The following is a 71,900-nucleotide window of genomic DNA, read 5'->3' as shown; positions in this document are numbered from 1 at the left end:
AATCAGCCCTATTCCAGGGAGATTTGCATGGCTTCTCCTGTGCCATAGCTCCAGGCTCTGTTAATTAATCCACATTAATCCCCACATAGTGAGCCTTCAGGTGGGAGTTTTCCCAATCCTCCCCATGACCTCTCCAGCTCCCTCCCACCCCAACATCCACTTTTTCATCCTTCTCATCCATCTCTCAAGAGGACATCTCCTGAACTCCCTCCTCTAGACTGAAAGCTCCTTGTGGGTAGGGAATGTGCCTACTAACTCCGTTATATTGAGTTGGTAGGCACCAACTAGGTGGGAGAACTAGGTTGGTAGGAGAAGCAGCGTGTCTCAGTGGAAAGAGCCCGGGCTTTGGAGTCAGAGGTCACGGGTTCAAATACTGGCTCTGCCAACTGTCAGCTGTGTGACTTTGGGCAAGTCACTTAACTTCTCTGTGCCTCAGTTATCTCATCTGTAAAATGGGGATTAAGACTGTGAGCCCCCCGAGGGACAACCTGATCACCCTGTAACCTCCCAGAGCTTAGAATAGTACTTTGCACATAGTAAGCACTTAATAAATGCCATTATTATTATTATTATTATTATTATTATTCTATTGTACTCTTCCAAGCTCTGTCTTGATCTCCCTCCCTCTCGGCAATCTCACTTTTCCTCCTAATAATAATTGTGGTATTCATTAAGCATTTACAATGTGCCAAGCACTGTACTAAATGCTGAGGTTGAGGCAAGTTAAACAGGTTGGACACAGTCCCTGTCCCACAAAGGGCTCACAACTTAATCCTCATGGCTTCTCTGCAAATGCCAGCCACTTGGCTCAGAGCCAATATTGCCACGATACGTAATGATAATAATAATGGTATTTGTTAAATATTTACTATATGCCAGACTCTGTACTGTATGGGGATTTAGTAATAGATTGAATGTGCGGGTTGACTGAGAGAAAGGAGTCTCATTCCCCATTTTCCAGATGAAGTAAGTGAGGCACAGAGAAGTGACTTGCTGAAGATCATACAGCAGACAAGTGGTAGAGCTCATATTTGAAACCAAGACCTTCTGACTCCCAGTCTTGTGCTTTAACCACTACACAATGCTTCTGCCTTCAAGACATCTTTATTTGGATGTCCTTCCATCACCTCAAACTTAACATGTCAAAAACAGAACTCCCACCCAAACCCTGTTCTTCCCTTGACTTTTCCATCACTGTAGACAGCACCTCCATCCTTTCTGTCTCAAGAGAAGCAGCATGGCTCAGTGGAAAGAGCATGGGCTTTGGTGTCAGAGGTCATGGGTTCTCTGACAACTTCTCTGTGCCTCAGTTACCTCATCTGTAAAAATGGGGATTAAGACTGTGAACCCCACGTGGGACAACCTGATCACCTTGTAACCTCCCCAGCACTTAGAACCGTGCTTTGCACACTGTAAGCACTTAATAAATACCATTATTATTATTATTATTATTATTATTACAAGCCTGTAACTTGGTATTATCCTTGACTCCTTTCTCTCAGTCAACCCACACATTCAGTATATTACTAAATCTCATCAGTTTAACCTCCACAACATTGATAAAAACCATCCTTTCCTCCCCAACTAAACTTCTACCACATTAATCCAAGCACTTACCCTACCTGGCCTTGATTAGTGTATCGGCCTCTTTGCTGACCTCCTAGCCTCCTGTCTTTCCCTACTCCAGTTCAAACTTCACTCTGCTGCCTGGAACATTTTCTACAAAAACGTTCAGCCCGTGTTTCCCCATTCCTCAAGTACCTCCAGGGGTTCTCCATCCACCTCCGCATCAAAAAGAAACTTCCTTTCCATCTACTTCAAAGCACTCAATCACCTTGCCCCCTCCTACCTCTCCTTACTACTCTCCTACTTCATCCCAGAGCACATACTTCGCTCCCCTAATGCCAGCCTATTCACTGTACCTCTATCTTGTCTATCTTGCCTCTGACCTCTAGCCTTCTGTCCTGGAACTTCTTCTGTCTTCATATTGGTCAATTGGTCTCCTCCTCTTCAAACCCTTATTAAATGCTCATCTCCTCCTAGAGGCCTTCCTTGACTAAGCCCTCTTTTCCTTATCTTCCACTCCTTTCCATGTCACCATGACTTGCTCCCTTTATTTGTGCCTTTATCCCTTTATTCATGCCCCTACCAGCCTTCCAGCACTTAGCTGTAATTTATTTCTTTATATTAATATCTCGCTCCCCCTCTAAACTGGAAGCTCACTGTGGGCAGGGGATATGTCTGTTATATTGTTATATTGCACTCTCCCAAGGGCTTAGTACCGCCCTTTGCACCAAACGCTGCCCAGAGAAGTTAAATGACTTTCCCAAGATAGTGCTGACAAATGAAGGAGGAGAGATTAGAACCCAGATTCTCTGGCTCCCACGCCCATGCTCTTTCCATTAGACCATGTTCCTTTTCTGACAGCTCGCTTTTAATTGTCTTCCTAACTCTCTGGTTGATCTTTTTCAACCTCTTTCACTGGCTCTTCCCCTGTCCACAGCTAATGGTCGGTGTTCCTTAGTGCTCTGTCACGGGTCCCTTCTCTTTTCATTTTCCACTCTGTCCCTTGGGGAACTCATTTCCTCCCGGAGCTTCAGGCACTGACTCTATGTAGATGATTCCCAAATCTACTTCGCTAGCCCTGACCTCTTCTTCTCTGCAATCTTGCTTCTTTACCTGCCACTGGGACACCTACATCAAGAAATCACACCCATACCTCAAATTCAGCATCGCCCAAACTGAACTCCTCACTGCCCTCCTGCCAATCTCTTCCACCTAAATTGCCCTTCATTTGTGACAGCACCACCCCTCCTCTCCATCCCTCCAGCCACTAACCTTGTCATTACCCTTGACTCCTTTCTCTCTTTCAACTGCCATTTTTGATCTGTCACCAAATCTCATCAAAGCATCTCCATGATCTGCCCCTTCATCTCCATCCAAACTGTCACCACGCTGGTCCAAGCTCTTGCCATATCCCAACTTGATGATTGCATCAAGCCTTCTCACTGACCTCCCTGCCTCTTGTCTCTTCTGACACCAGTTCACTCACTCTGTTACCCGGACCATTTTTCTAAAATGTCATTCTATTGTCTCCCCGTTCCTCAAAAGCTCAAAAGCTGATTCCTCTTTGCATCATGCAGAAACTCCTGGCCGCTGGCTTTAAGGCACTCAATCACTGTTTCATATCTACTTATCCACTCTCCTCTCTCACTAAACCCCAGCTCACACTCTTTGTTCCTTTCAGTCAGTCAACTGATGGTATTTATTGAGAGTTTTCTGTTTGCAGAGCACTACTAAATGCTTAGGAAAGTACAGTACAATAGCGTTGGTAGACACGATCTCTATCCACAAGTAGCTTTAGTTTACAGAGGGAGACAGACATTAAAATAGATTAGGGATAGGGGAAATAGAGTATAAGAATATTTACGTGAGTATTGTGGGGCTGGGGTTTCACAGACGTGTGAACAGACAACACAGAGGGATGGGTGGATAGGGGAAATATAGGGCTTAGTCTGGGAAGGCTTCTTGGAAGAGATGGAATTTTAGGAGGGTTTTGAAAATAGGGAGAATGGCGCACTATACGGATATGAAGAAGGAGGGAATTCCAGGCCCAGTGAGGAACATGAGCAAAGGGGTTAGTGGCGGGATAGAAGAGATTGAGGTACAGAGAACAGGCTGGTGTTAGAGGATTGGAGTATGTGGGTTAGGAGTAGTAGGAGACGTTTTCCCCTTGACTGTAGACAACACCACCATCCTCCCTCTAATAATAATAATAATGATAATAATGGGGGTGGATACGAGCAAATCGAGTTGGACACAGTCCCTACCCCATGTGGGTCTCACAGTCTCAAACCCCATTTTACAGATACAGTAACTGAAGCCCAGAGAAGTGAAGTGATTTGCCCAAGGCCGTGCACATAGCCTTAACCCATCTCTCTTACTCAACCCACATATTCAATCTGTCATGAAATCCTGTCGGTTCTATCTTCACAGCATCTCTCGAAACCACCCTTTCCTTTCTGTCCAAACTGCTAGCATCCTGATCACAGCATTATCATTCCCCGCCTTGAGTACTGCCTCAGCTTCTTTGCTGACCTCCCTGCCTCCTGATTTTTCCCCATTCCAGTCCTTACTTCGATCTTCTGCCGGATCATTTTTCTGAAAAAGCATTCAGCCCATAACTCACCACTCCTCAAAAACCTCTCAATCTAAGCTACTCACTATGCCTTGTTCTTATCTTTCCTGAAGTCATTCATTCAATCATATTTATTGAGTGCTTACTGTGTGTAGAGTACTGTACTAAGTGCTTGGGAGAGTACAATGTAACAATAGACACATTCCCTGCCCACAACCAGCTTACAGTGGAGAGCAGAACCTCTTGCAGACCACTGCTATCCTTATCTTTGAAGCTCTTCTGAAATCACAACTCGTCCAGGAAGCCTTCCCCAGTTGACTCCTATTCCCCAGATGACTCCTATTCTCCGTAACTGCTGCTCCAGCACTATGCACAAACCACTGTAGCTCTTATTTATTTATCTTTATACTCTTATCACTTCCTCTTATGTGTAATTTATTTTATTGTCCATCTCCTTGCTTTTTGGTCAGGGTCCTCGCTAACCTTTAGTCTCTCCCCACTGCAGTTCATACTTCTCTCTGCTGCCTCCATCATTGTGCTAAAAAAATTCAGTACACTGTTTCCCACTCTTCAAAAACCTCCAATGGTTACCCATCCATCTCCTCACAAAACAGAAAAGCATTACTATGGGCTTTAAGGCACTCAATCTGCTCTCTCCCTCCTTCCTTACTTCACTGATCTACTACAACATGAAGCAGCATGGCTCAGTGGAAAGAGCCCGGGCTTTGGAGTCAGAGGTCAGGGGTTCAAATCCCGGCTCCGCCAATTGTCAGCTGTGTGACCTTGGGCAAGTCACTTGACTTCTCTGTGCCTCAGTTCCCTCATTTGTAAAACAGGGATTCAGACTGTGAGCCCCACGTGGGACAACCTGATCACCTTGTATCCCCACAGTGCTTAGAACAGTGCTTTGCACATAATAAATGCTTAACAAATACCATCATTATTATTATTACAACCCAAAATGCCCACTTTGCTCCTCTCATGCCAAATACTCTCTGTACCTTGACCCCAGTGTCCTGCAGACTACCCCTTACTCACATTCTGCTCCCACTTCCCCCTTCATATTGAACAGACTGCCACTCTTTCCATCTGCAATCCCTGCTAAAAATCATATCTCTTCCAAGGGGTCTTCCCTGACTAACCTCTCATTTCCCCACCCTCTTTGCTATCTCAGAGAAGCAGCATGGCCTGGAGGAAAGGGCCCAGGACTGGGGGTTAGAAGACATGGGTGAAGCTCGTTATGGGCAGGGAATGTGTCTGCTGATTCTGTTGCATTGTACCCTCTCAAGTGCTTGGACTGTGCTCTTCACGTAGTAAATGCTTTATAAATACAATTAATTGATTGATTACAGTGCTCTGCACATAGCAGCGTGGCTCAGTGGAAAGAGCATGGGTTTTGGAGTCAGAGGTCATGGGATCAAATCCCTGCTCCACTGCTTGTCAGCTGTGTGACTCTGGGCAAGTCACTTAACTTTTCTGTGCCTTAGTTACCTCATCTGTAAAATGGGGAGTAAAACTCTGAGCCCCTCGTGGGACAACCTGATCAACTTGTATCCTCCCCAGTGCTTAGAACTATGTGCTTTGCACATAGTAAGCACTTAATAAATGCCATTATTATTATTATTATTATTATTATTATTGTTATTATTATAGTAAATGCTTAGTAAATACCTTTGGTTGATTGATTGATTGATTGATCCCAGCTCCACCACTTGGCTGCTATGTGACCTTGGGCTAGTCACTTAACTTCTCTGTGCCTGTGTTTCCTCATCTATAAAATGGGGATTAAGACTGTGAGCCCCAAGTTGGACAGGGATTGAATCCAACCTAACTTGTATTGACCCCAGTGTTTGACATAGTAAGCACATAAAATATAATATCTTAGAACAGTGCTTGGCACATAGTAAGTGCTTAACAAATACCAAAATTATTATTATTATTATATTAGTAACAATAATAATAATAATAATTCACCCTTCCTTCGGTGTTACCTGTGCACTTAGGTCAATACTTCCTAAGAACTTTGGTACACACCCCACTCCAAACCCCAAAGCACTTTAGCACAAATCCTTACACACAACTGCTTCCTCTGTCGATAATTCATTTTAATGTCTGCCTCTTCTGCTAAACTCCTTGAAGGCAGGGATTGTGTTTCCAACTCCATTGCATTGTACTCCCCCAAGAGTTTAATGCAAAGACTAAACTCAGTGAATACTATCGATCAATTGACTAATTCTTGATTGTCTCCCCTGCTAGGCTGCCAGTTTTTTGAGGCCAGGAATCCTATCCACATATCCTATTATACTCACGCAAACACTTTCACCCACAGTAGGCACTTAATAAGTCCTACTGATTGAGTGATTCAAGAGATCACTTTGCTGTATGATATTCTGAACTCTGGCCCTGGCTGTGAGTTTACCAAAAAGCCCTGGGGACCAGAAGGTCCTCGAGAGGTCATATAGTCTATTACTCTATTTATTTATGTATTTTACTTGTACATATCTATTTTATTTATTTTATTTTGTTACTATGTTTTGTTTCGTTCTCTGTCTCCCCCTTCTAGACTGTGAGCCCACTGTTGGGTAGGGACCGTCTCTATCTGTTGCCAACTTGTACTTTCCAAGCGCTTAGTACAGTGCTCTGCTCACAGTAAGCGCTCAATAAATACGATTGATTGATTGATTGATTGATTGATATAGTCCATTCCCCTGCTGCAGAAAGGACTCTCTCTAATCATGGCCAGAGAGTATCTCTCTTCCACAGGAGATTTCACAGCTTCTCTTAGCCACCACTTCTAGTGGCGTGCATAGTAAAGAGAAGCAGCATGGCGTGGCTTACGGAACACAGGTCATGGGTTCTAATCCCAGTTCTGCCACTTGTCTGCTGTGTGGCCTTGGGCAAGTCACCTAACTTCTCTGTGACTCAGTTACTTCATCTGTAAAATGGGGATAAAGACTGGGAGCCCTTTGTGGGACAGGGACTGTGTCCAACTCGATTTGCTTGTAGCCATCCCAGCACTTAGAACAGTGCCTGACACATAATAATAATAATTATGATATTTGTTAAGCATTTACTATATGCCAAGCACTGTTCTAAGCACTTAGGTAGATACAGGGTAAGCAGGTTGCCCCACATGGGGCTTACAGTCTTAATCCCCATTTTACAGATGAGGTAACTGAGGCCCAGGGAATAATAATAATAATGTTGGTATTTTTTAAGTGCTTACTGTGTGCCAAGCACTATTCTAAATGCTGGGGTAGATACAAGATAATCAGGTTGTCCCACGTGGGGCTGACAGTCTTCATCCCCATTTTCCAGATGAGGGAACTGAGGCCCAGAGAAGTTAAGTGACTTGCCCAAGGTCACACAGCTGACACGTGGCAGAGCTGGGATTTGAACCCACAACCTCTGACTCCAAAGCCCAGGCTCTTTCCACTGAGCCACGCTGCTTCCAAGTTAAGTGACTCACCCAAGGCCACATAACAGACAAGTGGTGGAGCTGGGATTAGAACCCACGACCTCTGACTCCCAAGCCTGTGTTCTTTCCATTAAGCAACGCTGCTTCTCATGCTGCTTCTTACATAGTAAGTGCTTAACAAATACCATAATTAGTACATATTCCACTTACTTTATTCTGCTTCTTCTTCTTATTTTATTTGTCAAGTGCTTACTATGTATTAAGCACTGGTCTAAATTCTGGGGTACACGCAAGTTAATCCAGTTGGACACAGTCCATGTCCCAAATGGGTCTCTAAGGAATGTCATAATGAATACGGCATGGGCTTGGGAGTCAAGAGGACTTGGGTTCTAATCCCAACTCCACCACTTGGCTGCTGTAAGTCACTTAACTTCTCTGTGCCTCAGTTACCTCACCTGTTAAATGGGAATTAAGACCGTGAGCCATATGTGGGACAGGGACTGTGTCAAACCTGATTAGCTTGTATCTACCCCAGGCCTTAGGACTGTGAGCCCCTTCTAGACTCCATGTTACCCCCTTCTAGACACCCCTTCTGGACTGAGAGCCCGTTGTTGGGTAGGGACTGTCTCTATATGTTGCCAACTTGTAATTCCCAAGCGCTTAGTACAGTGCTCTGCACACAGTAAGCATTCAATAAATATGATTGAATGAATGAATGAACTGCTTAACAAATACCATTAAAAAGTCCTTACTGTGCATCAAGCTTGGCTTTCAGTGCTGAGGTAGATATAAATTAATCAGGTGGGACATGTTCTGTGTCTCAAATGGGTTTCACAGTTTAAGTAGGGGGGAGAACAGGCATTGAATTCCCCATTTACCTGGAGGAAATTCTTCCTTTAGTCTCATGGAAATCTTCTAAGCTGCAGCCAAACCACACTTCCTCTTCCTGGACTGGTGGTTTCTCAGTAGGATATAGGAAAACAGCCTGGAGCTGGGGCAGGCCCCATCATTTTCTGGTAAAGAAATAGCCCTGACATAGTCATGAGTGTGTGTTCTGGCCTAAAGGGCTAGTGGGGGAAAAGCGAGAGGGTTAGGAAGGGCAGGAGAGTGGGTAACTTGATGACTTTTGGTTGGAATGGTAGCCAGGAGGTAAGAATGGAGCGAGTCCTGTTGGACCATAAAGGGGAAGTGGGAAAGCCACGCTTGCCTGGAGCTGCTGGGAAAGAGGACCCTCCCTGCAGCAGGGGAAGAAAATTAATAAAAATAATTGTGTTTTTTGTTAAATGCTTACTATGTGCCAATCACTGTACTAAGTGATAGGGTAGATAAAACATAATCATACAGAGAAGCAGCATGGTTCAGTGGAAGGAGCACGGGCTGGGGAGCCAGAGGTCATGGGTTCTAATCCCACCTCTGCCACTTGTCAGCTGTATGACCTTGGGTGGGTCACTTAACTTTTCTGGGCCTCAGTTCCCTCATCTGTAAACTGGGGATGAAGACTGTGAGCCCGCCGTGGGACAACCTGATTACCTTGTATCTACCCCAGCGCTTAGAACAGTGTTTGGCAAATAGTAAACATGTAACAAGTACCTACATTATTAATAACAATGGCATTTATTAAGCACTTACTATGTGCAAAGCACTGTTCTAAGAGCTGACACTGGTCTAAGCACTCAATACATTATTATTGTTATTATTATTATTATTATTATTATTATTATTATCAGGCCCCACATAGGACTCACAGCCTTAGTCTGCGAAGGAACAGATATTGACTCCCCATTTTACAGATGAGGGAACTGAGGCCCAGAGAAGTTAAATGCCTTGCCCAAGGTCAAACAAAAGACAAGTGGCAGAGCTGGAATTAAAACCCAGGTCCTCACAATTAGTCAGTTGTATTTATTGAGCAGTTACTGTGCACAGAACACTTTACTAAGTGCTTGAGAGAGTATAGAATAGCAGAGGAGGTAGCCACATTCCTTGCCCACAAAAAGCTTATAGTCTAGAAGGAGAGAGAAAATAATCAGGCCAGACCTCCGCATGGAGGTGTTTGCTTATTTTGGGGTGGGAAAGCAGGTATCTAATCCTCATTTTACCAGATAAGAAAACTGAGGGGCAGAGAAATTAAGCAATTTTCCCAGGTCATACAGCAGACAGGTGGAGGTCTGCTCTTAGAATCCAGGTCCCCTTTTACCTGTCCAGTGCTCTTGTCTGCCCACAGATTTGCTCTTTTTTGGGGGGTGAGGTCTTCTGATTTGACATCTGCAGTCCCTCAAATTTGGGACCCATTCTGAATGTAAAGGGTGAGAGAGAGAGAGAGAGAGAGAGAGAGAGAGAGAGAGAGAGAGAGAGAGAGAAGAGAGAGAGAGTCCAGTGAGGCAATCAATTAAAAAATCAGTGGTATTTATTGGGCGCTTATTGTGTGCAGAACACTGTACAATGCTCCTGGGAGAGTACAATATAACAGAATTGGTAGAAATGTTCCCTGAGGAATAAGAAAACCTTCCAATTTTCTAGAAGGATCTCACCTTTGACCAGTCAAGCAAGGGGGCACATGGAATCTTCACCCTTGGGATCTTTCTAAGAAAAAGGAAGAATTGGCCCTGGAAAAATACCCTTCTCGGCAAATTTAATACACTCTAATCACACCAGTTCTAGACAGTAATCTCCTTATGGTCAGGGAATGTGTCTGCTAATTATCATCATCATCATCAATTGTATTTATTGAGCGCTTACTATGTGCAGAGCACTGTACTAAGCGCTTGGGAAGTACAAATTGGCAACATATAGAGACAGTCCCTACCCAACAGTGGGCTCACAGTCTAAAAGGGGGAGACAGAGAACAAAACCAAACATACTAACAAAATAAAATAAATAGAATAGATATGTACAAATAAAATAAATAAATAAATAAATAGAGTAATAAATATGTACAAACATATATACATATATACAGGTGCTGTGGGGAAGGGAAGGAGGTAAGATGGGGGGGATGGAGAGGGGGACGAGGGGGAGAGGAAGGAAGGGGCTCAGTCTGCAAAGGCCTCCTGGAGGAGGTGAGCTCTCAGCAGGGCCTTGAAGGGAGGAAGAGAGCTAGCTTGGTGGATGGGCAGAGGGAGGGCATTCCAGGCCCGGGGGATGACGTGGGCCGGGGGTCGATGGCGGGACAGGCGACAGCGAGGTACGGTGAGGAGATCAGCGGTGGAGGAGCGGAGGGTGCGGACTGGGCTGTAGAAGGAGAGAAGGGAGGTAAGGTAGGAGAGGGCGAGGTGATGGAGAGCCTTGAAGCCCAGGGTGAGGAGTTTCTGCCTGATGCGCAGATTGATTGGTAGCCACTGGAGATTTTTGAGGAGGGGAGTGATATGCCCAGAGCGTTTCTGGACAAAGATAATCTGGGCAGCAGCACGAAGTATGGATTGAAGTGGAGAGAGACATGAGGATGGGAGATCAGAGAGAATGCTAATTCTGTTTTGTCCTCTCCCAAGTGCTTAATATAGTGCTCTGCACACAATAAATCCTCAATAAATATCACTGATGGATTGATTCCCTCACTGAACTCTCTCTCTATCCAAGCTCTAGCCACTAGGCCATACTCCTTTCCCTCTTTCCCCTTTCTCTCCCTTTCCCCTTCATTCTGGATCTGTGAGGGGAGGACAGGCAGCTCTAATGGCTGAAGATGTTCAGGGGGCATTGCCCCCCAGAAGAATGGGAAGTGGGAGGGTGGAGGGAAATGTGTGAAGGTAACCAGAAGCTGGGCTAGGACCCACTGGCTACCCATAGCCCTTATGAATTTTATTTCTATCTTCAATATTTTAATTAGTCAGTCATATTTATTGAGTGCTTACTGTGTGCAGAGCATTATACTAAGTGCTAGGGAGAGTATAATATAACAATATAACAGATGCATTCCCTGCACGCAACAAGCTTACAGTCAAGAGGACTGCCTATGCATTTCTGTTTGCATATTCAATGGTTTATTCATGGTTTATTCATTGGTTTCATGGTGGCATAATGATACTACTCCCTGTTACATCCTTGTGTTGTTTGAAAATAATTTATTTTATGGTATTCGTTAAGCACTTACTATGTGCCTGGCACTGTTCTAAGCTACTAGGTTGCTACAAACTAATCCGGTTGGACACATTCCATATCCCACATGGGGCTCACAGTCTTAATCCCCATTTTATATATGAGGGAACTGAGGCATAGATAAGTTAAGTTACTTGTCCAAGATCACACAGCAGACAAGGGGTGGAGTTGAGGATTAGAGCCCTGGTCCTCCTGACTTCCAGGCGCATGTTCTATCCACTAGGCCATAGGCTATTTGTACATAAATTATGTCTGTCCATCTCCCCCATTAGACTATCAGCTCCTTGATGGCAGGGAAAGCATGTCTTGCTCTTGTGTACTCTCCAAGGCACTTAGTACCGTGATTTGCCCACAGAAGGCATTTTATAAATACCACTGATTGATTGACCCATCTGCCCTGACTAATTCGTCCTGGTTCTCTAGAATACAAGTTTGTTGTGGGCAGGGAATGTATCTGTTATACGGTTGCATTGTACTCTCCCAAGCACTTCATACAGTGCTCTGCACACCGTAAGTGCTCAATAAATACTATTGACTGACTAGTTTAGCCATCACCTGCCCAGAGACAGGAGGCTGAACCAGGTGACCTCTCGCTCTCCCTTCTAATTCTCGGCTTCTCTTCCTCAGGAGTGGTGTCCACTTGCTGGCCATACCACCACTGCTTTCAGCTCCTGTCCCGCCAATTCCTTCAGTGATTCTATGCCTGCCCAAGATTCCTACACAGTGTCTTCTCTTCTCTGGTTCCCATCCTCTGTGATATCTTCTCTCTCCCTCTCTGATTCTCCTGCAGATTTTTTAGGTGTATTCCACAGAATCCCATTTCCTCCATAGACATCTCGGCTGATGACAGCTAGGGGCATTTCAGGAGAAATTGCCTCCCTTTCAGATGAAGGGTGTGCAGTCAACGTCCTAAACATGATAGCATCATGGAAGAGAGTTTACCTTTCGATTTCAGGTCCACAAGTTCAGCCTTGTCTCCCATGCCTTCCAGCTAAAGAGCTGTTGTTCAAGCATTTTAATGAAATAATTTTCCCCCATCCCCAATCCGTCCCCCAGAGCTCCCTCACTCTACAACTGAGTTGGGAGAGTCAGGGGAACTCAGGAGGTTTCAAATCGAATGGCTCACATTGGCATTTCCAAGTCATTTCAGGGTTCTGTATTACATTTTCATTCAGTCATATTTACTGAGCACTTACTGTGTGCAGAACACTCTGCTATGTGCTTGGAAGCTTACAGTCTAGAGTCACTTGCTTATATAGGTAAATAAATGAACCATTCAAAACAGATGGCTATCTCTAGGGGCCAGGGACCTCATCTAACTTTCGACCCTGAAATTTTGTCATTCATTCAATCGTATTTATTGAGAGCTTACTGTGTGCAGAGCACTGAACTAAGCCCTTGGAATGTACAATTCAGCAACAAATAGAGACAATCCCTGCCCAACAACGGGCTCACAGTCTAGAAGGGGGTAGACAGATATCAAAACAAGTAAACAGGCATCAATAGCATCAATATAAATAAATAGAATTATAGATATAAGCACATCATTAATAAAATAAATAGAATAATAAATATGTACATATATACACAAGTGTTGTGGGGCGGGGAAGGGGATTGATCAGAGAGAGGAAGTTCGGCAATGGGGAGGGGAGGAGGAGCAGAGGAAAAGTGGGGCTTAGTCTGGGAAGGCCTCCTGGAGGAGGTGAGCTTTCAGTAAGGCTTTGAAGGGAGGAAGTGTGCTAGTTTGGCGGATTTGAAGCGGGAGGGCATTTCAGACCAGAGGTAGGACATGGGCCAGGGGTTGATGGCTGGCTTGGGGGGGTTGTGTAATTTGTTAGCTAGTAACTAGTAACTAGTTAGTTAAGGTTCATGCAGCCCTTGCACAGAGTAGGCACTTAATAAATACTCTGATTACTAGAAACTCCTAGAACTCCCTAGTACCTTCCATACTAGATTGTAAGCTCCTAGAGAGAAGAGATCGGATCATGTCTGTTACATTGTACTCTCTCAAGTGCTTAGTACAGTGCTTTGCACAGTTAAGCTATCAATAACAATAATAATAATAATTATGGTACTTGTTAAGCACTTACTATGTGTCAAACACTGTTCTAAGCACTGGGGTAGATACAAGTTAATCAGGTTGGGCACAGTCCCTGTCCCACACGGGGCTCAGTCTTAATCCCCATTTTACAGATGAGGTAACTGAGGCCCAGAGAAATGAAGTGACTTGCCTAAGTTCACTCAGCAGTCTCATGGTGGAACCAGGATTAGAACCCAGGTCCTTCTAACTCTCAGACCTGTGCTCTATCTACTAAGCAACACTGCCTACCTTAGTAAATCCCTGATTCTCTTAATACATCCTTGCTTCTCAATAAATCCTATTAATTGATACCTAGACTTACTACCTAGTTCTCTCTAGGAAGGGAGATCTACCATCTCCCTAGGTAGCAGTAGTCTTTGTATTACAGATCCTTTCTAGACTGTAAGCTCACTGGGGGCAGGGATCATGCCTACCGCCTAGTGGATAAACCACGGGCCTGGAAGTCAAAAGGACCTGGGTTCTAATCACAGCTAATCCCAGCTCTGTCACTTGCCTGTTGTGTAGCCTTGGGCAAGTCACTTCACTTCTCTGTGCCTCAGTTACCTCATCTATAAAATAGGGATTAAGACGGTGGACCCCATTTGGGACACGGACTGTGTCCAACCTGAGTAACTTGTATCTACCCCAGCGTTTAGTACAGTGTCTGGCACATAGTAAATGTTTAACAAAGACCACTTGAAAAAATAACCAAGAAACAAAAAACTTTTGTATTGTATTCTATTAGTAAAATGTTCTGCACAATAAACGCTCAACAAATACCATTGATTGATTGATTATTGTGACTAGGAGTTCTAAGAGCTTACAATATAATGGGAGAGACAAACATATAATATTTACAAATAATGGGAGCAGAAGGAAGTATCAGCGTTGGAGAAGTAGAACAAACATGCTGGGATGAACTATCTGAACAAATCAGAATAAATAATTGGGTGTACATATACATGGGAGCTGAGGAAAGGCAGTTGTCTATTCCCGTGGTTGAATCAGCATAGGAAGTAACATGGTCTGGAGGAAAGAGCACAGGCCTGGGAATCAGAGGACCTGGGTTCTAATCCCAGCTCTGCCAATTGTTTGCTTCTCTGTGACTCAATTCTCCTGTTCTCCCTCCTACTTAGACTGTAACTCCATGCGGCACAGGGACTGTACCCAACCTAATTAACTTGTATCTATGCCAGAACATAGAACAGTCATTGACATATAACCAGTGCTCAACAAATACCCTTAAAAATATCCAAAACTGTAGAGGTTTCCAACCAAAAGGTTTCCTGCTTTGTCTAGGCTTATTTCCTCTTGTTTCAGCATCAAAGGATGTGGAAAGAAACTCCCCATAAGACCCTTCAGAGACTTGGGAAATAGTTGCTTTTGTCTTGAGCCTTCCCGTCTATGGGCTAAATCATCCCTGTTCCCTTCATCTTTCTCCATAGGACGTATTTTCCAATGCTTTATAATAATTTCTGTGGCTCTCAAAGAAGCAGGGTGGCCAAGTGGATAAAGCGGGCTTGGGAGTCAGAGGCCCTGGGTTCTAGTTGTGGCTTTGCCACTTGTCTGCTGCATGACCCTGGCCAACTCGCTTCACTTCCCTGTGCCTCAGTTCCCTCATTTGTAAAATGGGGATTAAGACTGAGCCCCACTTTATCCCATGTGGGAAGAGGACTGTGTCCAACCTGATTAGGCTGTATCTTCCTCAGCCCTTAGTACAGTGCCTGGCATATAGTAAGCACTTAACAAAGAAGCAGCATAGCCTAGTGGATAGAGCACGAGCCCAGAAATGGGCCCAGGACTCGAAGGATCTGGGTTCGAATCCTTGCTCTTCAACTTGTCCGTTGTGGGTAAATCACTTCACTTCTCAGTGCCTCAGTTACCTCATCTATAAAATGGAGATTAAGACAATGAGCCTCCTCTGACACATGCACTGTGTCCAACCTGATTAACTTGTATCTACCCAAGCACTTAGTAGAGTGCCAAGCACATGGTAAGCACTTAACAAAAACAAAAACAACAACAAAGAACTTCTTCAGTTCCCTTTCATCATCATCATCATCATCATCAATCGTATTTATTGAGCGCTTACTATGTGCAGAGCACTGTACTAAGCGCTTGGGAAGTACAAATTGGCAACATCTAGAGACAGTCCCTACCCAACAGTGGGCTCACAGTCTAAAAGGGGGAGACAGAGAACAAAATAGGCCATAAAATTAAACAGAGGATTGTAATAAGGGCCTGAGTAGTGCTGAATGCAGAGGAAGGATTGCTTCCCAGCCCCGACTAATTCCTCAGAAGGCATTCTGGAACCTCATTGGCTGGTTAATAAGAGGCTTTGCATGGCTGATTCGCATTCACTTATGGTCAATCATATCTCCTAGTTGTTTCTGCTGGATTTGTGCCCCCTAATCTTTCCCATCCTGTATTTTGAGTTTCTTTTTCTGAATGTCCTGGTGATGGTGATAATAACAGTGGTATTTCTTAAGCACTTACTATGTGCTGAGCACTATACTAAGCTCTGGTATCAGACACAGTCCCTGTCCCTCAACGGACTGTGAGTCAGAGCGACAACAGGTATCGAAACCCCATTTTACAGACGAGGAAATGGAGGCAGAGAGAAGCAAAGTGAACCACCCAAGCTCACAAGACTGTAAGCTTGTTGTGGGCAGGGAACGTATCTGTTATATTGTACTCCCCCAAGCACTCACTACAGTGCTCTGCCCACAGTAGGAACTCGATAAATACAACTGAACGACTGATTTGCAAAGCCGGTGAGTAGCAGAGCCGGTATTAGAACTCAGGTCCTCTGACTCTCAGGCCTATGCTCTTTCCACTAGGCCACACTGCTCCTCATGATGATGATGATGATGATGATGATGATGATGATGTAGATGATGATGATGGAATCTTGCATTGTAGAGGATGGGTAAGTCCCAGCCAATCACGGAGACTTCAGGATGGAGAACCTCTGTGAAAGGAAGGATTAGAGTGCTACTGGTTTATACGATGCCATCTGCAGTCCCTCTTTCTTCTCTGTTTCCACTGGGGCTCTGGATGTGACAAGAAATTTGATTGGCGTGGTTGCAACTCATTGCAAAGGCAACCAGTGTTTTTTCCCCCTGTGCACTCCCCATAATAACCAATACTGTGCTGTAGCTCCATCGACAAGACCTTCCCTAAGCCTTCTTTTCCTCTTCTCCCACTCCCTTCTGTATCACCCTGACTTGCTCCCTTTATTCATCCCCCTTCCCAGCCTCACAAAACTTATGCACATATCTGTAATTTATTTAAATTAATGTCTGTCTCCCCCTCTAGACTGTAAGCTCATTGTGGGCAGGAAATGCATCTGTTATATTGTTGTATTGTACTCTCCCAAGCGCTTGATACAGTGCTCTGCACACAGTAAGTGCTCAGTGAATATAATTGAATGACCAGCAGGTCCATTACCAGGATGGCCAGCTCAGTGGCTCCTGTTGTCATCATGGCTATCTTCATGATTCTCACTGAGTGTGGCCAACAAGTAGGATGTTCTAGGTGATTCTTCAGGTAAAACTGCTAGACTCCCCCTTTAGATTGTAAGTTCTCTGTGGGCAGGGAACATGTCTTCCAACACTGCTGTACTGGACTCTCCTGAATACTTTAGTACAGTACTCGGCACACAAGAAGCGCTCAGTAAATATCCTTGATTGATAACTTCCCACAGGAATGGCCCTCCTCACAATTGCCCCATTGAATTCATTCATTAAGTTCATCCAGTGTGGAAAACTGTACCTAAAAGTGGGGAGAAATATGATGTCAAACAGTTGTGGGAAGCAACATGGCCTAGAGGATAGAGCACAGATCTGAGAGTCAGAAGGAACTGGGAAGGGCATAGGAAGGGGTGGCAATGGGGAGGGGAGGAGGAGGAGAGGAAAAGGGGGGCTCAGTCTGGGAAGGCCTCCTGGAAGTGGTGAGCTCTCAGTAGGGCTTTGAAGGGAGGAAGAGAGCTAGTTTGGTGGATGTGTGGAGGGAGGGCGATCCAGGCCAGAGGAAGGACATGGGCCAGGGGTTGACGGTGGGACAGGTGAGAACGACGCACAGTGAGGAGGCACAGGAGCAGAGGGTGCAGGCTTGGCTGTAGAAGGAGAGAAGGGAGGTGAGGTAGGCTGGGGCGAGGTGATGGAGAGCTTTGAAGCCGAGAGTGAGGAGTTTTTGTTTGATTCGAAGGTTGATAGGCAACCACTGGAGATTTTTGAGGAGGGGAGTGACATGCCCAGAGTGTTTCTGTAGAAAGATGATCCGGGAAGCAGAGTGAAGTATAGACTGAAGTGGGGAGAGACAGGAGGATGGGAAATCAGAAAGGAGGCTGATGCAGTAATAGAGTCGGGATAGGATGAGAGACCTCGGGCAAGTCACTTAACTTCTCTATGCCTCAGTTCCTTTGACTGTAAAAAGAGGATTTAGACTGGGAGCCCCATATGGGACATGGACTGTGTCCAAACTGATTACTTTGTATCTAACCCAGTGCTTAGAACAATACCTGGCACATAGTAAGTGCTTAACAAATACCATTAAAAACAAAAAAAAATGAGTTCAGACTCATTCTCTGACACCCAAGAGGCACACAGTCCTGTTTGGATGACTTTTTCCCCAACTGGTCTAGGTTTCTATTTTTATTTTAATGGTATTGATGGATTGATTAGCTCAGTCACTGACTGCAGTGACTGAATAATTCTTCTCTCAGTAATTCCTGTCTGTGGAATCAGACCCTAATTCTTGCCTCTCAGGGTAACAGTGAGGGGAAATAATGTCCTTGATGTGAACATATTAGGGAAGAATAACTTTATAGGAATTCAAGGCATTATGATATCTGGAAGCTTTGAGTGCTTCCATAAAGAACACAAGCCCTGAATTGAGATTGCGGGAAGTGTTTTCTGAGAGTCATGTCAAGGAAGTTGGAGGAGGTGGGGGAGGTGGGGAGAGGGAGGCATATGGAGGGGAGAAGGAGGGTGAGAGGGTGAAGGGGAATTTGCCCAAAAGGTATTGTTGGTGTCATGCCAGACACCACAGTTCTAGGGGAGACCAGCTCCTTTTTTGGGTGTATGTGTATGTTTGTGTGAGTGTGTGTGTGTGTGAACACTGGGTTGCGAGAAATTCTCATTTGCATTGAAAAGGGAGTATATTTCCTCTGAAAAGATGCATGTCAAGACCTAGGAAAGTGCTCAATTTCTTAATAATGATTATTCAGCTAACAGGAGCCCTAAAATACCAATTAAGGAAATGAGGTGCCAAAAAAAAATCCCAAAATTTCCAAGGCTGGACCCACCCAGCATACCTTTCTAGAATTTCCTCTTCTCCTTCAGCATAAAAATGGTCTGCTCTTTCCAGTTTCACAGAGAACCAGAGACCAAACAAGACACTCTGTATCTTCAGGTAAGACATTCCATTCACCGTTTGATGTTTTATTCTGCATAGAGGAGCCACATTCTCATCCTTTGGAGCACAAAAGGGTAATGTGGTTTATGAATAGTTGGCCTGCTGCCTGTCAAGTGCTTTCTATGAGTAGACTATGTTTATCTATCTACCTATCTTCAGTCTACCATCTATGTTATGTGTAGCGTGTTTTATCAAATATTTTTAAAGGAGGGACAAAGGGCCTGAATATGCTTTGGAGCAAGTTTTCAAAAGTTAACTTTAATGTTAAATGTTAACTTTACTGTTATATCAGTTAATTGTATTTATTGACCATTTACTGTGTGCAGAGCACTGTACTAAGTACTTAGGAGAGTAAACCATAGCAGAATTTGCAGAGATGTTTTGTTATATTAAGTATACCAGAAAAGCAATGTTGCCTAGTACACAGAGCATGGGCATGGATGTCAGAAGGACTTGTTTTCTAATTCTGGCTCTGCCACTTGTCTGCTGTGTGACCTTGGATGTGTCACTTAACTTCTCTATGCCTCAGTCACCTCATTTGCAAAATGGGAATTAAGACTGTGAGCCCCATATGGAACATGGTCTGTATCTAACTTGATTGGCTTACATCTACTCCAACTTTAGTACTATTCCTAACACAAAGTAATCGCTTAACAAACACCGTAAAAAAAGCATCCTCTCAAATATGAGCTGTGTGAATGGGTGGGATAATGTCTTTGTACTTTATAACTTTCTGTATTCATTCATTCATTTGTATTTATTCTTTCATTCGTCCATTCAAACATATTTATTGAGCGCTTACAATGTGCAGAGCACTGTACCAAGCACTTGGGAAGTACAAATCGGCAACATATAGAGATGGTCCCTACTCAACAATGGGTTCACAATCTAGAAGGGGGAGGCAGACAACAATACAAAACAAGTAGACAGGTGTCAATACCATCAAAATAAATAGAATTGTAGCTATCTACATATCATTAATAAAATAGAGTAATACATATGTACAGCTATATACAAATGCTGTGGGGAGGGGAAGGGGGAAGGGCAGAGGAAGGGGGGTGATGGGGAGGGGAAGAGGAGGAGAGGAAAAGGAGGGCTTAGTCTGAGAAGGCCTCCTGGAGGAGGTGAGCTCTCAGTAGGTCTTTGAAGAGAGGAAGAGAGTTAGTTTGGCAGATGTGTGGAGGAAGGGCATTCCAGGCCAGGGGGAGGATGTGGGCCGGGGATCGACAGTGGGACAGGTGAGAAAGAGGCACAGTTAGGAGGTTAGCAGCAGAGCAGTGGAGTGTGCAAGCTGGGCTGAAGAAGAAGAGAAGAGAGGTGAGGTATGACGGGGCAAGGTGATGGAGAGCTTTGGGACATGGGCTTTGTCCAACCTAACTAGCATGGATCTACCCCAGGGCTTAGCACAGTACCTGGCACATAGTAAATGCTTAACAAATAAAAAAACTAAATAAAACAAAAAACAAGGAGGCCCACAGAGGTCGTTACATTGTCAAAAGTGGCATTTAATTTCCTGGGATATAATTGGCAATAAGACATGGATTGCCGAGACAAAGCCATTAGCACTCAGAGGAGGAATTGCCTCTCCGCTTCTTGATTTAGAGACACCCCATCCATACTCCTTCTCATCTTTCTTGGCAGATGGAATCTGCAGGCGTGGTTTCAATCAACTGTATTTTACCCAGACGGAAAAGGAGAGGCATGCTTTGGTTCTATGTTAAGAACGTTGAAGACTATTTTTTAGTCAAAAGAGGGAAAACAAATGAGTTTTATTTTTTTTCCAATCTGTTGTCTCATTCCATCAGTATATAGCGACCCAGTTTTTCACATTTATTTACACCCCCACCCCCCGCAGTATTTTCCCCTACTCTAAAGTAAGGTCTGAGTCATACCCAAGAGCAAATGTACAAGGAGATGGGTCCTTGGGGAATTGAAAAAAAACTATATCACGTTCTCAGAAAGTCAAAATTCAATTTATTCAAAGCCCTCAAAGGAAGGGAAGCACACAAGCAATTCCAAGCCAGGGGAAGCTGGCATTTTTGAGTCTTCCTGGGTAGTCACACTCTAACAAGGTTCCCATTATAATGGGAACTGATGGAGAGGACATCTCTTTCTTTTCAAACAGGTCTCCTTTTGGGATGCTTGCTCTCAGATCTTTTAGGGAAATGAAGGTCCAGGGAAGCTATCTGTACCTCCTTTCTGCAGTTGTTTTCCTGTGCTCAGCACCCGGCCAAGGCCTCAGAAGAGTGCATTTTGGGGAGTGCACGATTGCCGTAAACATGCATGAAATCAGAGACAATTTCCAAGCCATCAAAAGTGCCATTGTAAGTACCTCTCGATCCTTTATTCCAGTCGGAATCTCCTCAGTCCCTATGCTTTCTGGGAGCCCTCAGTCGAGGCCGGTCGATGTTGTGACGAGGATGATGTTGATAAGCGCTTAGTACAGTGCTCTGCACACAGTAAGCGCTCAATAACTATGACTGACTGACTGAATGAATAAATGTTGATGATGATGATGATGATGATGGAAATAGATGGAATGCTTGTCACCCATTTCTGTCTTTTTCTCTTCCTTTACAGCAAGCTAAGGATGTCTTCCGGAATAGCACTATTTTATCTAAATCAGAGTCCTTGCACAACATCAAGGTATTGGTTGATACTCATCTCCTGATCATTATGAATTCTGGGGATGGGGCTTCCTCTAGGTCAGCCCTCCTTTGGGAGGGCAAGGGAGCCAATTTGCACGGGAGGGAACCCCCCTGTTGTCCTACTGATTTGGAGTGGGGGACCTTTAGATATCCCCAAAGAAGCGGGGTTTCTGGGCTGAAGGCTGGAAGCATGCATTTGGGAAGTTTGAGTAGTTTCCACCATTTACCTTTTAGTTCTAGGATTGTTCCACTATTAATGATCTTTCTTCCCTCGTTTATTACATCTCAGAAAATTAAACTTGCCTTCTATAGATGCTTTCTACTCCATAGTAGTAGTAGTAGTACTAGTAGCAGTAGTAGTAGAACATTTACTTTTATTACTACTACTATTACTCATTCTATCTTCTAATTCCTCTTCTCTGCCCTCATTTCTGCCCAGCGCTGCTCCTAGTCCAAGGAAAAATTCACTCATCTGGAGGATTCTACAGAGTATTTAATGTGAATCAGATCCCTACAGCATTCTGAAAAGTGTTTTAGTAGTTTGATTATGAAATAGTTACCTATTCATTGTACTTAACCTGACATCAAAAAGAGATTGAAGGCTTAACTAAATGCTATTGGTATATTTACTTCTTGCCTATCATCAACCGTGGTTCACTCATGCACTCAATCGATCAGTAATAGTTATTGAGTGTGTACTGTGTGCAGAGTACTGTCCTAAGCATTTGGGAGAGTCATGGCTCAGTGGAAAGAGCACAGGCTTTGGAGTCAGAGGTCAAGGGTTCAAATCCTGGCTCTGCCAATTGTCAGCTGTGTGACTTTGGGCAAGTCACTTAACTTCTCTGGGCCTCAGTTCCCTCATCTGTAAAATGGGGATTAAGACTGTGAGGCCCCCTTGGGACAAACAGATCACCTTGTAACCTCCCCAGCACTTAGAACAGTGCTTTGCACATAGTAAGTGCTTAACAAATACCATTATTATTATTATTATTATTATTATACAATACAACAGACTTGGTAAATATGTTCCCTTGATGGTTTCAAAGCTGTTTATTTTATTAAACTAGATTTACCTCAGTGGCTAAACTCTACCTGGTTGGAAATGGAGTCCCTCTGGGGAGATTAATCAATTATCTCATGACACTGCTTTCCTTAGATCTTTATACTTTGCTGCTTTTCCTTTCCATAATTTATTATAATGTCAGTCTCCTGTACTAGATTATAAACTCTTTGCGGACAGGGATCATGTCTACCAATACTGTTGTACTAAACTCTCCCAAATGCTTAGTACAATGCTCTGCACACAGTAAGCACTCAATAAATCCAAGTGATTGACAGAGTGATGGCTAGCAAAGACTTAAAGTCCTCAAGAATATTCTGCAGCCTGAAAGAGTACAATTTCCTGAGACCTCTCTTTGCACTCCTTACCACTCCCGCACCTCTATCTGCTCAATTTATTTATTTACTATAGTTGCCTTCCCTGCTAGAGTGCAAGTTCATTGCAGGCAGGGAATGGTATTTGTTAAGTACTTACTAAGTTCCCAGCAAAGTACTAAGCACTGGGCTAGATATAAGATCATCAGGTTAGTCAGTCAGTCAATCAATCATATTTATCGAGTGCTTACTGAGTGCAGAGCACTGTACTAAGTGCTTGGGAGAGTGCAATAAGTGGGCAGGGAATGTGTCTGTTTATTGTTGTTTTGTACTCTCCCAAGTGCTTTGCACAGTGCTCTGCATACAGTAAGCACTCAATAAATACAATTGAACAGTATACCAGGCACGTTCCTGCCCACAAGGAGCTTACAGTCTAGAGGGGACTGTCCCACGTGGGACTCCCAGTCTTAATTTCCATTTTAAAGATGAGGAAACTGAGACACAGAGAAGTGAAGTGACTTACCCAAGGTCACACAGCAGACAAGTGGTGGAGCCAGAATTAGAACCCAGGGCCTTCTGACTCCCAGATCTGTGCTCTATCGGTTATTCTGTGATTCCCAAGCACCTAGTACAGTGTGCCACACCAAGTGGGTGCTCAATAAATGTTGCTGTTGCTACTACTGCTCCTACTATTATCAATCGATGGTATTTATTAAGTGCTTAATGTGTGAAGAGCATTTTATTAAGTGCTTGGAAGAGTACAGTACAACAGAGTTGGTAGACATATTCCCTGCCCACAACAGGTTACCACCACTTTAGGAGTAGCTGAGATTCTAGGTTCAGTAGCCTCATTATAATCTCACCTTTGCAATTGGACTTCCTCCCTTTTTTTAATCCCTCCCTCAGCCCCATAGCACTTATGAAAATATCAGTAATTCATTTATTTTATGGTCATGTTTGTCTCTACCTCTAGATTGTAAGCTCATTGTGGGCAGGGAACTTGTCTACCAACTCCGTCCTCTCCAAAATGTTTAGTACAGTGCTCTGCACAATTAAGCACTCAATAAATACCATTGATTGATTGATGGATCTTCCTCCACGTTTCCAGAATCTCCTCTTTCCTCTCTTTCTAGACTGCCACCACACTAACAGCCAGGGACACAGCGAAAGAAATAAGGATGCTTTCTTCTTCCAATTTAAGCTTTCTGGGCAGGTCAAAGAGACCCACTGTGTTCATTTATTCAATTACAGTCTTCTCTTCTTTTGATGAAGATGGATGTGTTGATTTTATACTTGAGCTTTTCCGCTTCGGCTTTGCCCTAAGCTATAAATTTCCACATGCACCAGTTCTTCAGCTGCTGAAGCCAGCTGAGTAGAAACAGATTGCGTGAAACTGTCTCCTGTCAGGATAATTCATGGTTGTTTTGAAGTCCAAATCCAGGTTCCATGAAGCCTCGATTTCTAGGAAACATGCCACAGAGTAACATTTTTCAGGGCATATAATTTTGGATCTGAGATGATTCCCCACTGTATTGTTCACTTGAATGCTAGTTACAGCATGGTTGTCTCATTGGGAACGTGCCTCTGAGGAGAGTCTAAGTACCTTCATTTGTTGTCTGTGGCATCCCAAAACATTGTGTGCCACTGGGTTATATAAATCCATTTAAGGTTCTGAGGGCAATGGTTTCATTTCAAGCCAGTGTTAAAGGAGCGGTGCTGTGACAGCAATTCAACCTGAAAGGGTGGGTAAGGAACTTTGTAGCCAACTTGATTTTCTGAGGCTAGCTTTTCATCATGAGCAATATCCAGGCTCCTTCTTTCTCTTCCTATGGTCTTCTGCTAATAAAAATCATAATAGTAGTGTCAATACTATGTGGCAAGCACTGTTCTAAGTACTGGGGTAGATATAAGATAATCATGTCAGACAGTCTCTATCCTTCATGGGGCTCACAGCTTAAAAGGCAGGGAAACTGAGTATTTCATCTCCATTTTTTAGATGAGGAAACTGAGGCACAGGGAAGTGAAGGTTACACACCAAATTCACTCATTCAATAGTATTTATTGAGCACTTACTGTGTGCAGAGCATTGTACTAGGGCTTGGAAGAGTACAATACAAAAATTAATGAGTGGCAGAGCCCGGATTGGAACCCAGGCTGTGTTTTTTCCATTAGGCCTGTCTGCTTCTCTACTTGCTAGCTCTCACTCGAACAATCCATCCTATTTATTGAGCACTTACTGGGTGCAGAACACTGAACTAAGTTCATGTGGCTGCTTCTGAGCAGCTCTGGTTCAAGGTTTGATGAGGGAGGAGGGAGCAGTTTTTGGCTACTGAGAGAGGTTTCTGGATTACCTGGGGATTCCAGTTGCCCAACCTCCTCGTTCTCCTCAACTCCATGACACAGAGCCCTGACTCACTCACCGGGCCTCCCCTGAGGGGAACAGGGTGTCCCTTCTGGCTTCTGCCCAACTCCCAGGGAGTGACCGACATCTCTGTCTGCAGCCCTCAGAGAAGTGTTGCCTCGCCAAGCACCTCCTTCAGTTCTACGTGGAGAAAGTCTTCAAGCACTACGACGAGGGAGAGGACCCCACCATCCGCCGCAGGGTCAGCAGAATTGCCAATTCCTTCTTCAGCATCAAGGAGAGCCTCAAGCAGTGTGTGAGTCCCAGGCTTGGAGCCCCAGGCCTGGACCTGGGCAAAATGGCCACCCCATCTCCGAGGAGGGAGGGGGAAGTTCCTGTCAGAATTGTCCCCTTTGGTTTCTGGATTTGGGGATACTTTTACATGACCTTCAGATAATGTCCCTGCCCCAATCCAGGGTTTCTTTCCCTTCCCTGTCTCTTCAGTACCCTACCTTTCTCCCCATTTGTCATTCAAATGACCACCTCCAATAGCCTTTGGGATCTCCTTCCAGCTCCCTCCTGCCTACCCTGACTCCTAGGGGAAGTATCCTCTGGCCCCCGGATCTGTCAGAAGTTACAAAAAGACAGGGACTCTCAGAGCTCACTTTGTGGAACCTGACACCCCCAATTCAAGACCCCAAGAAGTGCCCGTCTGCTGAAGCGGGTATTTGCCAAGCCAATGAAATGGGGCCACCTCCTCTCCTAAAGCACAGTACTGATTGGTTGTTTCTCTTCTGTTGGGGCAGAAATCCTGTCACTGTAAAAACGAAACCACTCACAAATACCAGCTGGTCCTCACCAACTATGAACAGGTAAACCAACTGGGTCTGTGGGCAGGGATCATATCTACCTACTCTATTGTTTGGTACTCTCCCAAACATGTAGTACAGCGCTCTGCACATAGTAAATGCTCAATAAATAACATTAATCAATTGATGTGAACCATCAGTTTGCCAAGTATTTCTCAGCATCACTTCCTCCTCCTCCTCCCTTTCCACCTCCTCCTCCTCTCCCCATTGTCCTCCTTCTCTCCCTTCCCCCTCCTCCTCCCCTTTCTCCTCCTCCTCTTCCTCCTGCTTCTCCTCTTCCTTCTCCTCCTTCTCTTCCATCTCCTTCTCCTCTCCCATCTCCGTCTCCCCAAATTCAAAGCCTTGTTGAAGATGCATCTCCTCCACAAGATCTTCCCTGACTAAGCCCTCATTTTTTCTTCTCCCATTCCCTTCTGTGTCACCTTGATTTGCCCCTTTTATTCAACCTCCCCTCAGGCCCACAGCATTTATGTCCCTGTCTGTAATTTATTTATTTATATTAATATCTGTCTTCCCCTCTGGGCTTTGACACTCTGGACAGTATCCATTTTGACCATCTTGTATCTATCCCAGCACTCTGTACAGTGAATGTCCGACATAACAAATGCCATAAAAAAATACCTGTTCTCCATCCTTAACTTCTTTGTGCCTTAACAGTCACTTAACTTCTCTGTGCCTCAGTTACCTCAACTGTAAAATGGGATTAAGTCTGTGAGCCCCACGTGGGACCGTCTGATTACCTTGTATGTACCCCAGTGCTTAGAACAGTGCCTGGCACATAGTAAGCGCTTAGCAAATACTATCATTATTATTATCTTACTTGGACTGTGAGCCCCTTGTGGGACTGAATGGTGCCCAACCTGAAAAATGGATATCTACCTTAGCACTTAGAACAGTGCTTGACACAGAGTGAGCGCTCAACAAATACTTTGACAGTCCTTGATTGTGTGCATAAACTGAATTGTGTTTCTTTTCAGCTGGAGGTAAAACCTGCAGCCATCAAATGCCTTGGGGAGCTGGACATCTTATTGTCCTGGATGGACAAGAAAAATTAAAGCTGGATCAGCCCACTGCCAGTTGAAAGCTTGACACCTGTAGGGTTACGCTGGAAAGAAAGCAGCCTAGCTGGGATGTCTGTACATATTGGTTATTTTGTGGGACAATCGCCTCCTGACTTGGTTTCTCTCTTTTGATTGTTTTACTTCGGGGGTTACTGGGCTGGGGTAGGGGTGGCCAAATTACCCCATTGATGAGATCAGGAGTAGTTTGTGTGAAAATATGGTTGTCTCTGTTTTTTGGCCAGATGTCTCTGTGTAACAGGCTGGTTGATAGGAAACTTAATTTATTGTTAAAGATTTTGCCCCACGATTCTAACATCAGATGGGCAATACCACTGTAGTGCATATTGTACAGAGCCATGACATCTTAATAAACTTTACCAGGTGGAAGAAGTGCTTTCTAGTATTGTAACTGCACCAGTCTGGAAGTTGGAAGTTTTGAGTTCTGTCTTGTTAAACGATAGCATTCCTCATCATCTCATAAGGTGGGGGAACCACTGCTCAACTCAATTTCTTTGGGATGGGAGAGCGAGTTAATTAAAGGAGTTAATGGTGTAGACATCCTGGGAGCCAGAAGCTGACAGAGGCAGTAATAATAAGAACTAATTATCCCAACAGGAAACAAGGGTTTTGACTCCAAAAGACTCCCCATCAGAGACTAAAAAAATAAACAAAACAAAACAGAATCACAGGATTGGAGGGGATGCTTTTCCATGAAGAAAAATCTAGTGAAAAGCCAATCAACCAATCATGGTATCTATAAGCTCTTACTGTGTTCAGAACACTGTACTAAACGTTTGGGAGAATACAGTGCAGTAGAGTCTGTAGACATGTTCCCTGCCCACAACAAGCTTACAGACTGCAGGGTGAGACAGGCATTAATATAACTAAATTATTTATAATGTATGCTTTATATATATTTATATGGGCATAAGTGCTGTGGGACTGAAGATGGGGTAAATTCTAAATTCTCAAAGGTCACAAATCCAAGTGGAAAGTCCCTGGTGTCTCTCTAGGCCCTCCTTCAATCAGCTTAAACTCAATCAATCAACCAATCAATGAATTCGGTTGGTCAGGCAGTCAGAATTTAGTCTATATCGGCAGGGTGATTGGGGAGCCATAAGTCAATCAATTAGTCATATTTACTGAGTGCTTACTGTTTTCAGAGCACTGTACTAAGCGCTTGGGAGAATACGATACAGCAATATTCACATTACCTGCCCACAACAAGCTTACAGTCCAGAGGGGGAGACAGACATTAATGTCAATAAATACATTATGGATATGGAAATAAGTGCTGTGGGGCTAAGGGGAGGCCAAGTAAAGGAAGCAAATCAGGGTGACACAGGAGGGAGTGGGAGAAGAGATAATGAGGGCTTAGTCTGGGAAGGCTTCTTGGAGGAGATGTGCCTTCAATAAGGCTTTAAGTGGGGGAGAGTAATTGTCTGTTATGACAAGGGAGGACATTCCAGCCTAGATCAGCATAAATCTGTGATAATGATGATGAGGATGATGATGGCATTTGGTAAGCACTGACTATGTGCCAGGCACTGAACTAGCACTGGGGTGGATACAAGCAAATCAGATTGGGCACAGTCCCTGTCCCACATGGGGCTCGCAGTCTTAACCCCTATTTACAGAGGAGGGAACTGAGGCACAGAGAAGTGATGTGACTTGTCCAAGGTCAAACAGCAGACATGTGACAGAGCCAGGATTAGAACCCAGGTCCTACTGACTCCTCAACCTGTGCTCTATCCACTATGCCATGCTGCTTCAAGTATTGGTTTACATTGGCTCTGCACAGATAATTGTAGACAATGACTTCCAGGAGATAGTTGACCACTGCGGATCACAGCAAAGTCATTCATTCATTCATTCATTCAATTGTATTTATTGAGCACTTACTGTGTGCAGAGCACTGTACTAAGCGCTTGGGAAGTGCAAATCAGCAACGTATTAAGACAGTCCCTCCCTAACATCGGGCTCACAGTCTGTCAGCGAGCTTCATTGAATAAATAGAAGCGGAACATACAAAGAAGTGGAAAATGATCTTCTTGGGGAATCTTTATACTGGTTAGATCTTTATTAATAATAATAATGTTGGTATTTATTAAGCACTTACTATGTGCCAAGCACCGTTCTAAGCACTGGGGTGATACAAGGTAGACCATCGGGTCCAGTTTTAACCACCACACAATTAAAAGTTGTGGGCAGGGAACATATCTACTAACTCTGTTGTACTCTCCCAAGTGCTTTGTATGGTGCTCTGCACATAGTAAGCACTCATTCTTTCATTCATTCAATCGCATTTACTGAGCACTTACTGTGTGCAGAGCACTGTACTAAATGCTTGGAAAGTACAATTTGGCAACAAATAGAGACAATCCCTACCCAACAACGGGCTCATAGTCTAGAATATATAAATAACATATAAAAATATATAAACAACAATAAATACAACTGCTTAAATTAACAAGTTTTAGCAAAATCAGAGAGAATTTTGAGGAAGGCAACAAAAATGACAAAAAAAGATAAAAAACCACTGAGAGATCAAAGAAATCCTTCCTGCCACCTTTCGCTCTTATGCATGTACTCAATCTTCTCACAGCCTGTGTTTCCTCATGGCTTCAACCTGATGGGAGAAATATGAAACATTCTTCCTGGATTCAGCACAGTGTAATGTTGGAAGGAACAGTTCTGTACATATGTGCAGGTCAGACATGGGGTGAATATTACAACATGAGCTTTCCTTAGTGCAAGAATGAAATCCCCCCGTTACAGGAGAACAGAATATATATATCAATAGTAGATTAAATGTATTTACTCCCCTATCCCATCAATCAGTGAATGAATGGCATTTATTGAGAGATTACCGTGTATAGAGCACTAGGGAAAGTACAATATAATAGAGTCGTGCTAAGTGCTCTTTAAGCACTTGATTGGACTGTGTTCAATCCGATTTGTTTGTATACACTCCAGTCTTATTACAGTGCCTGGCACATAGTACGCACTTAACAAACACCATTATTACATGCTATTCACTCCACCCTAAGACCTACAGCATTTATTTCATATTGGTAATTTATTTCCATTAGTGTGCCATCTCACAACCTGGAAGAATTTAGTGTGATTTTGTGCATTCATTCTTGCAGATTATTTCTGATTTGGGTGGCACCAAATACTTAGACTACTACTCCAGAAATGATCTCCATCAGCTTTAATCTAGGCTCCTTGTAGGCAGGGAACATGCCTACCAACTCATATCGCACTCCCCTAAGTGCTTTGTGCAGTGCTTCGCACACACTAAAGCTCTCAATAAACATCATTGATTGGTTGATTGATAAGCTTTTCACCAGATTTTTCTTCCTAGAAGAACATTCCCTCCAATCTCATGATTACTGTTTTTTTTTAAGTCCCCGATGTGGATTCTTATGGAGTCAAAATCCTCTAGAAAATTGAAGTATATTACAGCCATAGGTTTCACTCTATTCATCTTCTTATTGACCATTTCCAAGAATTAATCCACCCATCAATAGCATTACTTGAGTGCTCATTGTGTGCAGAGCACTGTACTAAGAGTTTTGTTATGCTGTCATCCTGTCCAGCCTAGTGATGCCATCGACACATCTCTCCCAAAATGTCCCACTTCCATCTGCAATCGTTCTGGTAGTGTATCTATAGAGTTTTCTTGGTAAAAATACAGAAGTGGTTTACCATTGCCTCTTTTCGCACAGTAAACAAATCTCTGTCCTCAACTCTCTCCCATGCCTAGGCTGTCCAGCACGGGTGAGTTTTGACTTGTAGCAGATTGCCTTCCACTCACTAGCCACTGCCCAAGCTAAGAATGGAATGGGTAGGTCTCCGCTTGACTCTCCCTCCTGTAATCGTGACTGGTAGAGTACTGGAAACTCTCCAGGCGTGACCCTGAGAGGGGACCAAGAGTTTGGGATAGAACAATATAGAAATGATTGATCTCTGCCCTCAGGGAGCTTACAATCTTGTAATTAAAATGAATTGCAGATTAGGGGAAGTTGCAGTTTTTCTTTTAGTATTTTCCCATTACAGAAAGCATACTTTCTCCTGACACATGATTTTCTAACGTTCTGTAATTCTTAATTTGATTATAGATTCTGATAATCTTCCAGTTGTAGAAGTGAAACACACCAATCTGTGATCACCTCTGGTATTCTTCTCAGAGAAGGGAGTTATATTAGTGATCCACCCATCTCTGGCACAGTGGAAACCATAGGTTACACCTTCTTGCCAGGTGTTCTGCAGCTTCCTCAAAGAGTTCCTTCAGGGCTCTTGGGTGGATGCCATTGTGTCATGCATTTTGTTGCCTCCATCTCATCAGTTTGATCTATAGCATTTTGTGTGGCTAACCACAATCTGATCACTGATGATTGCTATGCCACAAATTTGGCAACTCAGGACCCAGGGAAATCTCCGCTGACCCAGCCCTCCTTCATTCTGATCTTCCCAAATTCTCTCCTGCTAAATCCCAGAATCTCTCAACCCTGCTGTCCACTCTAGGGTCAGTTTACCTCTCCTGGAAGAGCCCACCACAGTGAACCTTGAAGACAGTTTAACCATTAAATCTTGAATAACTGTTTTGTTTTCTGTGGGCTCAGTCATTTAAATGGTTTTACATCCATAAAAAATAAATTCCAGGTCGCTACCAAAAGCACAAATGAGAAAGCAAGAACCATGTAATAATAGTAATCAATCAATCAATGGTATTTATTGAGCATTTACTGTGTGCAAAGCACTATACTGAGCGTGATATAATTGAGTTGGTAGATGGGATACTTGCTCACAAGGACACTCTTGTGTGTGGAGTTGTGGGTGTCCTTTGCCCTATTTTCTCCATTGCATTTGTGAGTGGAGCTATAGGTGACCTTTGACCCCTCTAGACTGTAAGCAAGTTGATTATGTGCAGAGAACATGTCTGCCAACTCTGTTAATTATACTCTCCCAAGCACTTAGTAAAGCGCTCTGCACAGAGTAAGTGTTCAATAATTGATGATGATGATGATAATAATGATGATGAAAGAACTTACAGTCTACAGGGGGAGATAGACACTGACATAAATTACAGATAGAGATAATATAAGTATAAAATATAAGAATATTTATAAAAATGCTATGTGGTGCTATGTGTAGATACACGATAATCAGGTCAGAAGCAGTCCCTGTTCCACAAGGGGCTCACAGTCTAAAAAGGAAGGAAGACAGGTATTTCTCCCCATTTTGCAGAAGAGGATACTGAGGCTGAGAGGAGTGAAATGACTTCCCTAAGGTCACACAGGAGGCAAGTGGAGGAGGGATTAAAACCCATTAGGACACGATGTTTCTCCCATGCGGTACAGCTTCCGATTCTGATTTCCAAAGGGCATCAGCGTTACTAACTCCCAAACTCAGGCCAGTAATCAGATGGAGATAGAATACAGACTGCACAGCACTGGGAGAATCTGCTGGAGAAATCAGTCCATCACATCAGATTCGGTCCCAAATTCTGTGTTTACGCTCAGAGAGAGCTCCTCCCTAATTGACATCTCTTTTTTGGCTCTGGATTTGGTCCACATTCTGGATCCAGTTGGGGTCATGAATTGTGGGTGGAGCCATGGGCGATGTTGGTCCTTCTTGGTCCACTAGACTTGTGGGTGGACCCATGGGCCACCTTAGACTTATTCTCTCCATATGACCTAGTTCTCATGACTACCGCTTAGCCTGCATGTGGTAACATTGCATTTCCTTCTGTCTCTCCACCACCACACATACCTTTACAGGTAGCTCCCCATATGATCCTAGTTCCTTTATGTTGTTTTACTGACATCAATCTGTCACTCTCTCTTCTCCGCAGGCTCTGTTTTCCATCCTTTATGCTAACTCTTTTGTTTCCTAACAAAGAACATCTTGACTCAGAGCAATGAAATATTAAAATAGTTCCCAAGGGAGTCTATGAAGATTCTCTCCCTGGAGAAAAAAAAATAGGCATTCAATTTGGATAGGATAGTCACGCTTCCTCCCCCCACCTCTTAAAGGCAGGGGGCTGGATGGAATGACTTCTAGGAACCTATATTTCTATGAGCCTCAGCATCTTCTGTGACATTCAATCAGTCAATCAGCCATATTTATTAACCAGAGAAGCAGCATGGCTCAGTGGAAAGAGCCCGGGCTTTGGAGTCAGAGGTCATGGGTTCAAATCCCAGCTCCACCACTTGTCAGCCGTGTGACTTTGGGCAAGTCACTTCACTTCTCTGGGCCTCAGTTCCCTCAACTGTAAAATGGGGATTAAGACTGTGAGAGCCCCTGGGACAACCTCATCACCTTGTAACCTCCCCAGCGCTTAGAACAGTGCTTTGCACATAGTAATCGCTTAATAAATGTTATTATTATTATTTATTGAGCTCTTACTGTGTGCAGAACACTGAACTTAGCACTTGGGAGAGCACAATATTATAGAGTTGATAGACACGTGCCCTACCTACAATGAGTTTACAGTCTAAAGGGGGGAGAAAGTCATTAAAATAAATAAATAAATTATGCATACGGTCATAATTGCCATGGGACTGAGGGAGGGGTGAATAAAGGGAACAAATCAGTGTGAAGCATAAGGAAGTGGGAGAAAAGGAAATGAGGGCTTAGTCAGAGAAGGCTTCTTGGAGGAGATATGCTTTCAATAAAGCTTTGAAGGTGGAGAGAGTAATTGTCTGTTGGATAGGAAGAGGGAGGGCATTCCAGGCCAGAGAGAGGATGTGGGTGAGAGGTCGCCGATGAGATAGAAGAGATAGAAGTACAGTGAGTACGTTGGCATTAGAGTAGAAGAGTGTGAGGGCTGGATTGTAGTAGGAGAGCAGTGAGGTGAGGTAGGATGATTGAGTGCTTTAAAGCCAATGGTAATGAGTTTCTGTTTGATGCTGAGGTGGTTCAGCAACCACTAGAGGTTCTTGAGGGGTGGGGAAACTTGGCCTGATTGTTTTGGTAAAAAAATGATCTGGGCAGTAAAGTGAAGTATGGATTGGAATGGGGAGAGATAGGAAGCAAGGAGTTCAGTCAAGAGGCTGATACAATAATCAAGATGGGATAGAATAAGTATTTGAATTAATGTGGATGGAGAGGAAAGGACAGATTTCAGAGATGTAGTGAAAGTTGATCTAACAGGATTTCATGGTAAATTGAATATGTGGGTTGAATGAGAGAGAGAAATCAAGGATAACGCCAAAGTTATGGGCTTGTGAGACAGGAATGCTATCTACGGTGATGGGAAAGTCAGACATTGAATCAATGTCTATGAAATCAATCAGTGGATCAATCAATCAATCAATAGTATTTATTGAGCACTTGCTGGATGTACAGCACTGTACTAAGCATTTGGGAGAGTACTAGACAGCAGAGCTGGTGGACATGTTCCCTGCTCAAAACAAGCTTACTGTCTAGAGGGGGAGACAGACATTAATATAAATAAATAAGTGATGCATATATACATAAGTGCTCTGGTGCTGAAGATGGGGTGCCAGAGGGTACAGATTCAACTGCATAGACGACACAGAAGGGAGAGGGGATCAGAGAAAAAGGGGCTTAATTGAGGAAGGCCTCTTGGAGGAGATGTGACCTTAGATGTGAATATTTAGCAGCAGTGGACTGCCCAGGGTCCAATTTTTTTTCTTCTATTGGTGCTTGCTAGCCACTTACTATGTCCAAGGTAAGCGCTGGGGTAGATACAAAATAATCAGTCCCTGTTCCACACAGGGCTCACAGTCTTAGTCAGAGGGAGAGGGATTTATTTCTCATACTTTTTTTGGACATGGAGAAGTAAAGTGACTTGGCCAAGGTCACACAGCAGACAAGTAGTGAAGTCATGATTAGAACCCAGGTCCTCTGATTCCCAGCCCCGTGCTCTTTCCACTGGGCCACATAGGGGATTCCTGCCTTCTGATAAGCAGACACTAAACATGGGCCTGAATACTTCCCTTAGCCTAGTGTGTTCTTTTTCTACTCCCTTTCTTTTTCTCTTAGTCTGCCTTCCCCAGAAGCAGGGGCTGGCTGGATCTGGAAAGCTGACCAGGAAATCCCCATTTTGAGAAGTTGGGGAAGTAAAGGAGGGTTGAGAAATGGCATCTCCTCTACTTCCAGCTGCTGGGCATCCCACCACCCATTCATGAAATAATAACAGTGGTAATAATTAATAATTATGGTACTTGTTAAGTACTTACTGTGTACCAAGCACTGTTCTAAGCACTGGCGTAGGGACAAGTTAATCAAGTTGGACACATTCCTTGACCCACATGGGGCTCACACTCTTAGCCCCCATTTTACAGATGAGGTAACTGAGGCCCAGAGAATTTAAGGGACACAGCAGACTTTAGAACCCATGTCCTTCTGATTCCGAGGCCCAGGCTCTATCCACTAAGCCATGCTGTAATTGTTAACTGCTTATTGTAGGCCAAATACCAGAGTAGATAACAGATAATCAGAGCAGACACAGTCCTCATCCCACAGAGGGTTCACAGTCTAAGGAGGAGAGAGAACAGTGATTTAATCTCCACTGTACAGGTGATGAAACAATCAATCAATCAATCAATCGTAGTTATTGAGCACTTACTGTGTGCAGAGCACTGTACTAAGCGCTTGGGAAGTCCAAGTTGGTGACATATAGAGACAGTCCCTACCCAACAGTGGGCTCACAGTCTAAAAGGGGGAGACAGAGAACAAAACCAAACATACTAACAAAATAAAATAAATAGAATAGATATGTACAAGCAAAATAAATAAATAAATAGAGTAATAAATATGCACAAACATATATGCATATATACAGGTGCTGTGGGGAAGCAGTCACAGAGAAGTTAAGTGACTTTTCCGAGGTCATACAGCAGGCAAGTAAAGGAGCTGGGGTTAGACTTCAGGGCCATCAGTCAACCAATATTGGCTTCAAAACTCTCCATCACCTTGTCCCTTCTTACCTCATGTCCCTTCTCTCCTTCTCCATCCCAGCTCGCACACTCCACTCCTCTGGTGCTAACCTTCTCACTGTGTCACCTGTCCTGCCATCAACCCCTGGCCCACATCCTATGTTTGTCCTGGAATGTCCTCCATCCTCAAATCTGCCAGGCAATCACTCTTTCCCCCTTCAAGGCCCTATTGAAGGCTCACCTTCTCTAAGAGGCCTTCCCAGAATAAGCCCCCCTTTTCCTCAGCTCCCCCTCCCTTCCATGTCACCTCGACTCGCTCCCGTATCTCTTCTGCCCCTGGCCCCACAGAACTTATTTGTATATGTATATATCTATAATTCTATTTATCTATATTGATTCCTGTTTACTTGTTTTGATGTCTGTCTCCCCACTTCTAGACTGTAAGCCTGGTGTGGGCAGGGACTGTCTCTCTTTATTTTTGAATCATACTTTCCAAGTGCTTGCACACAGCAAGCGCTCAATAAATACGATTGAATGAATGAATGAATGAATCAATCAATCAGTGGTATTTACTGAGTGCTTACCTTGCGCAGAGCACTGTACCAAGTGCTTGGGAGAGTACAATACAATAGAGTTGGCAGAAACATTCCCTGCCCACAAAGAGCTTACCATCTAGAGGGTTCTGTGATCTTTCCTCTAAGCCACTCTGTGTCCTGGTGACCCAACCTGGCCCTGCTTGAAGAAACTCAGGAAATCACAAGTGGATAATATATGTCCATACACATATGAAATCAGTTCCCTCTGGTCCTTGCCTCGCCTCATCATTTACCTCCTGTAAGCGGAAGAGAGGCTGCTTACTAAGATTCTTTGTGGGTTTCACAGCCCTGTGTTTGATTTCCCCTTCCTGGTCCAGCTTGCCAGGACTTGGCAGTGGGATGATTATTTTTTAAATCACTGAATGCTTAGGATGTGCCAAGAAAGAGTTAGGAAGACTGTAGCCCTGCCCTTCCCAAAGGGATATGGGTCATGTTTAAGTGCATTACTACATCACCCGGAGGGTTGAACTGGGGAAAGAAACTTTGTCGATTACAGTAACCACTTTGACAAAAGCATAATCTGTTGCTTGGAAATGTTACTTTGGGGGAAGAGTTTCCTCTTCCTCTGGTATTCCATTGGAGAACCCAATCCATTGATGCAAATTACCCAGTTGCCACTAATTGAGCCAAGAGTCCAATCAAAGGAATGGTAGATACTGATGAAGGTACCTGAGGGGATTTGGATGAGCAAGGAATGCACCCGGTTGCTCCCAGCAGGTGGATCAGGGCAGGACACTGGGATTCAGCAGGCCGCTGGCATCTCCACCTCCAAACCTTCTCCTTCTCCAAAATTTTGGAGGGTTTCTATCCCAGGTTGGGGTCCTTTGAGACCAGCCTGAGATATGTCCACAGTTGCCCAATCAGAGTGAGCCAAACTGACTCCATTTTGGAAAGGCCCACCATCTCCTCTGTTATCTGGGAATTGTTATATTCTTAGTCGTATTTGTATGGATAATAAAGGACTTGCAGTTAGAGGCCACAGTTTGCAGACTTGACCCCAGGTTGCACTTAACGGGGACTGAACATCTCACCCTAATTCCCCCAAATCTTCCCCGCCTGCCATTTCCACGAAATGTTTTTAAGTAGATTAGGGTCTATACAGAAGACGTTTGATGTTACAGAAGAAGTTTGATGTTACATGTTGTTGGCAGATAATCTTTTCCAAAACACAGCAGTGATATGGTACGCTCGCCGGGTTGGCCAGAGGAATGCAGATGCCCAACTTCCACATCCACATCCCCTCCATAAAAGCCATGTGCACCTGGGTACTTTGCTGTTCCTTGCAAACTGAGGGGGAAGGCTAGGGCAGCCCGGAGTGTGCTTGGGTCACCTGGGGACACCCAGTCCAAGGCTCTGACAGGGACTTGATGAGTACTAGAGAAGAAAAGACAATTAAGGACCTTCCATCTGGGACAGAGGTTCATGTATGCATAGAACCACTTCTTGATGGGGCGCGACATTAGGGCTTTAGGGGTTTTATTATGTAATAACTTTGTTCGTGGGACCTAGGGGATGTAATTCATTCATTCATTCATTCAATTGTATTTATTGAGCGCTTATTGTGTGTAGAGCACTGTACTAAGCACTTGGGAAGTACAAGTCGGCAACATATAGAGACAGTCCCTATCCAACAACGGGCTCACAGTCTAGAAAGGGGAGACAGTCAACAAAATGAAACATGTAGACAGGTGTCAAAATTGCCAGAACAAATAGTTGGCTAGGGACCGTCTCTATATGTTGCCAACTTCTACTTCCAAAGCGCTTAGTACAGTGCTCAACAAATACGATTGAATGAATGAATGAATGAATTAGAGCTACATGCACATCATTGACAAAATAAATAGAATAGTCAATATGTACAAGTAAAATAAATAAAGTAATAAATCTGTACAAATATATACAAGTGCTGTGGGGAAGGGAAGGAGGTAGGGCGGGGGGATGGGGAGGTGGAGAGGACAAAGGGGGCTCAGTCTGGGAAGGCCTCCTGGAGGAGGTGAGCTCCCAGTAGGGCTTTGAAGGGAGGAAGAGAGCTAGCTTGGGGAATGTGTGGAGGGAGGGCATTCCAGGCCAGGGGAAGGACATGGGCTGGGGGTTGACGGTGGGACAGGCAAGAATGAGGCCCATTGAGGAGGTTAGCGGCAGAGGAGCGGGGAGTTGGGCTGGGCTGTAGAAGGAGAAAAGGGAGGTGAAGTAGGAGGGTGCGAGGTGATGGACAGCCTTGAAGCCGAGAGTGAGGAGTTTTTGCTTGATTCGTAACTTGTGTTCGAGTCCTGGGTATGCTTTGCACATTGGATCCATAGCTTTTTTTGTAGGTTTATGTATATTCTAAAGCCATAGCTTTTTGTAGGTTTATGCATTAAAGCCATAGTTTTCATAGCAAAACTTGGTGATTCCATTTGTTTCATTCTTCCACGCCTGGATATAAGAGCCCAAGGACAAAGCCCTGCTTCGGAGTGCATCAGGTCCAAACCACAGACTCGCAAGTTGTGAAACAACCCAGAGAGGAAAACTTGTGCATTAATGGTAGACCTTCTGCTGCACAAACTCTAGCCAATCAATCGATCCATTGATCGTTTTTATTGAACACTTACTGTCAGTCAGTCAATTATATATATTGGGAGCCTACTGTGTGCAGAACACTGTACTAAGCCCTTGGGAGACTATAATATAACAATAAACAGACACATTCCCTGCTCATAACAAGTTTACTTGTGTGCAAAACACTGTCATAAGAGCTTGTGAGAGTAAAATATAACAATGTAACAGCGTTGGTAGATGCATTCCCTGCCCACAACAAGCTTACTGTGAGCAAAGCACTGTTATAAGAGCTTGGGAGAGTACAGTATAACAATATAACAGGGCTGATAGTCACATTCCCTAACCACAGTGAGCTCACAGACTATAATCCTTCAGAAAGCCATGTTCCCTCTATATGAGTATGGTATGAGGTACTTCCGTTAGGTAAAAGGAATTCATTCACTCATTCATTCATTCAATCATATTTATTGAGTGCTTACTGTGTGCAGAGCACTGTACTAAGCACTTGGGAAGTACAAGTTGGCAACATATAGAGAACCCAACAGTGGGCTCACAGTCTAGAAGGGGGAACAGACAACAGAACAAAACATATTAACAAAATAAAATAAATAGAATAGTAAATATGTACAAGTAAAATAAATAAATAAATAGAGTAATAAATATGCACAAACATAGGTGCTGTGGGGAGGGGAAGGAGGTAAGGTGGGGGGATGGGGAGGGGGAGAAGGGGGAGAGGAAGGAGGGGGCTCAGTCTGGGAAGGCCTCCTGGAGGAGGTGAGCTCTCAGTAGGGTTTTGGAGGGAGGAAGAGAGCTAGCTTGGCAGGTGTGTGGAGGGAGGGCATTCCAGGCCAGGGGGAGGATGTGGGCTGGGGGTCGACGGTGGGACAGGTGAGAATGAGGCACAGTGAGGAGATTAGCGGCTGAGGAGTGGAGGGTGCGGGCTGGGCTGTAGAAGGAGAGAAGGGAGGTGTGGTAGGAGGGGGCAAGGTGATGGACAGCCTTGAAGTCGAAGGTGAGGAGTTTTTGCCTGATGCTTAGGTTGATTGGTAGCCACTGGAGATTTTTGAGGAGGGGAGTAACAAGCCCAGAGCTTTTCTGCAAAAGTCTCTGGGAAGATTGAAAACTGAGCAAGGCAGTCCAAGTAGCAAACACAACACCTCTGAAAAAGAGATGATCTTTATTTGTGTTTGATGCAGGAAGGATTCTGGGTAGTGGATCCATCCTTTCAACCACACCAGCACATATGGATACAATTTCAATGTGAGTTATGTCAACTTTGAACCTGAGAGTTGACCAAATCCATGTTTGACACACTGGAATGGGTAACGGAAAGTGTGTGGGGAATTTCATTTCCTCTTGGAAAAAGGTATTCTGACTCTCTGTGATGGTTTGGGATCGAGCTTGCCTGTCATCAAGAGATTGGGTGAAATGGCCTCTTGAGGTCTCATCCAGGGCCGATAATAACTGTTGCATTTGTCAAGCACTTACTCGGCACCAACCACTCCATTAAGCCCTGGAGGAGATTCAAAATATCAGGTCAGACAAAGCAAGGGGTTCATAGTCTAAGTAGGTAGCAGAACAGGTATTGGACCTCCATTTTACAGATGAGGAAACTGAGGAACAGAGAAGTGACTTGACAGCCCAAGGTCATCTAGCAGGCAAGTGGCTGAGCCAGGCTGAGAATCCAGGTCCCCTGATTCCTAGACCTGTGTTCTTTCTACAAGGCTATGCTGCCTCGTATGCCTTGTATGCCTTGCTGCCTTCAAGGTACCTGAGCCCTGCCACGAGAAGAAAATCCAGGAGCATTTCAAGGTCAGGCATACTGGAAGTGAGGTCAATACGTCCAAACTGCTTCAGTAGGTCACAATAGAGAAATTTAGGAAAGGAAAATGAAGCAACACTTATCTACCTTCTCCAGATGTGGCAAGAGGGTTCCCCCCCACCTTTTCTGGGAACTGTTTTCCACAAAGTCAGCCTTCTCCAGGTTGTTACACTTGCGGCATCCCAGAAAGCATCCGGGTCTCGGCCTCCACCCTAGATTCCCTGGGAAGTGGGGAGAGAGACCCCTTATCTCTCCACCTCCCTCCTTTCCCTATCTACCTTCCTGGAGATATGACTTCTGCTGAGCAAGCTAGGGAATCTCTTGAGTTCTCTGGGTCCAGTGATGCAACAACCCAGCAGGAAGCAGCTGGAGACTTCCAGAGCAGGGAAAACCCACATCAGCAAAGCCAGGACTTGCCAGACCAACTGGTTTTTCTGGATTTTTACTCTCAGGGGGCTCTGAGGTTGCCTAAACACTCTGAAGACTCAGATTTGAACTTGCATTTGCGTCAGGAAAAGAGTTTGGTTATCCCTTTACAGCTGGCTTCTAACAATTAATAATAATAATTGTGGTATTTGTTAAGTACTTACAGTATGCCAAGCTCTGACTAAGGGCTGGGGTAGACACAAGATCAACAGGTCCCACATAGGGCTCACAGTCTAAATAGGAGGGAGAACAAGTATTGAGTCCCCATTTTATAGATGAGGGAACTAGGCACAGAGAAGTTAAGTGACTTGTACAAGGTCACACGGAAGACAAGTGGTGAAGTCGGAATTGGAACCTAGGTTCTCTGACTTCCCAGGCCCATGATCTTCCTACTATACCACACTGCTTCCCACATTGTTTACCTGGGTCTAGTTTGTTAAAATGAGAGGCGCTAATGAAAACACACACACACACACACACACACACACACACACACACACACACACAGACACGCTCTGCTCTGTTGTGCTGATGATACCGCCATTACAAATTAGACAGCTGAACAGTGCACAAGACAGAGACAATAATCCCTTGAAGGTGAAGAAGAATCATCATCAATCGTATTTATTGAGCGCTAACTGTGTGCAGAGCACTGTATTAAGCGCTTGGGAAGTACAAATTGGCAACATATAGAGACAGTCCCTACCCAACAGTGGGCTCACAATCGTTGGAATTTTAAAATTTACTAGTTCTCCTTTGGAAAGGTGGAAAGAAGGGAGTGAGTGAAAAAGGAGTGAGTGCAACTGAGACACTGTTTGCCATGACCCTGCGGCAGATGTGAGAGGGAAGGGGTTTTAACCGCAGGCAGAAGCTTTTAGGCTCAACATTAGGAAGAACTTTCCTGATAGCAAGAACTACAAGGAATGCCTTTCCTAAGGAGGTTGGGTGGTCTTTGGAGACCTTTAAGTAAAGGACAGACAGGACCCCTATGAATAGGATCATTGAGTGCAGTCCTGCCTAGAGGCAGGGGGAGAGATTAAGCCACCTTTCAAAATCCCTTGGAGTCTGGGGATTCCCTGATTCTCTTCAGAGGGAGCAGAGAGCAGGCTGAGATGGGCTCCTCTGGGATGGGGAACCCCCGAAGATGGTGATTCAGCTGCTTAGCCAGAGAAACCCACCAACTTTGGTTTTGGGGGTTAAGGGGCTGGGGGAGCCCGAATTGAAGGACCTGAGCCTATTCTGCAAGGAAGTACCTTATAGAAAGGAGAAATTCCACGGGAGTTCCAGCTGTCACACACCTGATCTCACTTCCTGCCCTTAACCCGTGTATTTAAGTGGAGCCATCTCACTCTACCATACACTCGCTGGAAGCAAGGAGCAGCACTCCTTAAGCTCAGGTAAGTGGTCTCCCTCTCCTTATGTCTTCATCTGTGCCCCTGACCACACATCCAGGATGAAGATCATGCCACTTTAGGTATGTGTGGCCTAGACTAAAGAGCCCAGGACTGGAAATCAGGAGATCTGGGTTCTAACCGCAGCTCTTTGAGCTGCCTGCTGTGTGACTTTGGTCACGTCACAACTTTTCTGTATCTCTGTTCCCTCATCTGTAAAACAGGAGTAACTACTGGTTCACTTTTGCTCTTAGATTAGGAGCCCCATGTGGGACATAGATTGGGTCTGAGTTGATTATCTTGTACCTTACTCAGTGCTTGATACATAGTTAGAGCTCAACAAATATAATAATAATAATTATTATTACAGATCTAACCAACTCTTAATTTTTTAGCAGCTGAAGATGCAGGGTGTTTCCTGTGCATCTCCTCCTCCTCAAAGAAGAGGGTGATAGCCACAGAGAGAGGAGGGAAACCAAACCATGATTGAAAACTCAGGGCGAGTAGATTATCCGAGAATTTTAACATCCAAGGCCCTTGAGGTCCTTCTTGTACTTGGATTCTTTCAGAAAAGTCAGAGTATAATCTTCTCAACTTTTGAGAATTGGATTGAGTCGACCAGTGTTTCCAAAAAAGGCAATGAGGGTTCTGCAAGCTGTTTCTCTCTCACTTACTATGTGCCAGGCAGTATACTAAGCGCTGGGGTAAGTACAAGTTAATCGGGTCGGACATGGTCACCATCCCACATAAGGCTCACAGTCTTAATGCACATTTTAAAGATGAGGTAACTGAGTACAGAGAAGTGAAGTGACTTGCCCAAGGTCACCCAGAAGACAGGTGGCAGAGCTGGGATTAGAACCCAGGTCCTCTGACTTCCAAGGCCCTGCTCTTTCCACCCTCCTGGTATCTTGGCATAAGGCTGTGGGAACCCTGGCATCCATCTAGACACGAATGTTCAGTCAATAAGTTTCTGTTCCCCTTAAGCAGTGAACTGAAATGATGGACTGGCTCCCGAAATAGGCGATGAACTGAAGTTACTGTATCTCAAAATGATGACTCAAATAATATCCTCATGCGTAAAAGAGAAAAAAGAACATGAGGGGAGAAATACGTTTGGATTAACATGACATGGTGTTCTCAGGCGGAGTCATGAATTTCCCAATTTTGGTCACGAAATTCTGAGTTCTGTCTTTCACAGCAAAAGCCCAAGATGGTTCCACTGGAGCCTTGCCTTTGCTAGGGTTGGGAATGGGATAGTGGGTAGAGTATTGGCCTGGGAATCAGAAGGTCATTGGTTCTAATCCCAGCTCTGCCACTTGCCTGCTGTGGGACCTTGGACAAGTCACTTCACTTCTCTGGGCTTCAGTTACCTCATCTGTAAAATGGGGATTGAGATTGTGAGCCCCAGGTGGAACAGGGATTGTATCCAACCCGATTTGCTTATGTCCACCCCAGTGTTTAGTACAGTCCCTGGCACATAGTAAGCGCTTAACAAATGCCATAAAAGATAACTAAAGTTCTCAGCTGAGGTGGGAACAGGGAGAAGGAAGAAATTGTCCAAGACTCTTCCTTCTCAGGGGGCAGCAATGGCCCATTTTAGAACTGTGCCTGATGGGAACTTTTAACCCAGCCAGACCTGGATGTTTCTAGCTGAGTCGGAAATGTTCTTTCAGTCATGGCCCTCGGCTAGGTCACAACGGCTGTGGCAGGAGCCCAGGCAACTGCTGGAACTGTCCAGTGGTAGGGGCAGAGATGGAGTTAGTGGCCCTGACCCATCTGGCCCCTTATGGGTTAAGCAGCCCAGCTTCTGTGGCTTTGGTGGTGGCAATAATAATAATAATAATAATAATAAATAATGGTATTTGTTAAGTGCTTACATGTGCCGGGAATAGTACTAAGCGCTGCAGTAGATGTCCCACCTAGGGCTCGCAGATTTAATCCCCTTTTCACAGATGAGGGAACTGAGGAACGGAGATGTGAAGTGAATTGCCCAAGGTCACATAGCAGATGAGTGGCAGAGTGAGATTAGAACCAAGTTCTTCTGAATCCTGGGTCCACGCTCTATCCACGAGGCCACGCGTGGATGGGATATCCTTTCCCTTTTATTTCCCTCCTTCACCCTTCTTTTCTCTTTCTCTAAGCAGCATGGCCCAATGTAAAGAGCCTGGTCCTGGGACTCAGAGGACCTGGTTTCTAATCCCACCTCTGCCAGTTGTTTGTCATGTGACTTTGGGCAAGGCACTTCACTTCTCTGGGCCTCAGCTCCCTCATCTGCAAAATGGGGATTCAATATCTGTTTCTCGCTTCTACTTAGATTGTGAGCCTCACGTAGGACCTGATTATCTAGTATCTACCCCAGTGCTTAGTACAGTGCCTGATCTGTAGTAAGCGCTTAACGAATACCCTAGTGACTCTTAGCCCCTTTCAGAGCCTTTCTCCTGTCCCACCTAAAATGGCCAGGAATTGGGGGTGCCTCCCCCAGTCTATCAATCAGTCAGTCAATGGTACTTATTTATCAATACTATTTATTCATCTATTTCCCACTGTGACATCAGGGCATTGGAGAAAAATCTAGTATTCCCTATTTATCCACTGCCCCCCCACCCCAGGGGCCAACAGGAATGATCCAGAGATGTGCATTCCAGATGAGGAAGAGATTACCATCAATTACCCAAACGAGTTTCAACATTTCTCCTGAAATGACACTTTCACCGCCCATTTCTGTTGCTTGGGGCCAAACGGATTTGTGTGATCACACTGGGGAAGGGATGGTAAGCATAAAGGGAGAAGGGGCTCACATCTGACCAAAGAACCAGCTTCTAGACTCAACTAGGCTACTCTGCATGGACATGCTCCCACATGCAAATAATCTGAAAGGATTAAGATTCTTCATTCTGGAAAGACAGAAGCCTCAAAAGGCCTGATCAGAAGGTACGAGAAGGGTTTGGCTAAACTCATGGATGAGCAGACCATAACAGGTTGCTAGAGGAAAACTTTATGGAATCGTTAGGATAAATTGCAGTAAGCATCTTGGTGCCATGGTTGGAGACAGAATTTTAGCCAGTTGGACCTTCAGTCTGGCTAGTGATGACACTTCATATGTTCTCTTTTTTATGATATTAAGCACTTGATATGGGCTAGGCACTGTTCTAAGTGCTGGGGTAGATGCCAATCTGGTTGGATACATTCCATGTCCCACATGGGGCTCACAGTCTTCATCCCCATTTTATAGGTGAGGTAACTGAGGCACAGAAAAGTGAAGTGACTTGTCCAAGGTCACCCAGCAGACAAGGGGTGGAGCCGGGGCTAGAACCCAGTTCCTTCTGACTCCCAGGCATATGCTCTATCCACTAGGACACACTTATCCTCTCCCTCATCTCCAACCTTTCCTTTGCAGAGATGACTTTCTGTTTTTTCATGGTAAAAATAGGTGGGCACTTATGGAATCGCTTACATCCTTAAGTTTCACTGTTTTATTTTTTTAATCTTTTGACTAGAATTCCTGATCCTAATCAGTTCCCTCCAGCTCGCTGCAGTAAGATGAAGGTTGGTCTCTCGCTCTGCCTCTTCTTCTTCCTATCGCTGTTGGGTTGGACACCTTTCGCTGAGTCAAAGAAACTGCCTCTGGGACACTGCTCGGTCTCTGTGAACATTCAGAAGCTAAGAGATGGATTTTCAGGAATCAAAGCCCTCATTGTGAGTATGTAGGCTGCCTTGTGCTTCTATCCTCCCAACCCCCTCATTCCCACCTGCAATCACTGGGCATTCTGCCTGCAGACTGGATTCTTGTCCTGGAAAACTTTTTTTTTTTTGGTATTTGTGAAGTGCTAACTATGCACCAGGCACTGTAGTAAGCGCTAGGGTAGGTACAAGCTAATCAGGTTGGATAGAGACCCTGCCCTATAGGGGTCTCAGTCTTAACCCCATTTTACTGATGAGGTAACTGAGGCACAGAAAAGCAAAGTGACTGATGCTCACTATTGGCTTTAAAGCTCTTCATCACCTCGCCCCTTCCTACCTCACCTTCCTTCTCTCCTTCTCCAGCCCAGCCCGCACCCTCCGCTCCTCTGCCACCGCTAACCTCTTCACTGGGCCTCGTTCTCACCTGTCCCGCTGCCGACCCCTGGCCCATGTCCTACCTCTGGCCTGGAATGCTCTCCCTCCTCACATCCACCAAACTGGCACACTTCCCCCTTTCAAAGCCCCACCAAAATCTCACCTCCTCCAGGAGGCCTTCCCAGACTGAGCCCCCCTTTTCCTCTGCTCCCCCTTCCCTCCCCATCACCCTGACTCCCTCCCTCTGCTCTACCCCTCTCCCTGCCCCACAGCACTTGTGCATATCTCTAAATATTTATTATTCTATTTATTTTATTAATGATGTTTATATATCTGTAATTCTATTTATTTATATTGATGCTATTGATGGCTGGCTACTTGTTTTGTTGTCTGTCTCCCCTCTTCTAGACTATGAGCCCATTGTTGGGTAGGGATTGTTTCTATTGAAGAATTGTACCTTCCAAGCGCTTAGTACAGGGCTCTGCATGCAGTAAGCGCTCAATAAATACGATTAAATGATGGAATGAATGATCCAAGGCTGCACAGTAGACAAGTGGTGGAGCCGGGGATAGAATCCAGGAACCTCCACCTACAAGGCCTGTGCTCTAGCCACTAGGCAACATTGTTTCTAAAAATAGGTGGAGTATTAATAGCACTTTAGCACTTTCAGCATCTCAACTGCAATTCAATTACAAGTTAACTTCCCTGTGTCTCAGTTACCTCATCTGTAAAATGGGGATTAAGGATCTGAGCCCCATATGAGACAGGGACTGTGTCCAGTCTGATTTGCTTGTATCCACCACAGTGCTTAGTACAGTGCCTGGCACAGAGGAAGCACTTAACAAAAACCACAGTTAATACTATTATTGTGTTTGAGACCAAGTAGCATGGCTTAGTGGAAAGAGCCTGGCCTTGGGAGCCAGAGGTCTTGGGTTCTAATCCCAGTTCCGCCACTTGTCAGCTGTGTGACTTTGGGTAAGTTATTTAATTTCTCTATGCCTCAGTTACCTCAGCTGTAAGATGGGGATGAAGACTGTGAGCCCCACGTGGGACAACCTGATTACCTTGTATCTTCCCCAGTGCTTAGAACAGTGCTTGGCACATAGTAAGTGCTTAACAAATGCCATCATTATCATTATTATTCTTACCTAGAATGAAGAAATTGTGTCCCCACTGAGGCTTGAACTCAGGACTTTCAGACTATGACGCTGACGCATGGCCTACTGTACTAAGGAGGCAATAACTCATCCTAAATTAAATTCAGCAGTTGATTCATCAGCTGGATGACTGGAAAAAGTCTTCCCATAATGGTCAATTTATTTTCCTTTCTTCTGACTAGCAATATGAAGATGGAAGCATGAACATCAGGATTTTAAAGGGATCCGAATCTCTTCAAAGCACAGAGGTAAGTACCTTGTGGCAGAGGGATTCCAAGGAGGCTTAATGGTAATGGGTCCCCAGAGACTGAGATTTGTCCCCAGATTAGATACAAATTTCTGACCAAAGCAGAAACAGCTTGGGTTAGGTTAGAATGTGGTAGAGCGGAGAGGACTGGATACATGAAAGGAAGCCTCTTTATAGCCAGTTTATTTTATTCATTATTATTTATGCTATTCATTAGGCACTTACTGTGTTCCAGGCACTACCGTGGCTCAGTGGAACGAGAATGGGCTTGGGAGTCAGAGGTCATGGGTTCTAATCCTAGCTCCGCCACTCATCAGCTATGTGACTTTGGTCAAGTCACTTAACTTCTCTGTGCCTCAGTTCTCCGTGCATCTGGAAAATGGGGATTAAGACTGAGCGCCACGTGGGACAACCTGATCACCTTGTATCCCCCCCAGCGCTTAGAACAGTGCTTCACACATAGTAAGCGCTTAACAAATGCCATCATTATTATTATTATTACTGAGTGCTGATACCTGATAATCAGGTTGGACACAGTCCCTGTCCCACATGGGGTCACAGACTTAACCCCCATTTTGCAGATGAGGTAACTGAGGCCAGAGAAATGAAGTCACTTGCCCGAGGCCACACAGCAGACATGGTGGATCTGGGATTAGACTCAGGTCTTCTGATTCCCAGGCCTGTGACCTACCCACTAGGTTACCCAATATTTGTGTCTGAAAATTAGAGCCAAGACTGCAGAAGGCTCTGGTCTCACCCTGCAAATCAAAGGGTGGGCCCAGCACTACCATATTAGCAAACCAGGCCTGTGACAGGAAATAGTAATCCCAGCCAGAGGCTCCCCTGTTCTCTTTCCAACTCCCACTTCTCACCTTGTGCTCAAATTCCTAATAATAATATTAACAACTGTGGTGTTCGTTGAGCATTACTATGTGCCCGACACTGTAATGAGAACTGAGATAGATACAAGCAAATTGGGTTGGACACAGTGCCTGCCCCGCATGTGTCTAAATTCCCATTTTACAGAGGAGGGAATGGAGGCCCATAGAAGTGAAGTGATTTGCCCAAGGCCACACAACAGACAAGTGGTGGAGCTGGGATTAGAACCCAATAAAATTGTGCCCCTATTGCCTCAAATATGAAAATGTCTTGTGTAGGTCCTGGCTATAAGGGTTTTCGTTACCTCTCCCATCTCTCTTGGGGGTGGGGGGCTCCCCTAGGGCTGTCTTCAGCAAGCTCTGATCAGCGTTCCCTGGCTCTAAACCCAGGAAAGACATTGATTAGAGGGTTCTGTCCTTCACACATCTGGTGACCACTAGGATAAACTAATTCCTAGCAAGCAAGAAGTCATTATTAAAAGTGACACGAAGAATCAGGATTATCCAAAACAGCCCTCAAAGGAAATAAACTGTAAAATTCTCCATCTTCACTAGAAAAACCTACCCACTTCTGACCTCACTTTCTGCTTTTCTCTCCAGCCGGCAGACAGGTGCTGCTTCCTCCGCCACTTACTCAGACTCTACCTGGACAGGGTGTTTAACCACTACAAGACACAAGACTCTGACATCCTCAGGAAGATCAGCACCATTGCCAACACTTTTCTGGGGGTCAAAAGGGACCTCCGGCTTTGCGTAAGTTAATAATAATAATAATAATAATAATAATAATAATAATAATAATAATGGTATTTGTTAAGCACTTACTATGTGCCAGGCACTGTATTAAGTGCAGGGGTGGATACAAGCAAATTAGGTTGGACACAGTCCTTTGTCCCACGTGAGGCTCACAGTCTCAATCCCCCTTTTACAGATGAGGTAACTGAGGTTCAGAGAAGTTAAGTGACTTGCCCAAGGTCACACAGCAGCTATAGACAGGGAAAGTGAGGCACAGCAAGGTAAATAAACCAGTGACATTTATTGAGCTCTTAGTATGTGCCCAGCACTGTACTAAGCACTTGGGGAAGTATAACAGAGTTGGTTAGACACGTTCCCAGCCCGCAACGAGTTTACAGTCTAGAGGAGGTATGAGTTTATGGGAAATGGTTCAGCCAAAAGTATGGTCCAGCCTTAAGCCTTCCCCGTTTTGACCGGTTCAGGACAGATTTTCAGGCACTAACTCAATCTATGTGACAAGATGGGGACTGAAATGGTGGGAAATGGAGTCTAGAACTGGAGTTTTAAGGGTGGGTCCTATTAACACCCTATTAGCACCTTACTAAATAATAAATAAATAAATAAATAATGGCATTTATTAAGTGCTTACTGTGTGCAAAGCACTGTTCTAAGCCCTGGGGAGGTTATAAGGTGATCATGTTGTCCCACGGGGGGCTCACAGTCTTAACCCCCATTTTACAGATGAGGGAACTGAGGCACAGAGAAGTGAAGTGACTTGCCCAAAGTCACAGAGCTGACAATTGGCGGAGCCGGCACGCTGTTAGTATCAGAAGGGTATTTCTTTAACACCAAATTTCACAACCAGGGCCTCCAATCAACACTTTCTTTGCGTGGAATCCTGAGACCTATTCACAGTCTGGAGGGATATGGGGGTGACAGCAACATGGAGATGGAGAGGCTGGAAGGGTGGGAGAATAATAATAATAATGGCATTTGTTAAGCGCTTACTATGTGTGAAGCACTGTTCTAAGCGCTGGGGGGATACAAGGTGATCAGGTTGTCCCACGTGGGGCTCACAGTCTTCACCCCCATTTTACAGAGGAGGTACCTGAGGCACAGAGAAGTTAAGTGGCTTGCTCAAGGTCACACAGTAGACAAGTGGCAGAGTTGGGATTCGAATCCTTGACCTTTGACTCCCAAGCCCGTGCTCTTTCCACTGAGCCACGCTGCTTCTCGCTTACTTCTCCCTGCTTTCCAAGAAGCAATAAGAGCTTTGGAAGACCTTCAGGCTTGCCAACTTGTCTCCTTCCCCCTTTGGTCTCTCCCTTAAAGTTGAGGAGAAGAATGTTGTCTGGGAAATCCAAAGTAGGAGACCTTGGGGGACTGGTGAGTTGCTACGAGGAGTTTATTTAGGATATAGACTGTGAGCCCGTTGTCGGGTAGGGGCCGTCTCTATATGTTGCCTATTTGTACTTCCCAAGTGCTTAGTACAGAGCTCTGCAGACAGTAAGCACTCAATAAGTACAATCAAATGAATGACCGAATGAAAGTATAGGAAGGCAAGTAGGGAAAGGTTCAAGGGCAAATGTTTTCTGCTTCCGTTGACTGTTCTCAAGTGTCCTGAATACAGTCGGAGTCAAATACTGACAGGGATGAGGAGGAGGAAGATGAAGCAGGGAACAAAAGGAGAAGGAAATCATTCCCTAGCTCAATCATTATTCTGTTTTCCTTTACAGCACGACCACTTGACATGCCACTGTGGGGAGGAGGCAAGAGAGAAATTCAGCAGGGTTCTGAATCATTTTGAGAAGGTAAATAAATCCAATTTGTTTAGTTGGTTTCCTGGGCTCAGCTCATAGAGCATGCCCCCTACTTGAATATCAGGGAGACTTTGATCTCTCAAGGCCATACCTATCTTGCTACAGAATTAATGATAATAATAATAATGGCATTTATTAAGCACTTACTATGTGCAAAGCACTGTTCTAAGCGCTGGGGAGGTTACAAGATGATCAGGTTGTCCCACGGGGGGCTCACAGTCTTAATCCCCATTTTACAGGTGAGGGAACTGAGGCCCAGAGCAGTGAAGTGACTTGCCCTAAGTCACACAGCTGACACTTGGTGGAGCTGGGATTTGAACCCATGCCCTCTGATTCCAAAGCCCGGGCTCTTCCCACTGAGCCACCCTGCTTCTCTAGCATGCCCTAGTGGAAAGAGCACAGGCCTGGGAGTCAGAGGACCTGGGTTCTAATCCTGCTTCCGCCACTTGCCTGATGTGTGATCTTGGGCAGTCACTTATCTTCTCTGTGCCTCAGTTTCCTAATCTGTAAAATAAGGATTGAATACCTCTCCCCCCACCCCCTTGTATTTAGACTATGAGCTCTGTATGGTAAAGGGAGGGGGACTGTCCAAATCAACTTGAATCTACCCCAGTGCTTACACATGCATGGGCAGGGAATGTGTCCGTTATATTGTCATAGTGTACCCTCCCAAACAGTATAGTGCTCTGCTTGCAGTAAGCACTCAATAAATATGATTGTTTGATGTCACATAGTAAATGCTTAACAAATGCCGTTATACATGACAAACATCATCTCATCCAGTCCCCTGCCTCCAGCTCAGGACAGACCTTCTGATTTAGGTTCAAAAAGTGCTGGGGCCCTCTGGTGAGGAGGAAACTAGAAGCCTCTCAGTGAAGCAGACACTGGTGGGAACGTTGACCCTTCCTAAACTCCTTTCCTAAACTCCAAGCTAAGATGTAGTTGCTTCGACCTGCTCATATTCTGAATAACCCACTCTTCAGACCAGCTCCCTTGATGTTTTGGTCCATGTGGGTCTCCTAGCCTTGGGTTGGACATCCTGTAGCTCAGACCAACAAAATAAGGTCCAGTTTGGGCCAGGGTTTCTTTTTTAATGGTATTCGTTAAATGCTTACTATGTGACAGACACTGTATAAGTTCTGGGGTAGATACAAGGCTAATCAGGTTGGACACAGCTCAAGTCTCACAAGGGACTCCCTGTCTTATATTAATGTCTATTTCCCCCTCTAAACTGTAAGCTCATTGTGGGCAGGGAATGTGTCTGTTTATTGTTACACTGTATTCTCCCAAGCACCTTAATACAATGTTCTGCAACCAGTAAGCGCTCAATAAATATGACCGAATGAATGAATCCCCATTTTAAAGTTAAGGAAACTGAGCCACAGAGAAGTGAAGTGACTTGGTCAAAGCCACATGGCAGATAAGTGGCAGAGCTGGGATTAGAACCCAGGTCCTTCTGACTCCCCAGTCTGTGCTCTAGCCACAAGGTCACGTTGATTCAGTCTGGGTTGCCATGCCTCCTAACTGAGACTTCTATCCCCCTTCAGCTGGATGCTGAAGCAGCAGCAGTGAAAGCCCTGGGGGAACTGGATATTCTTTTGAGCTGGCTGGAGGACATCGCGTAGCCAGGATAACATGACCGATCCACAGCTTCTCACCATCCGCTTCCATGAGCACGTCTCCCGCCAGAAATTTGGCTCTCCTCTGAAGCGATTTAGTGCTGGATATTATTTATTTCCTAACTGGGGCTTTGTAAAATAATTTCACACCATGATTTCGTACGAGGGATTGTTACTGAAACTCCTTTTCTAAGGCTGAATGTATTTATTAATACTGGTTATTTATTGTCTGCTATTTAATGTTTTATTTATTTTTTTCTATTTTGATAATGAGATTTGTACCTAATTTATTCCCGTTTGAGTGTGCCTTTTTTTAAAAAAAGTAAATTATTAATGATTCTCTTCATTGATTGGTGTAAAACTTTCATATGCATGGAAGAGTCCAGTTAGTTCGTTTTGGGCAGGGAATGTGCCTGTTTATTGTTGTATTGTACTCTCCCAAGCTCTTAGTACAGTGCTCTGCACACAGTAAGTGCTCAGTAAGCATGATAGAATGAATCTGAGTTTAGCATCTGGGCTGGCTGATGCCCAAAGAGGCTATTCTGCTTAACTTCAGCCATTAAACTCACCTATCATTATGTTGTTTTAAAATGCCATGAACTTTTTTATTTCAACCCTTAAGAGAGTCTCAGCCTCATTTTTAGAAGAAGAAATTATACACAAACTGGTCAAAGGAAAAAACAGAAAGATTCTCAGTTTGACTACACAGACAAGAGACTGTAAGCTCGGTTTAGGCAGGTAATGTATCTGTTTATTTTTGTGTTGTGTTCTCCCAAGCGCTTAGTACTGTGCTCTGCACACAGTAAGAGCTCAATAAATACGATTGGCTGACTACCAGGGTAAGAGTAGACTTGTTCTCTTTCTCTGTTTTTTTTTTCCCTTTTGTTTGGAAGCCCTCTGGATCTGTTTGACCTGTTTTATATGGGATTCAGTCTAATAATAGTAATAATAATAATTGTGGTATTCATTACTATTACTTACTATTTGCCAAGCACTGTACTAAGCTCTGGGGTGGATACAAGTTAATTAGTAAGATCCAGTCCTCTGTCCCACATGGGATTAGTATAAACCAATCAATCAATCATATTCATTGAGCATTTACTATGTGCAGAGCACTGCACTAAGTGTTTGGGAAAGTAGGATATAACAGTGTAACAGAGTTGGTAGACACATTCTCTGCCCACAGCGAGCTTACAGTCTAGAAGGGGAGACAGACATTAATGTAAAACAATAAATTATGGGTATCTACGCAACTGATGTGGGGCTGAGGGAAGGGTGAACAAAAGGAGCAAATCCAAGGGCAAGGGTGACACAAAAGGGAGTGGGAGAAGAGGAAATGAGGGCTGAATCAGGGAAGACCTCTTGGAGGAGATGTGTTTTTAATAAGGCTTTGAAAGTTGGGAGAGTAATTTTCAGATATGAAGAGGAAGTGTGTTTTGGGCTGGAGGTAAGACATGAGCAAGGAGTCGGTGGCGAGATAGATGAGATTGAGGTACAGTGAGTAGGTTGGCATAAGAGGAGTGCAGTGTGCAGGCTGGTTTGTAGTAGAAGAGCAGGGAGGTATGGTAGGAGGGGGCAAGGTGATTGAATGTCTATGTGTTGCCAACTTGTACTTCCCAAGCGCTTAGTACAGTGCTCTGCACACAGTAAGCACTCAATAGATACAATTGAATGAATGAATGAATGCTTTAAAGACAATGGTGAGGAGTTTCTGTTTCACATGGTGGTCGATCGGCAACCACCGGAGGTTCTTGAGAAGTGGGGGAAAATGGACTGAATATTTTTGGAGAAAAATGATCCAGGCACAAAAATGAAGTATGGACTGTAGTGGGGAAAGACAGTGGGCATGGAGGTCAGCAAGGAGGCTAATAAAGTAATCAAGGCGGTATAGGATAAATGCTTGGATTAATGTGATAGTTTGGTTGGGGAGGAAAAGGCAGATGTTAACAATGTTATGAAGATTGAACTGACAGGATTTAGTGATAGATTGAATATGTGAGTAGAATGAGAGAGAGATGAGTCAAGGATAATGCTAAGACTATGGACTTCTAAGACAGGAAGGATGGTGGTGCTGTCTACAGTGATGGGAAAATCGAAGGGAGGACAAGGTATGGGTGGAAAGATAAGGAGTTCAGTTTTGGACTTGTTAAGTTTCAGGTGTTGTTGGAACATCCAAGTAGAGTTATCAGTGTTATGGTTTCTATCCATCTAGCTGCTGGTCTGCCTCTTCCACATTTTCCCTGGACTTTTCCTAGCATTAGTGTTTTCTCCGGAGAATTAGTCCTTCTGATGATATGTACAAAATATGCTTATTTAAGTCATTTGGCCTTCCAAAGACCACATTGGCTTAGTGTGTTCTAAATTCCATTTGTTTTTTGGGCAGGCCATGGTATTCACAAAAGCCTTCTCCTGGGTTGTTCTTCTGGGTTCTGGGTTCTCCTGGGTTGTCAGCTCCCCTCCCTTTTGAAAAGAAACCTTCTTCTCAAAAGAATCAATGCTCTTTCTATCCTGCTTTTTCACTGTCCAGCTTTCGGATCCATACATTGTCCCTGGAAACACCGTAGAATTGACGATTTGTATTTTTGTGGCAATTGTTACGTCAGCATATTTCATGATTTTTTCCAGGCTTCTTCATAGCAATTCTTCCTACACAACTAGTTCCTTTATTATTGATTACCCATCCCAGGAGAGAAAAATTATCAGCTATTTCAATCTTCTCTCCCTCCCCTATAGATGTCCTAAAACTTCCAGCTGTCATAATTTGTGCTTAACAAATATCATTCAAAAAATTGAGAAAGTGTTCCAGATGGGATTAATTTCCTTGGACATGTTACTCTCTCTGGAGACAACTATTTTGGATTCTTCCTGAGTTCTGCGCTAGACGATAGCACTCCACCCTGACGCATGTTTTCATGTTTTGAACAGATTTATCACTCTATTTTACTTGTACATATTTACTATTCAATTTATTTTGTTACTGCTGTCCTTCTATTTATTCTGATGACTTGACACCTGTCCACATGTTTTGTTTTGTTGTCTGTCTCCCCCTTCTAGACTGTGAGCCCGTTGTTGGGTAGGGACCGTCTCTGTATGTTGCCAACTTGTACTTCCCAAGCACCTAGTACAGTGCTCTGTGTACAGTAAGTGCTCAATAAATACGATTGAATGAATGAATGAGTGTTTTCATTTAACTTCCTATCTCGCCGGTCCCTGCTATCATCCGGCATTTCTAGAGTTCTTACATTGGCATTTACCTGCATTCAGAATTCTAATCCTTCAACCCTAATTGGACCGATGAGGATGTTCATCCCAGAAAAGTCTGGATAACAGAAATCTTTTTGGTAGTTGCTGTTGGTGGTCCTCAGAAGAGAAAGGTGGCAGAACTTGGCTACTGAAGTAAGATCTGAGACATCTGGGTATGTCCCGGCAGCTCCAGGGAAATAGTAAATGCTCAATGCAGGAGAAGTGTGGCCTAGCAGAAAGAGCCCGAGCCTGGAAGTCAGAAGGACCTGTGTTCTAGTCCCGGCTCTGCCGCTTGTCTGCTGAGTAACCTTGTACAAGTCACTTCACTTCTCTGTGGCTCAGTTACCTCATCTGTAAAATGGGGATTATGACTGTGAGCCCCATGTGAGTCCTGGACTGCGTCCATCCTGATTACCTTGTATAAACCCCAGTGCTTAGAATGGTGCCTTTCACATAGTCAATGCTTAACAAATCCCATTAAAAAATAAAATAAATGCCATTGATTGATTGACAGAGCCCCAAGCTCCAAGAGCACTTTCCTCTGCATATCCTCCTCTTTGCAGTTGGGATGATTAATTATGTAAGGACATCCCATGTCAGCATCCTCATGTTGCAGCCTGGGATCCTGTTGCTGTTCCAGGAAGTACTTTCTGCACAACTCACTGTCTGTTTCTGGAATAAATAGTGTTGGAATCCTGGCAGTTTGGGGTTGGAAAATGCTAGTCTGAACAGAAAAGACTCCTGCCTCTCCATCTGGTGCCTGTGAGACAGTGGCAAAATTTTGAGGACAATATTTTATCTGTTTTTGTGCTCGTGTAATTTTAGAATGTGCACTGTAAGATCTGGACTGAAATCAGTAGATCAATCAATGAGAAGCAGTGTGGCTTAGTGGAAAGAGCACTGTCCTGGGAGTCAAAGGATCTGGGTTCTAATATTGTCTCCACTACTTGCCTTCTGGGTGACCCTGGGCAAGGCAATTAACATCTTTGTGACTCAGTTTCCTCATCTTTAAAATGGGGATCGCCTATTCTCCCCAGCCCCTTAGACTGTGAGCCCTATGAAGGACCCAGACTGTATTTACACTGATTATCCTTTATCTACCCTGGTGCTTAGTTCAGTGCTTGGCACTGAACTACGATTCATTCCATCATATTTTTTGAGTGCTTACTGTGTGCAGAGCACTGTACTAAGCACTTGGGAAGTACAAGTTGGCAACATATACAGACGGTCCCTACCCAACAGCGGGCTCACATGGTAAGTGCTTAACAATTATTATTATTATTGCTACTATTATTATTATTGAGAGCTTACTGTGTGCAGAGCACTATATTAAGCACTTGGGGGAGTACAACAGATTTAGTAAACAAAATCCCTACCCTCAAGGAGCTTATAGTCCAGTGAGAGGAGCTTACAATCCACTAACAATCTCTGTTCAGGGCCAGAGGGGTGGTCATTTCCAAAGGGGAGGTGGTGGACAAGTCACCTGAAGGACACCTTAAATTCGTACACTGGCATGACATCACATCTATTGAGCCGGTATTAGCTCAGAAATATTTTTCTATTGTGTTTGCTAAGTGTTTACCGTGTGTCAAGAATGTTCTAAGCGTTGGTGTAGATATAAGTTAATCAGGTCAGAAACAACCGTTATCCTACATGGGGCTCTCAGCTGAAAAACGTTCCTCTCAGAAGGGAGGGGAGCTGAAGAACCCAGGATTTCAGGAAACTGTGATAGTTCAGGTTAGGGAAAACTCAATCACTAGTATTTATTAAGTGCTTCTATGTTCCAAGCACTGTACTATGTGCTTGGGAGAGGACAATACAACAGAATTAGCAGGCATGTTCCCTGCCCACAAGTTTCTGGCTTGTTTAGGTAGAAGGCTTTTTTTTTTTCAGTGACATTTGTTAAGCTCTTACTGTGTGCCAAGCCTTGTACTAAAGGCTGGGACAGATACAACCTAATCAAGTTGCCCCCAGTCCACGTCCCACATGGAACTCACAGTCTTAATCTACATTTTACAGATGAGGCCCAGGTAAGTGAAATGACTTGCCCAAGGTCACACGGCAGATAAGTAGCAGAGCTGAGATTAGAACCCAGGTCCTCTGACTTCCAGGCCTGAGATCTTCTCACTAGACCATGTTGCTTCTCTCTCTAGGTAGACTATGGGCCTGACTCCCATTGCTTCCAGTCCACTCACTCACCTCTAAAGGGATATTGAGGAGTCTGGTACCGTAGGACTTGGTGATATTCAGAGAAATGCCATCACAAAGGGTAAGAGCTCATTGGTTTCAATCAGGTCTGACCGTATCAACTTACTCTGCTATCAAAGCACTGACTTATTTCCATATCTGTCTTTCCATTCTCCTCTTCCTTCACTCTTTAATTTGTTTCGCATCTGCCTCCCCCAGCAGACTGTAAGTTCTTTGAAGGCAGACAGCATGACTTCAAATGCTTTTGTACCCTCCCAAGAGCTCAGTACTCTGCACACAGTAGGTTCTCAGTATTATCATTATTACTGTTATTATAATTATTGCAGGGTGGATAGATAAAAGCACTGCATCAAGGGATAAAGGAAAATGATTGTGCTTGTGAATGGAGGAGAGACAGCAGGAGGGCAGCAGGACAAGTCACTTCACTTCTCTGTGCCTCATTTACTTCATCTATAAAATGGGGATTAAATCTTCCTCCCTCCAGCTTTGATGGTGAACCCCATGTGAGTCAGGGACTGTGTCTGACCTGATCAATTTGTATCTACCCCAGTGATTAGAACAGTGTTTGACACACAGTATGCACTTAATAATAATAATGGAATTTGTAAGCACTTACTGTGGGCCAGGCACTGTATTAAGCACTGGGGTGGATACAAACAAATTGGGTTGTACGCAGTCCCTGTCATTCATTCATTCATTCATTCATTCAATTGTATTTATTGAGCACTTACTGAGCACGGTACTAAGCTCTTGGAAAGTACAATTCAACAACAAATAGAGACAATCCCTGCCCAACAATGGGCTCACAGTCTAGAAGGGGGACCGGGCTCACGGATTGAATCCCCATTTTACAGATGAGGTAACTGAGGAACAGAGACATAAAGTGACTTGCCCAAGGTCACATAGCAGAGAAGTTGTAGAGCCGAGATTAGAACCCATGACCTTCTGACTCCCAGTCCCAGGCTCTATCCATTAAGCAACACTGCTTAACAAATGCCATTATTATTATTTTATTACTGGGAGGTGATTTCAGGGCTACATGGTCTGAGCTTCCTGGAGGAAATCAGAGGTTTCAGGATCAGGCACGTCATCCACCTTTTTGGGAAAGGAAGGGTCCCTGCAGAGGCGGCAGCCAAAGGTACATTTCTCACTGCCGTCATTCCCAACTAAGGAATTTCATTGCAGCAAGAGGGGTTTAGGTGAGCCATGAGGAAGGAATTGATGGACATTTGAAGGGTGTGGAATCTCTTTCTATGGGAGTTTTCAAACCCAGAGGTTCTCACTGGTCCGGGCTGGCCTGGGTGCATCTCCGATGAGTGAGATGAGGTGTTATAAACTCTTTTCCTCCTCCCTGCTCTCCGCCCTGTTGGGAAGTACAAGCTTCCCTGTCAGCCCCTAGGTATCTCCTGGCAGCAGCCTCCAGAAGAGAGGTCTGAGTCATGGACAACCCAATTTCACTGAGCTCAAGGCTAAAATTAGAGTCACTTCGCTCCTCTAATGCCAACCTACTTAACTGTACCTCGATCTTGTCTATCTTGCCGCCGACATCACACCCACATCCTGCCTCTGGCCTGGAATATCCTCTCTTTTCATATCCACTAGACAATTACTCTCCCCATCCTTCAAAGCCTTACTGAAGACCCATCTCCTTCAAGAGCATATATATTGTGTACATATCTATAATTGTGTTTATATCTATAATTCTATTTATCTATTTTGATGCTATTGATGTCTATCTACTTGTTTTGTTTTGTTGTCTGTCTCCTCCTTCTAGACTGTGAGCCCGTTGTTGGGTAGGGATTGTCTCTATTTGTTGCCGAATTGTACTTTCCAAGTGCTTAGTACAGTGCTCTGCACATAGTAAGCGCTCAATAAATATGCTTGAATGAATGATTGAATGAGGCCTTCCCTAAGTCCCCATTTTCTGTTCTCCTACTCCCTTCTGAGTTGCCCTGATTTGTGCTCCTTATTCACCCCACTCAGTCCCACAGCATTTATGTACACATCCGTAATTTATTTATTTTAAGAGATAGTCTATTGAAGGCACATTTCCTCCAAGAGGCCTTCCCTGACTAAGTCCTCCTTTCCTTTTCTTCCACTCCCTTCTGCCCTCTGCGTCTCCCTGATTTGCTCCTTTTATTCATCCCCCCACCAGGCCCCCAGCACTTGTGTCCATATCCATAATTATTTTATCTTAATTTTGTCTCCCCCTCTAGACCGTAAGCTCTCTGTGGGCAGGGAATGTGTCTGTTATATTGTTCTATTGTACTCCCCCAAGTGCTTAGTACAATATTCTGCACACAGTAAACGCTCAATAAATACGATTGATTGATTGGTGTGTGAGGCTGTGCTTCCAGGTATCACACACCTCTGCAGAGTCCCGAGCAGGAGGCCTCTGTGATGCTTCTCCCCTCCCCTCTCTCACTCACTGGGAGAGAAAGGACAAAGTTTCCCCGGAGACTGGGCAAACCATTCTTGCAGAATGGTAGGTAGGATCAGGATCTTCCCAGATTGAATCTCTCTTCCCCCCTCACCCCGCCCCCCCCCGCCCCCTTGAATTTTTTTTTTATGGGATTTGTTAAGTGCTTACTATGTGCCAGACTCTGTATTAAGCCCTGGGGTAGACACAAGCTAATCAAGTTGGACACAGTCCCTCTCCCATGTAGGGCTTGCTGTCATAATCTCTATTTTACAGATGAGGGAACTGAGGCACAGAGAAGTGAAGTGACTTTCCCAAGGTCACACATCAGACAAGTGGAGGAGGTGGGAAATGCTTTTGGCATGTCACCCCCCATCCTCAAAAATCTCCAGTAGTTGCCTATTAACCTTTGTATCAAGCAAAAACTTCTCACTATTGGCTTCAAAGCTCTCCATCCCCTTGCCCCCTCCTACCTCACTTCCCTTCTCTCCTTCTCCACCCCAGCCCGCACACTCAACCTCCTCACTGTGCCTCCTTCTCTCCTGTCCCACTGTCGACCCCTGGCCCACATCCTACCTCTGGTCTGGAATGCCCTCCCTCCTCATATCCACCAAACTAGCACGCTTCCCCCCTTCAAAGCCCTACTGAAATCTCACCTCCTCCAGGAGGCCTTCCCAGACTGAGCCCCCCTTTTCCTCTGCTCCTCCTCCCCTCCCCATTGTCCCGACTCCCTCCCTCTGCTCTACCCCCTTCCCCTCCCTAAAGCACTTGTGTATATATGCACATATTTATTATTCTATTTATTTTATTAATGATGTGTATATATCTGTAATTCCATTTATTTATATTGATGCTATTGATGCCTGTTTTCTTGTTCTGATGTCTGTCTCCACCCTTCTAGACTGTGAGCCCATTGTTGGGTAGGGATTGTTTCTATTTGTTGTCGAATTGTAATTTCCGGGTGCTTAGTACTGGGCTCTGCACATAGTAAGGGCTGAATAAATACGATTGAATGAATGAATGAATGAGTGAATGAATGAATGAATGACTCCCAAGCCCATGCTCTATCTGCTAGACCATGCTGCTTCTCATTGCACCACTAGCACTGTTCACAAACTGAGTGGTGTGTAGTTTGTAATTGGATGGTGTACTTCAGGGGAGTTAATGTTGGGGAAATTAGTATACTTCAAGGCATGAGGTAAGGAAGGTGGATGTATAGATAAGGGAGGGGCAGTGGCAAAATAATAATAATAATAATACTGGCATTTATTAAGTGCTTACTATGTGCAAGGTACTGTTCTAAGCATTGGGTGGTCAGGGTGGTCAGTTTGTCCCATGGGGGGCTCACAGTCTTAATCCCCATTTTACAGATGAGGTACCTGAGGCAAAGAGAAGTTAAGTGACTTACCGAAAGTCACACAGCTGACAAGTGGCGGAGCCAGAATTTGAACCCATGACCTCTGACTCCAAAGCCCAGGCTCTTTCCACTGAGCCATGCTGCTTCTCAAACAGGTCTGTCTGAAATTTACAGTGGTGATGAAGAAGAGACCATGTTCAAGGGGCAGAGGCCAGCACGAGGAAGTCTCACGTCCTGGATTGGAGAAGGGGCTCGGGCATGAGGGTAGCTTGCCTCGATCAGATGACCATGAGAGGACATGGACGCTTGGCAAAATCATAGGCCACCAATGGATGCAGGGGAGGGTTCATGTCAGTGGGTGGATTGTATCAGCCGGCGAACATTCTCCCCTGGTTACAGAGGGTGGATCCACTGGATCTGGATTATGATGTGGAGCCCTTCAATCGATCAGTTGTATTTGTTGAGCGCTTACTGTGGGCAGAGCACTGTACTAAGAGGTTGGGAGAGTTCAATATTACGATATGACAGACACATTCCCTGCCCATATATTACCACAGAGAAGCAGCGAGGCCTAGTGGAAAGAGCCTGAGCCTGGGAGACAGAAGACCTGGGTTCTATTCTTGGCTCTGCCACTTGCCTGCTGTGTGACCTTGGGCAAGTCACTTCACTTCTCTGTGCCTCAGGTACCTCATCTGTAAGATGGGGATTATGACTGTGAGCCCTAACTGGGGTGGGAACTGTGTCCAACCTGATTATCTTGTATCCACCCTAGTGCTAGTAGCATAGACTAAATCATAGTAAGTGCTTAGCAAATACCATTAAAAATAACAATAAAGCTGCTTATTGCTGCTTCTGAATACCTCCTCATTGTAGTTTTACTACACTGATCTGCTGTGTTAACAGTTTTCCGATCAGTCGGTTAAATTTATCAAATGCTTGCTATGATCAGAGCACTATACTAAGTGCTTGGGAGAGTACAATACAATAGAACTGGTAGATATGATCCCTGCTCACAAGAAGCTTACAACTAGTATGGAAGACATTCCTTTAAATAAATTACAGATAGGGGAAACAGCAGAGTATAAGGACATATACATAAATGTTTTGGGGTAGGGAGAGAACCAAAGTGCTTAAGGAATGTAGAACTAAGGGCATAAGTTCCTACCCCATTTTTCTATCTTTTAGACAATTTTATCTCCAAGACAGAAATCACCCTCAGATTGCATAACTCAGTTTTTTTTAAGAGCCTCTAATGTGGAAATGTGTCGGAAACCTTTTGCAAATTCAAGTATCTGATGCCCACTAGTTCCCATCTAGGTACCCATTGGATAACCACTTCCAAGAACTCCAGCAGATTCAGGGAGGCTCAATTTCTTCTTGTAGTAACCTTCTGCTTTCTCTGGCTTCTACTTAGTACTCGGGGATTCTAAACTTAATTCTCGTTTCTACCAATTCTTCAGGTAGAAGTAGGGATTTCCTGTCAGTAATTCCCAGATTAACTTCCGGTCCTCTGGTACAGAGGCAATTTGTAATGATAGGTAACACAATCAATCAATCAATGGTATTTATTGAGCGCTTACTCTGTTCAGAGCACTATACTAAACCCTTGGGAGAGTACAATATAACAGTTGGTAGACACATTCCCTGCCCCTACTCGTATCAGGTATTTTGCAACTTCCTCTCTGAGTCCCTGCAGCCTTTTTACATAGATGTCATGCAGCCCCAGATTGATTTATATCTAGACTGTCAATTGGATCCAAAACATCCTGTGTGGTTACCATGATCTAATCTAGTTCCTCTGACATGTCTGCTAAGAAAACACACTGGGTATGGAAATCACCCCAGTGTCTTCCTCAGTAAAGACTGACAACCTTCATGCTCTTTTTCATCTCTGACTGTGGATTTTTCTACCATAAACATCAAGTGGTCCCACTAAGGAGGATAGACTGTTTCAGGTGAAATCAGGGGAAAGCGTAGGGCATTGTAGGAAATTTAGGCTGTGTGATCTTGGGTAAGTCACTTAGGTTCTCTGTACCTCAGTTTCTTCATCTGTAAAATGGGGATTAAATACATATTTTCCTTCCTCCTTACACTGTGAGCCCCGTGTTGAACAGGGGCTGTGTCTGATTTGATTGTATTTTGTCTATCCCTGTGTTGGCACAGTGCTTAGCACTAAATGCTTATCACCAAGATTATTATCAGTAATAGTTCATCTTTGTAAATTGTTTTTATCCATCTGTCTCTCCCATTGGACTGTAAACTCCCTGAGGGCAGAGAATACGTATCTTGCTTCTCTTGTAATCAATCAATCAGTGGAATTTTTTGAGCATTACTGTGTGCAGAGAGCAGTATGCTAAACGCCTGGTAGGATACAGTACAGTACTCTCCCAGGCAATTAGTAGAGTGTTTTGCACTCACTACATGTTCAGTAAATACCACTGATTGATAGAATGCTTCTGGCCAAAGTGTAGGAGAGTCTGGGACCAGTGGAAGCAGTGTTGCTTAGTGGTTAAAGTAAGGCCTGGGAGTCAGAAGGATCTGGGTCCTAATCCAAGCTCCTTCATTTGTCTGCTGTGTGACCTTGAGCAAGTCACTTCACTTCTCTGTGCCTCATACGTGTTACCTCATCTGTAGAAGCAGCGTGACTCAGTGGAAAGGGCATGGGCTTTGGAGTCAGAGGTCATGGGTTCAAATCCCGGCTCCACCACTTGTCAACTGTGTGACTTTAGGCAAGTCACTTAACTTCTCTGGGCCTCAGTTACCTCATCTGTAAAATGGGGGTTATGATTGTGAGCCCCACGTGGGACAACCTGATCACCTTGTAACCTCCCCAGCACTTAGAACAGTGCTTTGCACATAGTAAGCACTTAATAAATGCCATTATTGTTATTATTAACATGGGGGGAAAGACTGTGAGCCATATATAATGACAACTGTGGCATGTGTGAAGTGTTCACTCTGTGCTGGGCACTGTACTAAGCGCTGAGATTGACACAAGATAATCAGGTCCCTGTCCCGCATGGGGCTCACAGTCTTAACCCCCACTTTACAGATGAGGTAGCTGAGGCACAGAGAAGTGAAGTAACTTGCCCAAGGTCACACAGTAGACAAGCAGCATTGCTGGGCTTAGAATCCAGGTCCTTCTGACTCCCACACCTGTGCTCTATCTACTAGGCCAAACTGCTTCTCAACGTAATTATTGAATAGCACAATTGTCAACACTTTCAGAAGATGTCAGATTAACATCACAACATGTACTCAAAAGGAGAGCCTCTATTTGAGCATAGCACTCTTGTTTATATCTTAAAATTTATTTTATTTATATTCTATTTTATTTATATTTGTATTTATTTTATATTTATATTTTTTAATTCATATTAATATCTGTCCCCCCCCCGCATCTAGTCTCTAAGCTCCTTGTGAGCAGGGAATGTGTCTGCCAACTTTGTTATATTGTACTCTACCAAGTGCTTAGTACAGTGCTCTGCACACAGTAAGTGCTCAATAGATATCATTGATAGCAGAAAGAGCACAGGCCTGGGAGTCAGAAGAGTTGGGTTCTAATCCTACGTTTGCTACTTTTCTCCTTGAGCAAGTCACTTAACTTCTTAGTGCCTCAATTCCTTCATCTGTATAATGGAAATGAAGACTGTGAGCCCTATGTAGGACAGGGTCTGTGTCCAACTTGATTATCTTTTATCTACCCAAGTGTATAGAATGGTGCCTGGCATATAATAAACATTTAACAAATACCACAATTCTTCTTCTTTCTTCTTCTTCTTCTTCTTCTTCTTCTTCTTCTTCTTCTTCTTCTTCTTCTTCTTCTTCTTCTTCTTCTTCTTCTTCTTCTTCTTCTTCTTCTTCTTCTTCTTCCTCTTCCTCTTCCTCTTCTTCTTCTTCTTCTTCTCCTTCTCCTTCTCCTTCTCCTTTCCCTTCTTCTTCTTCTTCTTCTTCTTCTTCTTCTTCTTCTTCTTCTTCTTCTTCTTCTTCTTCTTCTTCTTCTTCTTCTTCTTCTTCTTCTTCTTCTTCTTCTTCTCCTCCTTCTCCTTCTCCTTCTCCTTCTCCTTCTTCTTCTCCTTTCCCTTCTCCTTTCCCTTCTCCTTCTCCTTCTTCTTTCTTCTTTCTTCTTCTTCCTCTTACTCCTCCTTATTCTTCATCTTCTTCTACTTCTTCTTCTTCCTTGGTTTCTTCATCTGAAAAATGGGGATTTCATCCCTGTTCTCCTTCCAACTAGGGCTTAACAAATACCACAGTTAGTACTATTACTTAGACTGAGAAGCAGCGTGGCTCAATGGAAAGAGCCCGGGCTTTGGAGTCGGAGGTCAGAGGTTCAATTCCCGGCTCTGCCACTTGTCAGCTGTGGGACTTTGGGCAAGTCACTTAACTTCTCTGGGCCTCAGGTACCTCATCTGTAAAATGGGGATTAAGACTGTGAGCCCCTTGGGACAACCGGATCACTTTGTAACCTCCCCAGCGCTTAGAACAGTGCTTTGCACATAGTAAGCGCTTAATAAATGCCATTATTATTATTATTATTATTATTTGTCAGCTGTGTGACTTTGGGCAAGTCACTTAACTTCTCTGTGCCTCAGTTGCCTCATCTGTGAAATGGTGATTGACTTTTATGGGAAATCTATTTTGATTTAGATTTTTCAACCAGGTTGGAGATGGATTGATTTTGATTTTCAGGCAGTGTGGAAGCCTAAAATTTGTCTCTTGGTTCCTCACTCCCCGACCAAGTCTTAGGTCACAAAGACTGGATCTTATTAATGTTCAGTAATTGCTGAGTGTTGTTAAATTTACCCTTTAGCATTTCATCTTATCCATTCCAGTAGCAGAATGTCAATACTCCTTTGCCAAAGTCCTCTGTTTCAGTCTCCAAACCGCACTCCTTCCTTTAGAGGTTGTTTTTAAAAGTTTCCCACTCCAGGTGGCTTTGCCTGCTATAGCCCTCCCTTCTTTCCTATCATGCCATCCCTTCACCCTCTTCAATATCTTCAACACTTGTTCCCTTTGTTTATCCATTTACAGGTACTGTTTCTATCTGCTCTTTCCTTCTTGAACCGGAGTTCAAGTTCGTGGTCATACACTGTCATACATTATGCCAGATTGTATGTTTGTCAATTTACACCTAGTGGTTTTAGACTGTGAGTTTCTCAAAGGCAGGGATCATATCATATTCTTCTGTGGGTCCCCCCAGGCACCTACTAAACTGTTCTGGCCCCAGAAGGTGCTCTGAAGAAATGTTGAAGATAGTAATCTTCCAGTTGCATAAGAAAGAAGACAACACTGATGTCGGATCTCCCTTGAATTTCCCCTGAAGAATAGTCTTCCTGGAGGAGGTTTGCGAAAGAATCAGATGGAAGCAAAGGAATGGGAAATGGAAAAGGACAGACAGGCAGAACCAATTTGGGAAAACCTGGACTCCTCACAAGGCATGGGGTGAAGTTCCTTTGCAGAAGAGCTTGGTGGGAAGAGCACGGGACTGGGAGACAGGAGACTTGGGTTCTAATCCCAGCTCTGCCACTTGCCTGCTTCCTGTGTGATCTGAGACAAATCACTTAACTTCTCTATACCTCAGTTTCCACCATCTGTGAAATGGGGATTCAATATCTGGTCTCCCTTCCCCTTAGACTGTTAACCTTCGGTGGGGCAAGGACTGTCCAACCTGATTATCTTGTATCTACCCCAGCGCTCAGCATAATGCTTGGCACATAGTAAGCACTTAGTGAGCATGGGAGTAGGAGACAGGCTACCTGGGTTCTAATCCCAGTTTAGCCACTTGACTCCTGTGTGATCTGAGGCAAGTCACTTAACTTCTCTGTCCCTAGATTTCCTTATCACTTAACTTCTCTGTCCCTAGATTTCCTTATCTGAGGATAGAATCCCTATTTTCTCTTCCCCTTAGACAGTGAGCACTGTGTGAAACGAAGACTGTGTCTAACCTTATTACCTTGAACCTGCCCCAGAGTTTAGTACATTGCTTAGCGCATAGTAAGCACACAGTACCACAGTTAGTTAGGTCCCACAGACCCAGGCCCAGCAGACAGCCACAGTTTGAGAGTACAATGTAACAATATAACAGACATATTACCTCCCCACAATGATAATGATAATAAAAATAAAATAATAGCAATATTTAGAGATTTTACAGTCATACATATTTATAGATAGTTACATACCTATGAAATGTATTACATATCTATAAATGAAGGCTACATTAGCAATTACTTATTTATATTAATATCTGTCTAGTCCTCTAGACTGTAAGCTCACTGCGGGCAGGGAACGTTTGGACCAACTCTGCCATATTGTACTCTCTCAAGAGCTTAGTACCGTGCTAAATACCACTGATTGACAATAATAATGATGGTGACATTTATTAAACCCTATGTACCAAGAGCCCTATATAGTGTTGGGGTAAATAAAAGATAACCATATGAGACATAGCCCCTGTCCCACATGGGCTCACAGTCTAAGTAGGGTGGGAGAACAAACTTTGAATCACCATTTTACAGGTAAGGAAACTGAAGCCCAGAAAAATGTCTTATCCAAGGTCACACAATGGGCAAGTGGTGGAGCCAGGATAAGCAGCATGGCCTAGTGGATAGAGCATGGAACTGGGAGTCAGAAGGACCTGGGTTCTAATCCTGCATCCACCACTTGTCTGCTGTGTGTGTGAGATCTTGGGCAAGTCACTTAATTTCTCCATACCTGTTACCTCATTTGCAAAATGGGGATTAAAACTGTGAGACCCCAGTGGGACAGGGACTTTGTCGCACCTGATCTACCCCAGCGCTTAGAACAGCACTTGACACCTGTCCAGTTGTTTTGTTTTGTTGTCTGTCTCCCCCTTCTAGACTGTGAGCCCGTAGTTGGGTAGGGACCGTCTCTATATGTTGCTGATTTGTACTTCCCAAGAGCTTAGTACAGTGCTCTGTACACAGTAAGTGCTCAATAAATATGATTGAATGAATGAATGAATGAATGAATGAATGACAGGGACTGTGCCCAACCCTATTTGCTTATATCCACCCCAGCGCTAGTACGGTGCCTGACACATAGTAAGCACTTAACAAATGCCATAATTATTATTAGAAACCCAGTGCATTATTACTGTGCCAGAAAGGCATCTATGGTATTTACTAGATTGCCTCAGCTTCTTTCAGGAGTTATCCCACAGAGACTCCCTCAGGTTGATACATTCAGGGCTGGGATCAGAAGGCATGGCAGGAGGTCAGAAGTAGCTTCTTTGAACTTCCCAACTTGAAGCAACTTCAAGGATCCATCAGGGAAAGGCAGGAGGATGATGAGTTTCGCCATCCAGACTTCCTGGATCCAGGAGAGCCTGAAATTGGCTGGCAAACCAGGCTCTGGGGAGTTCGAGTTGAGAGCCAGAAGTCCATCCCATCCCACAGTGGGCTAATCTCACTTGGAGCCCAAGCCTGGGAGTCAAAAGGACCCGGGTTCTTATCCCAGCTCCGCCACTTGTCTGCTATGTGACCTTGGGCAAGTCATGTCACTTCTCTGGGCCTCGGTTCCCTCATCTGTGAATTAGGATTAAGACTGTGAGCCCTATGGCAGATAAGGACTGTGTCCAACCTGATTAGCTTTTGTCTACTCCAATACTTGGAACAGTCTCTGGCACATAGGAAATGCTTAACAGAAGCAGCATGGCTTCGTGGAAGGAGCCCGGGCTTGGGGGTCGGAGGACGTGAGTTCTAACCCCGGCTCTGCCACTTGTCTTCTGTGTGGCTTTGGGCAAGATGCCAGACTTCTCTGTGCCTCAGTTACCTCATCTGTAAAATGGGGACTAAGACTGTGGGCTCCACCTGGAGCAACCTCATTATCTTGTATCTATCCATGAACTTAGAAGAGTGCATGGCACATAGTAAATGCTTAACAACAGTGCTCTGCTCACAGTAAGCACTCAATAAGTATGATTGAATGAATGAATGAAATACCATAATTATTAAATAGCACTGTTATTATTAGTATTATCAGCTCCATCATCATCATCTTTCCTTCTGAGTGGGGGGACCGCATTGGGGGTCACAGGTGACACTCACCGATCACACCTTTCCCCTCACCCTCCCCACTGGGTGGGGACTGTCAGTCAGTCAGTCAGTCAGTCGATCATACTTATTAAGTGCTTACTGTGTGCAGAGTACTGTACTACAGGCTCGGGAGAGTATACTATAACAATAAACAGACACGTTCCCCGCCTACAACGAGCTTACATTCTAGAGGGACTGTGCAAACACATCGTGGCCCAGGCTGGAGTCCTAGCCATGCTCTGCACCCTTCAGCTCAGAAAAACCTGAAGGCAGCTCTTCCGTACATTTAATTCCCTTCTCAGGCCCCCTGTTCCTCCCCCTCCTCCTTCCCTCAGCCCCAACGATCTGGCCTCCTACTTCATTAATAAAATTAAATCCGTCAGGTCTGAGCTCCCCAAAGTCACTCCCCCAGCCTTCTCCAACCCCTTGGCTTGCAACCCTGTCTGCTACTCTCCCATCCTTTCCAGCAGTATCCTCAGAGGAGCCCTCGGGACTCAATGGCTCTGTCTTCCCATCCTGACTGCTTTCTTCTTGTAGCTGCTCCAGGCTTAGATGTAGGTAAATCTGCATTTTGGGACCTATGATGTGGTTTGGAGCTATTTGACCTCAGATGGGTTTGCAAAGGGACAGTGAGTCACTATGCCAAGGGCAGCGGCGAGTTTGGGAACGGAGCCACTGACACATGTGGTGCCATCTGAGAGCGAGGGCACAGAGGACACAAAGCCCCATCTCGCTGGCCTTGTCCACGTCAGGCAAAATTAACTGCAGTTTCGCCTGCGAGAAGCAGCACGGCCTAGTGGATACAGAATAGGCCTGGGAGTCAGAAGGTCATGAGTTCTAATCCCAGCTCTGCCACTTACCTGCTGTGTGACCCTAGGCAAGTCATTTCACTTCTCTGTACCTCAGTTACCCCATCTGTAAAATGGGAACTGAGACTGTGAGCCCTGTGTGAGACATGGACTGTGTCCAATCTGATTTGCTTG

The 71,900-nt window shown here is 44.4% G+C and overlaps 2 protein-coding genes and 1 non-coding gene across 3 annotated transcripts; 2 read left to right on the top strand and 1 right to left on the bottom strand.

The window, feature by feature from the left end:
- Nucleotides 1-19,124: 19,124 nt before the first annotated feature.
- On the top strand, nt 19,125-27,811 carry IL19 (interleukin 19). Its single transcript, XM_038749713.1, has 6 exons — nt 19,125-19,140; nt 21,269-21,467; nt 21,724-21,789; nt 25,667-25,822; nt 26,313-26,378; nt 27,353-27,811. Exons 2-6 carry the CDS (start codon nt 21,282-21,284, stop codon nt 27,428-27,430), a joined length of 552 nt encoding a protein of 183 aa, XP_038605641.1. The 5' UTR covers nt 19,125-19,140; nt 21,269-21,281; the 3' UTR covers nt 27,431-27,811.
- Nucleotides 27,812-31,229: 3,418 nt separating this feature from the next.
- On the bottom strand, nt 31,230-31,367 carry LOC119931032. Its single transcript, XR_005451901.1, has one exon. It is a non-coding gene; the product is annotated as a small nucleolar RNA SNORA7 (small nucleolar RNA).
- A 15,294-nt stretch (nt 31,368-46,661) lies between these two features.
- LOC119930437 (interleukin-20-like) lies at nt 46,662-53,639 on the top strand. Its single transcript, XM_038748764.1, has 5 exons — nt 46,662-46,817; nt 48,517-48,582; nt 50,060-50,212; nt 51,931-52,005; nt 53,562-53,639. Exons 1-5 carry the CDS (start codon nt 46,662-46,664, stop codon nt 53,637-53,639), a joined length of 528 nt encoding a protein of 175 aa, XP_038604692.1.
- Nucleotides 53,640-71,900: the final 18,261 nt, after the last annotated feature.

Source organism: Tachyglossus aculeatus, chromosome 7, assembly GCF_015852505.1.
Source record: "Tachyglossus aculeatus isolate mTacAcu1 chromosome 7, mTacAcu1.pri, whole genome shotgun sequence".
In the NCBI taxonomy this organism is placed as follows: Eukaryota; Metazoa; Chordata; class Mammalia; order Monotremata; family Tachyglossidae; genus Tachyglossus; species Tachyglossus aculeatus.
Note: the sequence above shows the minus strand (reverse complement) of the source record. Positions and strands in the feature narration are given on the sequence as shown.

Bases quoted from the DNA above. Each gene is read 5' to 3' on its own strand.
- IL19 (XM_038749713.1), top strand. From the start codon at position 21,282: ATGCTTGCTCTCAGATCTTTTAGGGAAATGAAGGTCCAGGGAAGCTAT. The intron at 25,823-26,312 runs GTGAGTCCCAGG...CTGTTGGGGCAG, and splicing joins AGGAGAGCCTCAAGCAGTGT to AAATCCTGTCACTGTAAAAA. The intron at 26,379-27,352 runs GTAAACCAACTG...GTTTCTTTTCAG, and splicing joins TCCTCACCAACTATGAACAG to CTGGAGGTAAAACCTGCAGC.
- LOC119930437 (XM_038748764.1), top strand. From the start codon at position 46,662: ATGAAGGTTGGTCTCTCGCTCTGCCTCTTCTTCTTCCTATCGCTGTTG. The intron at 46,818-48,516 runs GTGAGTATGTAG...TCTTCTGACTAG, and splicing joins CAGGAATCAAAGCCCTCATT to CAATATGAAGATGGAAGCAT. The intron at 48,583-50,059 runs GTAAGTACCTTG...TTTTCTCTCCAG, and splicing joins AATCTCTTCAAAGCACAGAG to CCGGCAGACAGGTGCTGCTT.